We start from the raw sequence: 72,089 nt of genomic DNA on the forward strand, positions 1-72,089 counted from the left end.
CTACAACAGCAGTAAAGATGAACCACGGCAGCTGTGGTTTTCAGTTGAGACTATGGATATAATACTGTGCCTTTAAGATGAACCACTGCAGCTGTGCCTTTACTTTGAGACTCGTGGAAATAGTGATCATCTGTGGCAACACAAAAGTAAACCAAACAGGGTAACAAGGAACAGAGTTTTCACAGGAACTAGAGTATAAAGGTTACCTTTAGGGAGCTCAGCTTGAAGACTCACACATAGCTGTGAGTGTGACACAAAGAACTGGCCCAGTTTCCAACTCAGTCTCCCAACTTATACTTCCTGGTCCTTGGTGATTGGTGAGCAGGATTAGGTGATGCAGAGAGTCTCAGGCTGGCAGAGGATTGGACAACTCTGGGTCAGGTGAACAGTCACTGTCATGTGACTACTCTAGCCAAGGCTGTGATGTAGAATGAGGCCTAGCAGGCCGAGAGAACACTGAAGCCTGAACTTCTGCAAAACATAGGATGCTGGCTTTTAGGCCCAAACTTCAGATTACTGAATTCAGCCTCACACAGGAGATCACCACAGGTGGAGCTAATTAACTATTACCTTTCAGGCAGAGAACACAGGAAAACTCATAGTGCTGACAAGCTGTTCAACTCAGTGAGAAAAAGACACAGGATCCGGGGCAGATGACAGGGGTAAGTCACCAAATAAGAAACCTACAGTCAGGATTGTGACAGTATCCCCCTCTTCAAGGGTGGACTCTGGACACCCATCTTGAATCTTAGAGGAACTTGAGAAATTCATATAGAAGAACTTAGGACCTTTGTTGATGCCTCTTCTTCTTACGGGAACATTTGGTTTTGACCAGGGAGAGCGGAATATCCTGTAAAGAAAAAACTTCCTTAGAAAACATGGGACCTCCCCTGAAAGAAGTAGCATCATGAACTGGATCAAATTCAGAGTCTGAGTCCAAGTCTATTGGAAGATACCAGTCTTCTTTGGGAGTAACTACATCCGTTTTGTAAGCTGCATTAACAAGTTCAGAACAACACAAGGAATTTGGAGTGGAATCAATGGAAACATAACCAACACTTAAATCAACAGGCTGTTGTCTTTGTACTGTTTTCCAATTCTTGGCATTCCTGAAATTCCTAATGTATTGGTTCATCAAGGCATTATCTTGCTCAGAAAGTGATGGGTCAGAAAACGGAGCATCAGCTGAATGTTCTGAAGACTGAGTGGAGGATGAAATTGGACTCAAGGAAACAGATGCCACTGAAACAACATTAGACTGAGGTACACATTCAGACATTAGGTCAATAGCCTTGGTATTTTTCTTGACTTTAGATGATAGAGCAGAATTATCCAGACATCGAGGAGAAGAGGTATTAGAATTCCCCACGGAAGCTGTGGACTCAGTGCTAGAAGACAAGGAAACAGAATCAGAGACAGACTGAAGTCTAATTTTAGAACTAGATGGTGGAAGTCCTTTACTGGGACCAACTGACAAAAGTTCTTTACTCAGACCAATGCTTGGAATCTGTTTGAGTCCAGATGAGCTTGAACAGACTGAAACTGGAGAAATCTTTGGCTGGACGAGTAGGACTGGATTGGATCCGAGGATACTTGAATTGGCTGGGGCCAAAGGAGACTGACCAGGCTGGGCCTGGAGTATTGCTGGACCGGCTGGAACCGGGACGGACTGACCAGGCTGGGCCTGGAGTATTGCTGGACCGGCTGGAACCGGGACGGACTGACCAGGCTGGGCCTGGAGTATTGCTGTACCGGCAGGAGCCCCCTCTTCACGGGGCTGGGCTGAGGCAGGAGCCCCCTCTTCACGGGGCTGGGCTGAGGCAAGAGCCCCCTCTTCACGGGGCTGGGCTGAGGCAAGAGCCCCCTCTTCACGGGGCTTGGCTGAGGCAAGAGCCCCCTCTTCACGGGGCTGGGCTGAGGCAAGAGCCCCCACTTCACGGGGCTGGGCTGAGGCACTCTGTAGTCTCTCTGACTGGACAGCACTCTGTAGACTCTCTGGAGCTGGACCCTCTGAACCCCTCTCTGGGGCTAAAGACACGGACGCCCCTCCATGGGCTGAAGAAACGGACGCCCCTCCTTGGGCTAAAGACACGGATGCCCCTCCTTGGGCTAAAGACATGGATGCCCCTCCTTGGGCTAAAGACACGGACTCCTCTGTGACTCTAAATGGCTTGAATATTCTTCTCTGGACACCCAACTTGGGATAAGGTCCTTTAATCACCGGACCCCAGTCATAAATTTGAGTCTCATTCAGAGTAGCCATCTTGATACCCCTGTCAGCAGTAGCAGGATCGGCTACTGTGGATGACTTGTAGACATGAGCACTGTGATACTGAGATTTGTCACCATTCCCTGGCTTACGAAGAATGCAGTCTCTAACAAAATGACTGGAATTTCCACAGTAAAGACAGAGGTGTAGCTCCCTACGCCGCTGACGTTCAGCTTCAGAGAGTTTGGGCCGTGGATAGCTCTGATGAACAACTTTTCCTTGCACAGAGGAAGAGACTCTATTAACTGGATGGGACAAAACAGGATCAACAACGTTGTTAGTATTCCTGAAGAGATCAGGCATCACAGAAAGAATACTAGACAAAAGTTCTTGTAACTGTAATAACATCTGGTAGAAAAACTGCAGTTGGTCAGTAGTCTTAGTGCAGAAGGTCAGAGAATCTCTGGAGAAAGAATTCCGCTGCAGACACTGTGCTAATTGATGCTGAGTCGACTCCAGACCTTCCAAGCGTCCTGCAATATTGCTTAGGAGGTCCTGCGTCAGACAAACACTTTCGGCCGGGTCCATGTGGCCAGTTCCTACTGTCATGACTGAGGTTTTGTGAACCCGGTGTTAGTGAAGTCTGTGCGGGCGACTGGAGGATTAGATGAATACTACCACTGACCTGGTTTGGGAGTGTTGTGGACTCGGGGTTTCTTCCGGCGACTGGGAAGAGGAACCGCAGCAGAGATGGCCGAATCTAGGTTCTCCTCATGCAGGATTAGGTCGGCAGACAGGAGACACGTGTGGACGCTGAAGGTCTCCTGAAAGACAGAACTGGAAAGGCGCTGATGAATCAGTGAAGAATACCAGGTACAACTGCGCTAAAGTGCACTGGGTGCTTGGAGACACTGAGATGCTTGGAGACACTGAGGCGCTTGGAGACACTGAGGCGCGTAGAGACACTGAGGCGCGTAGAGACACTGAGGCGCGTAGAGACACTGAGGTGCGTAGAGACACTGAGGTGCAAAGAGACACTAAGGTGCGTAGAGACACTGAGGTGCGTAGAGACACTGGGGTGCGTAGAGCACGGAGGTGCTGGAAGCACGGAGGCACGGAGGTACTGAGGCACGGAGGTGCTGGAACACGGAGGTGCTGAGGCACGTAGATGCTGGAAGCACAGAGGTGCTGGAAGCACGGAGGTACTGAGGCACGGAGGTACTGAGGCACGGAGGTACTGAGGCACAGAGATGCTGGAAGCACAGAGGTGCTGAGGCACGGAGGTGCTGAGGCACGGAGATACTGAGGCACGGAGGTGCTGAGGCACAGAGGTGCTGAGGCACTGAGGTACTGAGGCGCTGAGGCACAGAGATGCTGAGGCACGGAGATGCTGAGGCACGGAGATGCTGCAGGGATACAGGAGCTCTGGAGATCACAACTACAACAGCAGTAAAGATGAACCACGGCAGCTGTGGTTTTCAGTTGAGACTATGGATATAATACTGTGCCTTTAAGATGAACCACTGCAGCTGTGCCTTTACTTTGAGACTCGTGGAAATAGTGATCATCAGTGGCAACACAAAAGTAAACCAAACAGGGTAACAAGGAACAGAGTTTTCACAGGAACTAAAGTATAAAGGTTACCTTTAGGGAGCTCAGCTTGAAGACTCACACATAGCTGTGAGTGTGACACAAAGAACTGGCCCAGTTTCCAACTCAGTCTCCCAACTTATACTTCCTGGTCCTTGGTGATTGGTGAGCAGGATTAGGTGATGCAGAGAGTCTCAGGCTGGCAGAGGATTGGACAACTCTGGGTCAGGTGAACAGTCACTGTCATGTGACTACTCTAGCCAAGGCTGTGATGTAGAATGAGGCCTAGCAGGCCGAGAGAACACTGAAGCCTGAACTTCTGCAAAACATAGGATGCTGGCTTTTAGGCCCAAACTTCAGATTACTGAATTCAGCCTCACACAGGAGATCACCACAGGTGGAGCTAATTAACTATTACCTTTCAGGCAGAGAACACAGGAAAACTCATAGTGCTGACAAGCTGTTCAACTCAGTGAGAAAAAGACACAGGATCCGGGGCAGATGACAGGGGTAAGTCACCAAATAAGAAACCTACAGTCAGGATTGTGACAGTATCCCCCTCTTCAAGGGTGGACTCTGGACACCCATCTTGAATCTTAGAGGAACTTGAGAAATTCATATAGAAGAACTTAGGACCTTCGTTGATGCCTCTTCTTCTTACGGGAACATTTGGTTTTGACCAGGGAGAGCGGAATATCCTGTAAAGAAAAAACTTCCTTAGAAAACATGGGACCTCCCCTGAAAGAAGTAGCATCATGAACTGGATCAAATTCAGAGTCTGAGTCCAAGTCTATTGGAAGATACCAGTCTTCTTTGGGAGTAACTACATCCGTTTTGTAAGCTGCATTAACAAGTTCAGAACAACACAAGGAATTTGGAGTGGAATCAATGGAAACATAACCAACACTTAAATCAACAGGCTGTTGTCTTTGTACTGTTTTCCAATTCTTGGCATTCCTGAAATTCCTAATGTATTGGTTCATCAAGGCATTATCTTGCTCAGAAAGTGATGGGTCAGAAAACGGAGCATCAGCTGAATGTTCTGAAGACTGAGTGGAGGATGAAATTGGACTCAAGGAAACAGATGCCACTGAAACAACATTAGACTGAGGTACACATTCAGACATTAGGTCAATAGCCTTGGTATTTTTCTTGACTTTAGATGATAGAGCAGAATTATCCAGACATCGAGGAGAAGAGGTATTAGAATTCCCCACGGAAGCTGTGGACTCAGTGCTAGAAGACAAGGAAACAGAATCAGAGACAGACTGAAGTCTAATTTTAGAACTAGATGGTGGAAGTCCTTTACTGGGACCAACTGACAAAAGTTCTTTACTCAGACCAATGCTTGGAATCTGTTTGAGTCCAGATGAGCTTGAACAGACTGAAACTGGAGAAATCTTTGGCTGGACGAGTAGGACTGGATTGGATCCGAGGATACTTGAATTGGCTGGGGCCAAAGGAGACTGACCAGGCTGGGCCTGGAGTATTGCTGGACCGGCTGGAACCGGGACGGACTGACCAGGCTGGGCCTGGAGTATTGCTGGACCGGCTGGAACCGGGACGGACTGACCAGGCTGGGCCTGGAGTATTGCTGGACCGGCAGGAGCCCCCTCTTCACGGGGCTGGGCTGAGGCAGGAGCCCCCTCTTCACGGGGCTGGGCTGAGGCAAGAGCCCCCTCTTCACGGGGCTGGGCTGAGGCAAGAGCCCCCTCTTCACGGGGATGGGCTGAGACAAGAGCCCCCACTTCACGGGGCTGGGCTGAGGCACTCTGTAGTCTCTCTGACTGGGCAGCACTCTGTAGACTCTCTGGAGCTGGACCCTCTGAACCCCTCTCTGGGGCTAAAGACACGGACGCCCCTCCATGGGCTGAAGACACGGACGCCCCTCCTTGGGCTGAAGACACGGACGCCCCTCCTTGGGCTAAAGACACGGATGCCCCTCCTTGGGCTAAAGACATGGATGCCCCTCCTTGGGCTAAAGACACGGACTCCTCTGTGACTCTAAATGGCTTGAATATTCTTCTCTGGACACCCAACTTGGGATAAGGTCCTTTAATCACCGGACCCCAGTCATAAATTTGAGTCTCATTCAGAGTAGCCATCTTGATACCCCTGTCAGCAGTAGCAGGATCGGCTACTGTGGATGACTTGTAGACATGAGCACTGTGATACTGAGATTTGTCACCATTCCCTGGCTTACGAAGAATGCAGTCTCTAACAAAATGACTGGAATTTCCACAGTAAAGACAGAGGTGTAGCTCCCTACGCCGCTGACGTTCAGCTTCAGAGAGTTTGGGCCGTGGATAGCTCTGATGAACAACTTTTCCTTGCACAGAGGAAGAGACTCTATTAACTGGATGGGACAAAACAGGATCAACAACGTTGTTAGTATTCCTGAAGAGATCAGGCATCACAGAAAGAATACTAGACAAAAGTTCTTGTAACTGTAATAACATCTGGTAGAAAAACTACAGTTGGTCAGGAGTCTTAGTGCAGAAGGTCAGAGAATCTCTGGAGAAAGAATTCCGCTGCAGACACTGTGCTAATTGATGCAGAGTCAACTCCAGACCTTCCAAGCGTCCTGCAATATTGCTTAGGAGGTCCTGCGTCAGACAAACACTTTCGGCCGGGTCCATGTGGCCAGTTCCTACTGTCATGACTGAGGTTTTGTGAACCCGGTGTTAGTGAAGTCTGTGCGGGCGACTGGAGGATTAGATGAATACTACCACTGACCTGGTTTGGGAGTGTTGTGGACTCGGGGTTTCTTCCGGTGACTGGGAAGAGGAACCGCAGCAGAGATGGCCGAATCTAGGTTCTCCTCATGCAGGATTAGGTCGGCAGACAGGAGACACGTGTGGACGCTGAAGGTCTCCTGAAAGACAGAACTGGAAAGGCGCTGATGAATCAGTGAAGAATACCAGGTACAACTGCGCTAAAGTGCACTGGGTGCTTGGAGACACTGAGATGCTTGGAGACACTGAGGCGCTTGGAGACACTGAGGTGCGTAGAGACACTGAGGCGCGTAGAGACACTGAGGTGCGTAGAGACACTGAGGTGCGTAGAGACACTGGGGTGCGTAGAGACACTGGGGTGCGTAGAGCACGGAGGTGCTGGAAGCACGGAGGCATGGAGGTACTGAGGCATGGAGGTGCTGAGGCACGGAGATGCTGGAACACGGAGATGCTGGAACACGGAGGTGCTGAGGCACGGAGATGCTGGAAGCACAGAGGTGCTGGAAGCGTGGAGGTACTGAGGCACGGAGGTACTGAGGCATGGAGGTACTGAGGCACCGAGATGCTGGAAGCACAGAGGTGCTGAGGCACGGAGATACTGAGGCACGGAGGTGCTGAGGCACGGAGGTGCTGAGGCACGGAGGTACTGAGGCGCTGAGGCACGGAGATGCTGAGGCACGGAGATGCTGAGGCACGGAGATGCTGAGGCACGGAGATGCTGCAGGGATACGGGAGCTCTGGAGATCACAACTACAACAGCAGTAAAGATGAACCACGGCAGCTGTGGTTTTCAGTTGAGACTATGGATATAATACTGTGCCTTTAAGATGAACCACTGCAGCTGTGCCTTTACTTTGAGACTCGTGGAAATAGTGATCATCAGTGGCAACACAAAAGTAAACCAAACAGGGTAACAAGGAACAGAGTTTTCACAGGAACTAGAGTATAAAGGTTACCTTTAGGGAGCTCAGCTTGAAGACTCACACATAGCTGTGAGTGTGACACAAAGAACTGGCCCAGTTTCCAACTCAGTCTCCCAACTTATACTTCCTGGTCCTTGGTGATTGGTGAGCAGGATTAGGTGATGCAGAGAGTCTCAGGCTGGCAGAGGATTGGACAACTCTGGGTCAGGTGAACAGTCACTGTCATGTGACTACTCTAGCCAAGGCTGTGATGTAGAATGAGGCCTAGCAGGCCGAGAGAACACTGAAGCCTGAACTTCTGCAAAACATAGGATGCTGGCTTTTAGGCCCAAACTTCAGATTACTGAATTCAGCCTCACACAGGAGATCACCACAGGTGGAGCTAATTAACTATTACCTTTCAGGCAGAGAACACAGGAAAACTCATAGTGCTGACAAGCTGTTTAACTCAGTGAGAAAAAGACACAGGATCCGGGGACGATGACAGGGGTAAGTCACCAAATAAGAAACCTACAGTCAGGATTGTGACACGCACCGCAGCCCTTCGCCCCCAAGCCACCGCGAGGGCTGCGGGGGCCACTGCCCTTATCAGCGCCGACTTGTGCTCCTTAATAGGACACACAGTCTAATTACAGCCTCCCCTCCCTTCTACAACCCCCTGGTACCCTGGTAAACTTTTTCTAAGAAAGCTCAGGAGAGCTCCCCTAGCTGTGACCGGCTCCTCCGGGCACATTTTATAAACTGAGTCTAGTAGGAGGGGCATAGAGGGAGGAGCCAGCCCACACTCTTAAACTCTTAAAGTGCCAATGGCTCCTGGTGGACCTGTCTATACCCCATGGTACTAATGTGGACCCCAGCATCCACAAGGACGTAAGAGAAATTTAAATTCCTTGTGACTTTCATTAAACTAGACATTAAACTAGATCCGCAGCGCAGGAAAAGATGGGACTTGTGTATAGTTTACTTTTATGGCACTGTGCAGCAGACAGCCCCCTCCTCTCAGCCAGCAGATGCCTGATCACCAGCAGCAGGCACATGGCACAGAAAGTACAGAGCAGGCACTCACCTGGGAGCAGAAGCACAGCCGCTATTTAATGCGGGGTGTGCAGCAGCTTGTTTGCTCTCGCCTAAAACAATAGGTGACAGCAAACAGTCGAGAATGGCAGGCAAAATGACTGCGAGTCCCCAGCGAGGTGACTCACAGTATCTCACTGAACCATGCCGTTTTTGCATGTAGGTAGGGGGCAAGCAACGCGGGACCCCGTTGAATACGAGAAAGCAACTTCTCCTATAGTATAAAACGTGTGAAAAGTCCCATTTTCAGAACCTTCTGGCCCCCTTGTCCGGCATTGAATACCCCCTTAGTGTATTAAGGTGGAAACTAACACAAATTATAATAACACAACATAACTGTAAATTATACAGAGTTGGTCTGTGAAAATAAAAAAACAATGTACAGTATTAGAACAGTAAGACAGGTTGAGTACTGTACATTATACTGTACAGCACTTTATCAAAGTTTATAAACAGTTTGCGTGTAAAATAACATTATTATGACTGTACCCCTAGTCAGGTTGTCCGGGCCATAGCGCCCTGGTCCTGGAACTTGGAGGTACCTGTTTTATGGGAAAAAAGATAACTTACTGTAAATACTGTAACATACCAGGCCCCCAAGGAACCCTACAAAGCACAGTTTACATGACATCATGATGTTGCACAGCAGAGACATGGGGAGGCTCAGCCACAGGAGCAGGGAAAGGCTGAAAGACAAGGGGAAGCTGAGGCACAGCGGGAGGTGTACGATAAGAGGCACAGAGTGGGGAATAAGGTTTAGAAACATCGGTGAAATGAGCCTTAACTTAAAAATGTCTTACTGGGACTAGGCGGGTGCGCAAATGCCGGCGGCGGAGGAATTGGTCCAGGGGTGCCTGTATTATACACATTGGCCACAGCATTACCAATGTCCCCAGCAGTAATCATACAAAATCATTCACCCCCTCATGGTTTACTGTACATTTTACAAGGTGCAAATCGCACCTGGGGCCTAATTCAGATCAGATCGTAGATGTGCTAAATTTAGCACATCTATGATCAGTTTCACAGACACTGGTAAATCTCAAAAATAAAAATAGACGCTTGCAGGGGTGATCAAGAACCAAATCAAATATTTATGGTCACTGTAATCGGCAAAATCAGTGCTGGGGTCTTCCAATCATAAATGACAGTACAGTATTTGGACAATCAGAAGTGAATCCTGTCCCTCACCACATACAGTAATTGAACCTAAGGATGACATACAGTACTGTATAAGCACATTTTACTTTTGTTTATTTATTTTTTTCTAAATTTCTCAATAAGAAACTTTTGGACTAGGGGTCCTGTGAAAAAGATTCTGATACTCTAGGGTGCCGTGACTCAAAAACGTTTGGGAACCACTGGTATAAAGAGTACACAATAAAGAGAGTACAGCACTTACTGCTTGTGGCGCTGGTCCCCGGTATGACGGTGAAAGAGTGGTGCCGGGCCCTTCGCCACCTTATCTGCTGCTGGGCCCTTCGCCGTCTTATCTGCTGACGCCCTGGGTACAAAAAGGAATGTACAGTGCCCTTAGATACAGTACATTACTGCACATACTGAATGTTGTAACAGTAAATAATGGCTGAGGAGGTGCTTAGGTACACGGGGTAGTGGTCATTGGGTGCACCACACTAAGGTTGACAGTCATTATGTCGACCACTATTGGTCAACAGTGTTGATAGGTGGACAGGGTCTATAAGTGGTCATGTGCTAGGTCATCATGAAAAAAGGTCGACATGGTACTATTGACATTTTTGGGTATAGTTTTTTTTTTCGCAGAGTGACCGGGAACCCCAATTAGTGGTCGACCTAATGAATGTTGACCTAATGATGGTTGACCATATGATCGGATACCGGTCACTATTCCCATTCGTAATCCATGTGGATTATAAAATATGAAAAAGTTCAAAAAATGAAAACATTTTAGAAAAATGCATGTCAACCTTTTGTCATGTCGATATAGTACATGTCTACCAAGAGGCCCTGATGACCTAGACACCCTGTTGACCTACTTTCTGTCGACCAATTGTGGTCAACCTAGACACTGTCGACCTAAGTATTGTCGACCCCAAGACCGGATCCCCTGTACAAGTAAACCCCTGGCAACGAGCAGGTACAGTAATTTAAAAGTAATTAGAAGCCTTACTGTAGGACTTAATGTTTAATGGGCATTGTGGTGTGTGGCATAATGTATCACGGACATTGCGGTGTGTCATAATGTGTCACAGACACTTGTGTTTCTATAATGGGTGCAATGTGTGTGATGCACACGGGCCCCTGAGTCCAGAGGGGGCCCCCACCACACACCGTGCACCCATTTGGGTAATACTCACCTTTCCGGAGTCCCACGCCGACATCACCGGTGCTTTTAAAACACAGTGAAAATGGCCCAGCGGCCATTTTCCCGGAGATAGGCGCATGCACTGTATAGTCTGAGCCCTCTACTGCGAGGGGACACGGTGCACTAATTGGGGTTCCCCGTCACTTTACAAACAAAACAAAAATAAAAACAAAAAACAAAACTCACGTCGACCTTCCAACCCTGTCGACCTAGGTACTGTCGACCAATAGTGGTTGACCTAAACATTGTTGACCTAGTTACTGTCGATTCTATGATCCACACCTATATCACGGGCATTGTGGTATGTGGTATAATGTTTCAGGGGATTGTAGTGTGTGGCATAATGTATAAGGGGCATTGCGGTGTGTGGCACAGGGTATAACGAGCATTGCGGTATGTGTCTCAGGCATTATGGTGTGTGGCGTCCGGGCATGGTTCCGGTATGAATGGACGACCATGTTAAGGTCGACAATTATTAGGTCGACCACTATTGGTCGACAGTGACATGGTCGACATGCACTCATGGTCGACACATGAAAATGGTCGACACATGAAAATGTCAACATGGATTTTTGGACTGTTTTTTGTGTCGTTTTCTTCGTAAAGTGACGGGGAACCCGAATTAATGTACCGCGTCTCCTTGCATGGCTCGCTTCGCTCGCCATGCTGCGGGCAAGGTGCCTCGCTCCGCTACCGCTGCACTCAGCACAGGTTACTATTCCCAGTCGTAGTCCACGTGGATGGTAAAGCATGAAAAATTAAAAAATCTATAAAAAAAAAAGCCATGTTGAACTTATCATATGTTGACCTGTCATGTCGACCATTTTCATGTGTCAACCAAGAGTACATGTCGACCATCTCACTGTCGACCAATAGTGGTCGACCTAATGACTTTTGACCTTAACATGGGTGCCCATCCAAACGGATTCCTCCGGGCACAATTTCTAAACTTAGGTCTGGAGGAGGGGCATAGACGGTGGGGCCAGCCCACACATTTAAAGTCATTTAGTGCCGATGGCTCCTACAGACCTGTCTATACCCCATGGTACTAAATGGACCCCAGCATCCTCTAGGACATTAGAGAAATGTACATTACTTAAATACAATAGTAATAATGTGCAGTACTGAACTGTACTTACTCCTCAGGGACAGACGCAGTAATTCCAGTTTCCTTGGCTCCCTGGTGACCAGAACACTCCACTTCCTCTGGAGTGACCTGAGGCTTCGGGACTGGCCATATTTTGCTCGGATCTCAAGGCGGGCTTTATTGTAAGCACGCAGATTCTCCGAGTTAATAGCAAATGGCCGGTCCCGCCACCTAAGCAGGATCAGAAGCTCTCCACTAATGTAACGTCTCCCTGCCATTTTTGTCTAATGTAAGATGCCGGATGCAGTCCACAAACCGTGGATTGAATCTGCTGGCTGTGTACAAAACCTATTGTAGCCCACAATGCGTGCAAACTGAATTTGCTTCCCCACCGCCTGCAATGTGTTGTACCCATAACGGATTTTATCCGGTGTCAGTGTACAAAACATAATGGAGCCCAGCGGGAAAGAATAAACAGACCAAACAAGTTTATTTCTTTTAAAAAAAATATATATATATATAAAAATAAATCCACAAAAATTTTTTTTTCTGGTCTCACCAGGATTCAAACACGGGATGCATGCATTGCAGGCAGACACTGTAACCATTATGCCACCACTAACCACACTATGATTAGGCACTCCAGGTAAATATATTATGTGTTTGGATGTGTTGTAATGTGTTGTATTAACGGATTTTGTCCGGTGTCTGTGTACAAACATAATGAGCCTTCCAAGATGTCACATTAATGACATAGAGATCCAGTGGCATTGTGCATTACATATTTAGGGCTATTTGAAGCAAATGAACCGGAAATGATGTCCGAAATGTACATGCTGTTTATGCTTCACCAATAAAAGATATTTTCCCCAATGTAACGACAATATTGATAGTGAACGGGTGCACCGTGGTTGGGGTTAGGGCTTTGTTACAACGAGCTCAGCAGGAAAGAACAAACAGACCAAATAAGTTTATTTCATTAAAAAAATATATATATAAATAAATCCACACAAAAAAAATTCTGGTCCCGCTAGGTTTCAAACCCATCAGCCAATCAGCAGGTGGCGCTACGAAGGGTCCGTTGGCTATTTGAGGCATTTGCTGTATAGTTTAGGAAAAGTGACATCTGGTTGACAGAAAGTAGAATGCATGTTACAATTATAATGTGATGTCACATTTACAACACAACTTATAACGGGAGTTATATCGCAAGGAGCTGGCGCGATTTGCATGGCGCTATGCGGTACACAGCAACGATATATGAGTACACATCTGTATGTCATCTAGGGGTCTATCTCTTTTAGTTTGCCTTCTGGTGAGTGATATAAAAATAGTTGTGCTTCATTAGCAGGTTAGTCAGTTTAGTTAACTTACTATTTACTTTGTGGGTGACAGATATAGGCTATAGGTAGCTTGGTAAATTACCCTTCTTTTTTCCCCTCACCTTCAAGTATACTCCTAGAAGGGTGCTGACTTCATGGCCGCCTCTCACCCCCTCCGTTCGGCCGGGGCCCTGGCTCGTTACCGCTCTGAAGGCGGGGGGGATGGAGCATCGGCTGTGCCTGCTTGACCCTTTTGTCTTTTCCCGTCCACTGGCGCCGGCGAGCGTGCATGCGCGGCGGTAGCTGTCGGACCCGGTCTCCCCTGCCCCAGGAGTTGGGACCGGAGTTAATCTCCAGTGGCGGGCGGCGGGTGAGGCGCGGGGCGCGGGGGATGGGAGGTTAGGTGGCCGGGCATTGGCCTTCACCTCCACCTCAGGAGATACAAGAAGCAATGACCCGCCGGCGCGCGCGTGCCAGAGCGGGCAACGTCCAGAGGCTCCCGTCCCATCCCCCCACCTGTCCCCCTTGTCAAGGCCGCGGATGGATGCCGGCCGAGTGAGTCGGGGTGGGCGGAGAGCGGCGGCGGGTCATGCAGGTCCTGTCACAAGGGCTTGGGCGGCGGTGCTCCCCACTGCTGGCTGGAGAGTGTCTGGAAGCGGCGGTACGCACGCACTGGGGTCGCGCGCAGCCGCTGGCACAGCTAGTGGCGCCGACCGCGCACATGTGCACGCAGCGGCGCCACAAGAATACTCTCCCCTGCTCCCTGCATCGCAGCCAGAGTCTGGCGGGGAGTGGGGCTCAGATAGCGGCGCCGATCGCACGCGTGTTCACGCAGAGGCGCCACAAAGGCAGGAGTCTCCCCTGCTGCTTCACTTACAGCCAGAGTCCAGCGGGGAGCGGCAGGGGGGGGGCATAGAAGGGCAGATATAAATGTCAGTGTAGAGCCCCGCAGATGTGCCTTCCCTGCAGCCTGAGGGAGCTCCGGGCTGCAGGAGGAGGGCATGCACGGCGGCAGGCGCAGTGTATTTAGTGCGGGCCTGCACAGACCAGACGGGGGAGATGATGGGAGGATGACCAGGCAGGTCAGGGCTAGGGGGGCCAATGGATCACCAGAAGAGCAGGCGGCTTATTTGCCGGTGTGTCCCTTCTCGGTGCCCGCCACCCGACGGGCCAGGATACGGATGTCGGCGTCCGCGGGGGCTGCCACCGGTAATGGCCACGATTTTTGGGACAGACAAGAGGCTTCCGAGGAGTTAGCCTCAGCACTGTCAACGGTGGTGGCAGCATTGGGCCCATTGGTTGCAGCCGCATCTCCTGGGACAGCGAGGCGCACCGGCGTGCGCACAGAAGCAGGGGCATCCGTCACGCAGTCGCGGTTGGCAGTTAAGCGGATAGGGCGCGCTAGCCATGACCTGGGGGCGGCCGCGGCGCAGTTAGGCAACTAACAAGTAGGGATGGAGTGCGGACGCGAGGCGGGGGTGGATGTACCCCGGAATACTAGGCATGCCCCATGAGTGGTTTCCGGTTCCCGTGCTTTGTCGTCTTTTTCAGGTGATCGTGGTAAGGTTGCGGTGGACGTGAGCGATGAAGAGGATTGCGAGGTTTCCACACCGGAGGAGTCCGAGTCCAAGCAGTCGGCAACGTCAGCTGAGGTCGAGAATTCGCCTTCGGGCTCCAGCACACGCACTAGTTTGGTTAGTTCCTCCTCTTCTTCATCCCTATCGTTGCAAGCGTCCAAGGTTAGTAACACGACTAGAGCAAAAAAGCTGGCGACAAAGCACGCTAAAAAAGCGGCAGGGCAGCGGGAGAGGTGGAAGAGGCGCAAGCGGCTTAGCAAGAACACTCGCAGAGCCAAGAGGCACCGTAATTTGCCCAGAGTAGTCCACTGTGACTATGCGGCAGTGTTGAGGGGGTTGCGGGATAGCTGCCGGAAGAAGATCTGTAGAGGCGATTATGTGGATATGTTCGTGCTGACTAAGGACGCGAAGAAGGAGTATAAGGCAGCGAAGGCTAAGAAGGGCATATGAGCTGAGGCTTTCCGTACCTTTGACAACTGGCTGGCTGGTTTCTGCGTCTTTGCAGCTTGTTATCTGCAGGATAGGCAAGATGAACACATGAACGTCATCCGGCACCTGCACTTGATACACAACATGCAACGAACATCACCGGGAATAGAATGGCGAATGTATGACGAGAAGTTTCGGGAAAAGCAGGACTGCTTGCAGATAATTAATTTTGGTTGCAAAGACGTGGAGGTCTGGCTCCAGGTCACCCGGGCTTCACAAGCTGCAAAGGAGCCCTGGAATCCGGGGGCGGATGGGCAGCGCGCTGAGTCATCCGCCCAGGGGGTAGCGCAGAGGGGGGACCGGGTAGAAAAGGAAGATCAGCTAATCGCGGGGGCGGACAGGCCACCACGAGGGGGAAGTGCTTCGCATTTAATAATGCAACCTGTTCCTTCGGCAGGCAGTGTAGATTTTGACATTCATGCTTGCAATGTGGCGGCTTCCACCCGGCCTCCAACGGTTTTAAGGGAAATCGGCAAGGTCAAAGGGCAAAGCAAGGCTATGCAAAACCCACGGGAGCGGGATCGCTCAACAGAGCCCCAACGCCAATTAATTTGGATGCCATGTCCAAGTGGCTGGGATGGTATCCAAATAGGCCGGACGCCAATTTTTTGTTTCAAGGTTTCAAGTTCGATTTCCGCCTGCCGGTTGCAAGAGAGGTATCTGTCAGGGTCCTCCAAAATCTTCAATCCGCTCGCACCTTACCATTAGTTTTGCGTGAGAAAGTTGATAAAGAGGTACGGCTGGGTAGGATAGAGGGCCCGTTTAGCTTGCCCCCCATTGGAAGACTTGGTCATTTCCCCAGTGGGGGTAGTCCCCAAGAAGACTCCGGGTGCTTTTAGGCTCATTCAGCATCTTTCTTACCTGTCAGGGTCGTCTGTCAACGACGCAATACTGCCAGAACAATGTTCGGTGGTGTACCAGTCGTTTGACGAGGCTCTGGAGATGGTTCGTAATTACGGCCCGGGAGCTCTGATGGCTAAGATCGATGTTGAATCCGCGTTTCGGTTGCTCCCGTTGCATCCGGACTCATTCCGTTTTATGGGTTTTCGGATCGGAGCGAAATATTCCATTGACAAATGTTTGCCGATGGGGTGTTCCGTTTCCTACTCATTGTTTGAAAGGTTTAGCACATTTTTACATTGGTGAGTGGAGTCTTCTACGGGAGGTCATGGGGTCGCGCATTACCTCGATGATTTCCTGTGTGTAGGACCGGCAAATTCGCCTCGCTGTAGCGACTTGTTGTTCAGCATCCGAACCTTGTTTTATCACTTTGGCGTTCCTGTGGCCGAGGATAAAACAGAGGGGCCTGTCTCCTGTTTGTCGTTCATGGGGATTGAAATCGACATGGTGGCAGGCTCATGTAGCCTTCCTCAGGCCAAGGTTGCGAAACTTCGCGAGGTTATTGGGCAGGCGCAGTCTTTGCTGGGCCTCTTAAACTTTGCTTGCTGGGTCATCCCGATGGGCAGGGTTTTCTGCCGATAGCTGGAGAGGTTGACGGCGGGGTGTGCCAGGCCGCATTATTTCATTCGCTTGTCCTCCGAGATTAAGAGGGATTTGGCCATCTGGGCCTCGTTCCTGGAGGATTTCAATGGGGTGCGTATCTGGTTGGCCCCGATGGTTGACAATGCTAGATTACAGCTGTTTACCGACGCGGTGGGTTCCTCTGGGTTCGGTTGCTACCTAGAGGGATCTTGGTGCGTGGCCCCTTGGCCGGAGGAATGGTGTCGCGAAGGTTTCACTAAGGACCTTTTGCTGCTGGAGTATTTTCCCGTTACGGTAGCCCTGGAGGTTTGGGGCGAACGGCTGGCTGATCACAGCATTTTGTTCAGATGCGACAATCTGGGCATGGTGCATGCGATCAATAACCAGAGGGTGAAGTCACTGGTGGTTTTGAGGGTGCTTGCGCAATTGTTGCTGACATGCTTGCGTAGGAATGTATGGTTCCACGCGCAGCATGTTCCAGGAATTTAGAACGGAATTGCCGACGCCTTGTCCTGCGGGCAGTGGGAAAGATTTCGGCTGTTGGCACCTAAGGCCGATGAGCGGGGTTTTCAGTGTCCCGGTTATGTCTGGCAGGTGATCGGACCGGACTGGAGGGCCTAGCGATGCGATCAGTGCCTCCGAACACGCTCAAGGCTTACGGTCAAGTTTGGAGCGAGTGGGAAGAGTTTGTCCGAGGACGGAGTCAAGAAGGTAAGAGCGGGCATTGGCTGATGCTTTCTTTTATTTGGCAGCTTTTTGTCATGGGTAGGTCCAGAGCGGTGGTGTCCCGGTACATAGCTGGGATTTCATTTTTTAATAAAATCAAGGGTGTTCCTGACGTGACAAAGAGCGGGCTTCTTGTGAAGGCGATGAAAGGGTGGGCGTGTGTGGTGCCAGCGCCGCCAGATAGGCGGCGCCCCATTGATGCGGCCTTGCTCCCAGCTGTCATCGGTGCTGTAGTCGGTGTCGCATCGTCACTTTTTGAGTTGCTGTTGTTCCAGTTGGCGTTCTCGATGGCTTATCACGGAGCCTTTTCGGGTTTCGGAGCTGGTAGCGCCATCTAAATGGGCAGATTTGCGCATGCTTCAAGATGACGTGGTGGTTGGTGAGAGGTCTTTGCTGTGCAGACTGCGTTGCTCTAAGACGGACCAAGTAGGTAGAGGACGATGGGTCACTTTGGTACCGTCTCTGGAGGGCAGCATTTGCCCGGTGAGATTGGCATTGAAATATGCAGCAGTTCGGCCCGATGTGAGGGGGTCATGGCTGCTGCACTATGACGGTTTACCATTGATGAAATATCAATTTTGTTGGATGCTAAGTCGGTCTGGCCGGCTTGGGCTTTTCACCTTCTGCTTTCGGTACGCATTCTTTCCGAATCGGGGCGGCAACGTCGGCTGCGTCGGCGGGTTTTTCCGTTGCAGAGATTCAGGCGGTGGGGCATTGGAAGTCTTCCAGTTACAAACGTTATATTCACCCGGTTTCATGAGTTTTTTCAGTTTTAATAAACATTAATTAAGTTAATGTTGGAAGGTTAAGTACGTCATTGTGCTGTTGGTGTCTGTTTGTCTCCCCTGTTTATCCTACTCAGGGATTAGCTACTCGCCGCTGCTGGCAGCGGGGATCTGGAGTTCTTTTGCGATTTTTTGCCTGACTTGACGGACTGAATTTCAATTTACACAATTCAGCTGATCAGTTACAATACAAAGTACCTCAGCAGGTTTTTTATGCTTTCACCTCCAGCTGAGTTATTACATGTTTTTTTCCCATTTAATCCCCCCTCGCCCCCCTTTTAAATTTGCCTTATTTTAATTTGATCTTTCCCGTTGTGTTCCTATGTTATGCTTCGATTGGCTTGAAGCTTGTTCAGAACGGCTAGGCCGTGACTCATCAAGAAACGAAAACCTTTTTTCTTTTGGCAGATCCTTCAGGTTAATGCATGCAATAAGCTCATATTAGGATATTTACTAACCAATTTTTATTCCTTTCCTTCACTTTAGGTTGGGTAGAAGACAAATTGTCAATCTGGGTAGTTGGCCACTCTTATGTTTACTGGGCAGCCAGGTTTTTGGCCTCGGATGGGGCACAGTTTTTTCCCCGGGCTCATGTGTTCGTTGGCTTGGTTGGCGTGGGATGATGTGGCAAGATCTGAAGAGTAGATTGGTCAGGCAGGTCAGGGAGCATGGAGTCCCTAGGGTGCTGGTTGTCCACTTGGGTGGCAACGATCTGGGGAAGAGGACATCTTTAGAGCTGAGATGGGCCATGATGGAAGATCTGGCCAGCGTGGCCGCAGCTTGGCCCAGCTGTGTTTTGGTGTTCTCCATGATGGTGCCAAGGTTGCGTTGGTGAGGAGTGGCGGATGGTCGCCCTATTGATGAGGCCAGGCAAAAGGTGAATGCTGCGGTGGCGAAGTGGGTATTGGCTCACAGAGGGGAAGTGGTTCGCCACCCGAGGATTCGGTTCCATGAAAGTCACCTTTTTTGGCCTGATGGTGTGCATCTGTCCAAGGAAGGGATGTTGTTTTTCCTGGAGGATCTGTTTCAGGTGTTGCAGGAGTTAGGTTGAGGGTATGGTGGCGGTGCAAAGTCTCTGTGGAAGAGTCTTTCGCTGTTGGCGGAAAAGAACGGCAGGTTCTAGTTTGACTTGTTAGTCACAGTTTTTTCAGTATTGGTGTGGTTTAGGTGCACTCACCTCCATTGACTTTTAAGGCCGCTAGATCACCCAACAGGGGGCAGCATGATCACCCATCAGGGTGGGTAGTCAGCATGGAGGTCTGAGTCGGGCACCTATTACCTATGTATGGTTTGTGGTAGATTAGGATTGTTTGGGTTTTTAATGTTTCTGAGGTTATCTTCAGTGGGTTATAGCCTTTCTTTTTTCTGACACCATATGTCCGTTGAATCGGCATGTTAACTTAATATTTATTTTACAGGTTTTTTCTAATGGTTAGGGTATAATAAATAGCTAACAATTTTCTGCCAAATTCAAGTCTCTGTGTCATTATTTCTTGGTATTAAAGGTCTAGAATGTTTTACTTTTAGAATGGAGGTCCACACATTATCATTAGGAGGTTTATACACCTTATACCAAGCACTTCCTTCTTTAACTATTATATATCTTTTATTTAAACAGAGCTGCTATAAACTAACCAGCACAGCGATTATCTTTATTTAATACACAAAATCAATGGCTTGGGCAGTGAGTTTTTGAGCACCAAGAACCTGCCATACCCGACGGCCATTTTTTTTTTTTTTTTGCACTGGCTGCTATGTTAAACCCCATCCCCTATCGACAAACTGCTTTAATTTAGAGGTCAATGGGAGGGGTCAATAAGACATAATTCTAACGGAATCATGTCTTTTTAGCTCTGCAAAGCATTTTGTTGTGAGGGGGCAGGGCTCAACAGCATAGCTGGGCCTAATCAATGGAAGCCACTAGTCAGTCATTCCTGCAGATGCTGCTTGGTGAGTGAGGTGGGGATGGAGAGAGATAGAGTGAGAATAAGTGTGTGTGTGTGTGTGTGTGTGTGTGTGTGTGTGTGTGTGTGTGTGTGTGTGTGTGATAAATATTTAACATGCATGTGTGCTATGTGAGTGTGTGTAAATATATATATACTGTATGCATATATTAATATATATATATACATATACACACACACAATCAATCAATCACACATACTTACTGTGTGTGTGTGTCTGTGTGTGTGTGTGTGTGTGTGTGTGTGTGTCTGTGTGTGTGTGTGTGTGTGTGTGTGTGCGTGTGTGTGCGTGTATGATTTAGGAAAACCACCAATAAAAATCCTGCATTTGCCTCTGATTAATATCAACCATTTTCCATGGATGGTGACATCCCTCTTTCAACACGTTGTGTGGGTATAAAATGAGCGATATACAGTAATTGTCAATGGACATGCAATATAAAAATAGATATCCAAATAGTGTAACAATGTTTTTAACATTATATTTCCAAGGTGAAAAAGAGTTTTGAGTATACAAAATATCAATGACAATGGTAAAGAGTGAAGGCGTTATCAGAAAACTGTAAATGAGGTGCATAAAGATGTCATGGAGATGAAGGTTCCAGAATTTTGGATTCAGCGTACTCTGTGAAACAGTTCAGCAATTCTGGGAACAATTCATCAATCTACTGTAAGTTAAATATTGGCCATTGGTGGATTTTACCTAGTGGATACAATACTCCAGTCTCTCCTTCCCCAGTATAAATCCAATTCCCCCAGTGAGCTTACAGTAAATGTAATGGATTACCATTAGAGGTGATTTCTACTAAACACACACTAGGCAGGCAGCCCCAAGGGAAGGTGTTTTCTCCCCATGGGACTGCCAGTCTGGACTGTTATAAGCTATCGGTGCCACACCAAACCTGTATTCCAGGCAGTGATCCTGAGACAACTACACCAACCACAGCAAAAGCAGGAATTAGTAACACTTTATTGAAAACATCAGGACTATGCTATTAGCATGACAGAAACTTATATAAAGAGAAATGGATGATCTGCGCACTGTGGTAGAAAAGTATAGGTATTAGGGGTGTGCTGCTAGTTCTGTAGGGATTTGTTTGCAAGGTCTCTGTGGTCGCAAACCTAAGCAGAGAACGGTGTCCCTAATCGCTGAAACCCCCACCCAAGACATGTTTCTGCAGAGGGCATTTTTACTCAATCCTAATGAGACTCTCAAGCTCCAGAAAAAATCTAGATAGAATGTGGATAGGTGGTTTTGAAGCAGGAACAAATATTTTGGGGGAGTATGCATTTTAATAATATTTCTCCTAATATAGACATTAAGGGCCTAAATCAGACCTGATTGCAAAAGCAAAATCTTTCTCTAATGGGCAAAACCATGTGCACTGCAGGTGGGGCAGATGTAACATGTGCAGAGAGAGTTAGATATGGGTGGGTTAATTTGTTTCTATGCAGGGTAAATACTGGCCGCTTTATTTTTACACTGCAATTTAGATTTCAGTTTGAACACACCCCACCTGAATCTAACTCTCTCTGCACATGTTACATCTGCCCCACCTGCACTGCACATGATTTGCCCATTGGAGAAAATTGTTGCTATTGCGATCAGGTTTGAATAAGGTCCTTTGTCTAAAGATCCCTCCTGCATCTTAGCACTGACCTGTTTTTCTGAAGGATGGGGCAGAACTTCATCATAAACATGTTAGAAACCTGTCAGGTGACAATAATCCCATAGTACAGTATATCAGGTCAGAGAGATGCCATGTTGAAGGTTGTCAGCCACTTTTGAATGGATATTCAGAATATATGCAACTAAAGGAGGCTGAATAATTGAAAATTATAGGAATACATTACACTGGTGATAATTGCAGAGAAGTCTTCTGCAAATAGTGCTAGCATATAGACACCGCCACAAGCAGAGACAGCTGTGATATTAGGGTTTGCCCTAATCACTCTATCCAGAACCCCCATACCAAAAATATAAATATTGGGAATTACAGTATGGGCCTTTTTTGCTATTCAAAATCCCATTCACCTTGAATCTGTTTGAGTAAATTCTATTTAGGGAAATAATCCAAGCCCACCATGTGTGCACTAGGACCCAAATGCTCTAGCACCCCATAAATTAAACACCATCCAAAATATTCAAAATCTTTTTCAACTTCTATAATAGGAGAATTATATGTGTCTTACACTTAGAGACCAAATGGATCAAATAAATAACTTTAGTTTTGTTATTTTTGGCTTGTAAGATAAGACATACGGCAGCTTGTAATGAATTATGTGAAAAAATGTTACATGGACATTAAGGAACAAAATATGCCAGTAGTTTAAACACTGTGATATGATATGAAACATAGTGATATGAGCTAACAACCCTGAGGTTGGACATGGTTGTATTGTAGTACAACAAGAGGAAAGAAAACTCTGTTTTTGGGGGGCACTCTTTGATTATGGTTTTAATTTAAATCATAACTTTTATTTTAGAAAAAAAGACTCACACAGACTAACAAACATATGACACATAATGATATCGCAGCATGATGAAGTTAATATTATATTAATGATAATAAGGCATATTAATCATTATCTTAGCAATTTGATTATGGCTGTATTTGGAAGACCTCTTCTTTAATATATACAGTAAATCCTTCAAAATACTTTGTGTGCTGTTCTTGAAGTAATCTTAATGATATTGTAACAAATGTCTCTAGGTATGAGAAATGGCTACAGTGTTTTCTATTGTCACATTCTGCATTCACAACAATTATTGTAGAGAGTCCCCACAGTTACACTTTGTTTCTTCAGCATTCTCAGCATACAGTAAGTCATTTGTAGAGATCCAGACTTCAATATCTACTGTAAGTACTGTAGACAACTACTGAATATCTTCACCATGTGTTGCTAATTGTGTAGATTCTGGTAAGGAGCCAAGGCAAAGTTGGAAGGAAGAGAGACATACAAATTGTACTAGGATTCAACTTGTGAGACTCTTCCATGTTTAGGCATCAAAATCTCAATGAGAGGGCCTTTGTTAGTACAATTATAATATGTCTCACATTATCTGCATCTGTACCCTTATTGTGCAGGAGTAACTGCAATGGTTAATGAGAGTGCAGGGGAGAGCTCTTTGTGCTGTGTTGTAATTTTAAATTAGTACAGAGTGTACATATAGACTGTATGTGTTTGCCCAAAGAAAAAATATTGGTAATAAATCAATGTTTTTTTTTTTCAGATAAGACCGTTGTATTCATGTGATGAGTTCTAGCTATGGTCTGAAAAGAGTCTGTTTAAGTGATATAGTTTACTGCTTTAACAGTAATGAATATTCTGCGGAGACAGGCAAGTAAAGCTTTCTAAGAAAGAAGCTTCCACACCGGATAACATGAGGGATTTCTGCTGTCACCAATAATATCTGAGACATCAAATTGTAGATGAGAGGATCCCAAATGTCTGTGTGTGAAAGAAGTGTGCTTCTGCTGTCAGCCTCTGTGGAACGTGTCTATTACACTTGGGCTGATGAGAGAGCACTGAAAATTAATGAAAAAAATTATAATAAAGAAAAGAATAATGAGGACACACTGTGTTCGCAATTATGATGTTATGACACTTTGTTATCTATGGTCAATATCTATGATCTTCAAATAAGTATGTCTCTTGGTGAGATTGATAGTATTCTCTCAAATGTTATGCTTAAATAAATACAGTTTCACATAAGCATACAGAATATATAAACAATAATCATCCAATTATGACAGATACCGCTCTGTTATGACAGGAGTATTGTCTGTCAGTTTCATTCATTACAATACAAGACATGGTTAAAAAAGCAGTGTTCTATTCATGTAAAATCCCAGCGCCTCTATGTGAAATCATTGAGTGTTAAGTTGTGATATACTGTAGAGTTGGATTTACTGGTCAGACTATATGAACTGATTATATATCAGTGCTTAAATCCTGGTTACTGTTATTCACAACTCAGTTGTACTTAGAAGAATTGTCCATGATCTACCCGACCCCTTAGCATGCTATATAATCACTAAATCAATTCCTTCATTAGGTGGGTTTATGGCAGTATATATACATGACCCTGTTAGTGTAGATAGAGCTGCGATGTGTTTCAGAGTGTGGGTTCCCAAGGCATTAATGTCAGTGATATAACGGGACTCCTTGGTATGTCTGTATTCAATGTGCCCACATAACTGGGCAGCTTTCTCAGGGACTGTGGGGCAGATGTATTAAGGAGGAGATTTTACTCTGGTTCCAAACCTGATATCATGTTTGGCCTTAAACAGTGTCATGTGCTTCCTTATGGGAACCACAGCTGCCAGGAGCAGAGCTACAGCAGCAGGAGAGGAAGCAGATGCCACAGCAGCCAGCAAAAGGAACCAGTGACAATCAAGAGGCAGTCCAACTTGAGGGGGCCAACCGGCACCCACCTGCCACCGGACTATCTCATCCTGGGGTTATCAGCACCAATAAACCCAAGAAGTATTAACCAGGCTCTGGCTTGCTGTGATTGTGGTATAGTAAAATCTGGTATACAGTATTTATGAGCAGAATCAGACCTTACATGGGTACTGAACAAAAACAACATCAGCCCAGCCTGGGGTGTCAAGCTCTTTTGCACTTATTTTAAGATGTTTGTATATATTTATGTAATGCCATCAGGAAGCTTTAAAGGTGTGCAAAGTATGAGCAACAGCAGACGGAGGAGGACTCCAGTTAACAAACCATATACATCAGAAACAGACACATAGGCATCGAAAATAGAAGGGAGGGAAAAGGGGAAAGAAAAGTTGACAAACTTAGTGATAAAACAAACATGATGTATAAATACATGGTAAATGTATATACAGAAAACAATGGAGGTCCAAACATGAGTGGCAAAGACACCCTGCCAGGGGGTCATCCCACACATCCCAATGCTCCTACCAAACCCACCATCAGGTTGCACTTAACAAAGGAACATTATTAACTAAGAGAAAATATACATGAACAGGGTGAACACAGTAAAACATAGTACAAACTGTAAATATCATAAATGTAACATAGTCATAACTCAAACAGGTATTATCCACTATAATTAACATTAAATGTAATGAATTGTCTTTGTATGTATGAAATACATTTTTATATGATATAAAGTTATAGTAAGCTATTGAAGCAGTGTGTGTTCAGTCATTTATACACCTGAATTTTTATAAGCGCAAAAAGTCACTGGTAAATTGAAAAGCCAAAACTGATCAACCTGTAGCCCGTCATTATTTTTGAGCAGGGTCATCCTCCCTTAGATATCGTATGATCGATTGTGTACCACAGCCACGACGAGGTGGTGATATAAATAAATTACTTTTACAGAGGGAAGCACAGTGGATTCACCATTAGGGGTTAGTTGCTCCAAAGGGTCTTAATGAGCAGTGTAGTCTATCATGTTTTTAATATATGTATTGTGCTTGCATTAAGCATGTACTTTATTTCTTACATAATTGAAGTGATCATTTCTACTTGTTATTAATATGCTCCAGGACTGGATTTTCAGGGACTTTGGTCAGAACAGGAGTCCTGTCTACACATCAATGTGTTTGAACAAGGGACTTTGATGTCCAGAAACGCGTTGGTGTCTGCCTACCAGTGCTCTGGACTTCCAAGGACGTTTTTGGACTCAGTTTATACCACAGGGAAAATCTCGCCTTCCGGAGCCTTATGCAGGGTATCTTTCCCGGGTATACCTTGCATATAACACCTGCGGCTCCGGCCACCATCTTGGTAGGATTCTCTGTGTTATCTACTTCCATTTTATATGTGTTTTGATTTTAAGTGTTTGTTTAAATTAAAACAGAGATTGTTTTTACATAACACTAGACACATGCTTTATTTCCTACCAATCATGGCTCAATCATAATGTTTTATGTGGGTGTTATCTGACAAGCGCCAATCAGGAGTAGTCCTCTTTCTGTATTGCATATATCCATTTCTATTTTTGGGCTCAACAGGGGAGCCCTGTGACCACCCCTAGGCCAGCTAAAGTCTATACAGCGCATTTTTTCTACCTCAACCCCATTTTGACAGAACAGGAGTCCTGTCTACAGATCAATGTGTTGGAACTCAGGGCCATTTACAACGGCCTTCGACAAGCGGAGAGTCTTCTTCGAAACCTACCGGATCTGATTCAGTCAGACAATGTCACAGCAGTGGCTCATGTGAACCGCCAAGGCGGGAAAAGAAGCAGAGTCGCAATGGCGGAAGCCACCAGGATTCTTCGCTGGGCGGAAAATCACGTAAGCTATGGGTATAGACAGGCTCCGCAGGAGATAGGGCACCTAAAAGAACTTTGTCTATGGGTGTGCACTGGCTCCTCCCTCCAGGACTGCTCTGTCCATCTAGGTGCACTCTGTCCATCCATGAAAGGGCTGCTGTGTCCATTCAGGGGTGCTCTGTCCATTTATCCAGGGGCTGCTATGTCCATCTAGGTGCACTCTGTCCATCCATCAAAGGGCTGCTGTGTCCATTAAAAAAATGTGCTCTATCCCAGTGTACTATAGTATTATTTTTCATAGACAAGTACTGTGACACTGCCAGTCAGACCGCAGTGTAATATTCATACAAGTATTGTGACACTTCAGGCCATACCCAAATTTCATACATGTAAGGCTTGGCAAAGAGACAGCCATCTTGAAACTTGTTGGCATAGAGCAGCACGTTCAGACACTCCACATACCTATTTGGGGCAAAGGGTGAGATTCACATGCTTCTTCTTGCAGGTTGTATCTGGATATTGGTTTTGTCAAATTGAAGTGTGTGGGGCAGACTGTGTCCTCACCTTAATATTGTGCATACATTTTCTTTGTGTGGTTTTATTTTGTTTTGTTTTTTATATATTTTATATGCAATAATAAATCCATTTTATCAACACTGGAACACCATCCTTTGGAGAGTAAAGGTACCTTTATAAGTACAAGACACAGCTTTTCACCCTGAGTATTGGTGTGCACCACCTTTTTTTTTTACCTGGAGGGAATGCAAAGATATCTTGAGACGTGTTGAACCTGAATTAAATTGTGAGTCAGGGCACCATCCAAGCCATGACATTACTGTGAAATATCAGTAAAAAATACCTTTATTGGTTTGCACCTTGCCCATGTGATGTGAGTCAGGGAATGCATTTCTGAGGCTTTGGGTTATCTGAAAATAGAGGTGTTGTGACAGATTGTTTGGCATCTTGTTTTAAGGATACTCTTATACACCTGCTGTTACCTCTCTACCAGTGAATTGTTGTATGTAATTCCCTCATCCACAGCTGTCATATTTACATAGGAGATCTATTTTTGTTTTGACATTTTATGATTCATTTTAAGAGTTGACAATACTACACATTGCTTTGTACTGTTTTTCCTTTTCCCCATATTGCACTATACCCGGACCCTTGTTGGGAGGAATTACCAATCAAAACCCCTACTCGCCATAGAGGACATAATGACACAGAGACATCCATCTATTATCAGTAACAAATTATTTATTATTATTATTATTATTATTATTATTATTATTTACTTCCAGTATTTACACCTTACATTATGTATTTTTCACATTTGAACTAATAAAGAAACATATACCATATTTACACCCTAAAATGTATACACATATTGTGGTGCTGTAGGTAAGATTGCAGTGTAATATTCTTACAAGTATTGTGATGCTGCAGACAGTACCCCAATTTCATAAAAGTATTGCGATGCCACAGGTCATACCACAGCTTAATATTCATGTGCATATTGTGATGCTGTAGGCCAGACTCCACTGTAATATTCATACAAGCATTGTGGCACTGTAGGCCAGAACCCAGTGTAATATTCATACAAGTAATGTGACAGTGTAGGTTCTACTGCAGAATAATATTCATACATGTATTGTGATGTTGTATGACATACCCTGCTGCATTCACATAAGCAGTGTAAGTACACAGTGTCATTTATAAATAGAGTGTAAAAACAACAACTTTTTTTGTACAAATTGCGGTGTGTGCTGTACCCCACTTCATTTGTGTTTGTTGATGTTGAGGATGATTTATTGACAGGAGAGCAGGAAACACATACTAGTGCTCCAGCTGCTGCCAAAAGTCATGATGATAGAAGTCCATCAACAGAATCTACTAAGGCCATTGCCCAAAGGCATAGAGTGCTTAAGTCAAGGTGTGTAATATCAAAGAAGCAATGTAATTTTACAGTCTTAAGGGAAAAAACATCAAAGGGAACATTTGCAGCAGAGAAATAGAAAATTGGCAATATGTCATTCATCACACGTAGTGGTTAGGAAAGACTCAGGCCTTTATTTATAAGTGATAGTCCTGCAAATGTCAGTGAGGCATCTCCTGCCTCTCATGACCATGCAAGAATGTTTCACTCAGACTAGAAGAGTTGCCAAAAAAATGAAAACTACTAAGGCAGTAGAACAAAATGTGTGTTCAGAGCCATCACACTTTCTTGAAGAATGTTTAGTTGTGTCCATATTAGTTCTGTTTGAGTCTGACATTTCTCACACTGTCCTCATAGAGTAGCTTCTTTCACCTCCTTCCACCATTTCTGTACCATCTGCACATGTGGGGAGCAGTAAAAGTAAAGATTGTGAAGAGGGCACTATAGAAATTGAGGATTCATGTGTGATAGTGGAACAGGATGAGGGGATATATGTGTACTACGACTATCTGACACTAAAGGGTACATTTACTAAGATAAGAGTACTATTTAAGATGGGATGTTGCCCATAGCAATCAATTAGATTCCAGGTATTATCTTCCAGAAGGTGCTAGATAAATGAGAATTAGAATCTGATTGGTTGCTATGAGCAACATCCCATCTTAAAAAGTACTCACATCTTAGTAAATTTACCCCTTAGGATATTGATGGTATTGTTTGTGTAAGTCAGCCACCAGTGGATGCAGTTTTTGCCGTGATAAAAAGAAAGCGATTGTGATGCCAGGGCATAAAACCAAAAAAGCCACCTCTTGGTTGTGGAATTATTTTTACCCAAATCCTGACCATGTTTGTGAAGGCATCTGCTCCATTTTTGAGGTAAACTTAGTAGAGGTAGGGTGTTAGCCATCTAGGCACCTACCCATGTTATGTCATTTTTGGGGATGAGTTCATGAAATGTATTTTACAAGATTATAATGTAACTAACACCCCATCATCAACCTCCTCAATAGTGATCATAGATAGTCCTTCCAAAAAATTGTTTTTTTTGGGAGCCTAAACAATCAACCACTTCAGATATAAAAGTGTCAGTTAATGTCACTAAAGTGCTTGGTTTGTTAAATTGTTCATTTCCTGTTTAATATATAAAACACAAGGGTGAGAGGACCCAAGGACAATTCCATCTGGCACCTCTTTTCACTGCATTATGTGCTGTTTGGAGCATTGCTGACTGTCTTCTTTTGTAGACGACAAACATTTTCATAGTTTATTAAATTGCCATCCTGTCTGCTACTGCAATGCCATTCTGTTTGCTAGATCTGCAATATTGGAAGATTAAGCACCACATGTTTGTTCCGCCAACTGCTGTCGCTCTGCTTCATCCTTCTTCTACCTCTGTGCAACCTTTTGGCCAAACTGGATGAAAACAAAATTGTGAGTTGTGAGGTGGTCAAAATTGACTGGAAATGAGTGGAAATTAATGCTACTAAGGGTAGTAATACTATAGAAACAAAAATAGGCACAAATATTGAGATTTTAGCTGTTTTGGTGATTTTTTTTACAAAAATACAGATCCAAACCCAAAATTAAAACACCCAAGGGTGGTTTTGGCAAAACTAAAAACAAATCCAAAACACGAAGGAGATACAGATCAAAACTAAAATTAAATCCCATGATGGAGGTTGGCGCACATTCCTAACAGTGATGTATGGGGAGGTGAGGCAGGAGAGGCAGGTGAGGCAGAGCCTTTCTTGTCATACTAATGTATACGCCAGAGTTTTGACTATATAACATACAGTATATGATAAATAAAAAGAATATGTTAGAAATATTTTCTTTGTATTATTATGAGATTATGAAACACTCCACTCAACTGAGACTGCCCTGGTGAAAATCACCAATGACCTGCTTTCGGCCAAATCCAGGGGCCACTACTCTCTGCTTATCCTTCTGGACCTCTCTGCTGCCTTTGATACTGTAGATCATCCTCTTCTCCTGCGCACACTCCAAAACGCTGGCCTCTCTAGCACTGTCCTTGACTGGTTATCTTCTTACCTCACTAACCGCTCCTTCTCTGTGTCTGCCTCCAGCACCACCTCACACCCTTCCATCCTTCCTGTTGGTGTCCCTCAGGGTTCTGTCCTTGGACCCCTTCTGTTCTCCCTGTACACCTCTTCCCTGGGTGCGCTCATTAACTACTTTGGCCTTCAATACCACCTCTATGCTGATGACACACTACTCTACCTCTCCTCTCCTGATCTGTCCCCCTCTGTCCTCTCCCAGGTTTCCAGCTGCCTCTCCGCTATCTCCTCCTGGATGTCTGAGCACTCTCTGAAGCTCAACATGGACAAAACTGAACTCATCATCTTCCCCCCAGCCAGAGCAACACCCCCAACCAATATCTCTATCATTGGTGTCACTCTTGACTCCTCCCTCTCCTTTGCACCCCACATCCAAGCTCTGGCATAATCCTGTTGTTTCCAGCTACGCAACATTGCTCGCATCAGGCCATATATCTCCCAGAGTGCAACTAAACTCATCAACCACTCACTAGTCATCTCACGACTTGACTACTGCAATGTTCTCCTCATTGGCCTCGCTTGCTCCCATCTTGCTCCCCTCCAATCTGTTCTAAACTCTTCAGCTAGGCTTATCTTCCTCTCCCGCCACACCACATCTGCCACTCCCCTTTGCCAAAATCTACACTGGCTCCCATTGCCCTTCAGATTCCTCTTCAAACTCCTCACCCTCACATACAAGGCCATCTCTAATTCTACTGCTCCCTACATCTCCAACTTCCTCTCCCTTTATACTACCTCCCGCTCCCTACGGTCGACCAATGACCGTCGCCTCTCCACCACCCTGGTCACTGCTTCCCATGCTCGTGTTCAAGACTATGCCCGTGCTGCAACCCTTCAGTGGAATGCACTCCCCCGCTCCATTAGACTCTCCTCGACCTTGCAAAGCTTCAAACGGGCACTAAAAACCCACCTATTCATCAGAGCATACCCTCCCGATGCATAACCCAGTCTTGAAGCCGCGCCTCCACCCCCCTGCCTCAGGCAGTGAACATCTCTGCTTTGCTTGCATACTGCCATCAGGCTAACTCCCGCTTGCCTGCTCCTCTTGTCATCTGTCTGTCGCCTCTCCCCACTAGATTGTCAGCTCTTCAGAGCAGGGCCCTCTTTCCTCTTGTTATCTAAGCCCTCGTCTCGACATATTTCACTCGCAGCTCTCCCCTACTCAAAGACCATCTTTACGCTGCTAGTAAAGGCTCATCTCCATCTATGGCCACCAGCCTCTAGTAGTACGATAATGACTCCTTCAATACTTACATCTTAGCTATATTATGTCTTGAGAATGTGTGGTGCTCTATGTTACCTGTACTCTATTTCTGTTATTTATTTACTGTAATGCTATGTTTTGTCTCCCTGTACTGTCCTTTGTACGGCGCTGCGAAACACATGTGGTGCCTTATAAATAAAATATGATAATAATAATAGTAATAATGCATTTATATTTGCCATTTTAACCAAGTGAAATAAAATATATTTTAAGTTATAAAATGGCCGCCTAAGAACTGATATAAGTAAATGGTCATGCTCAATAACTAGGTTATGGTCTGCAAGCTACTACACTCAGCAATTCTGAAATGAAAAACAAGTCTTACAGTAAACTGAGTAAAACACAACTGAATACAAAAAATACACCTATTATATTCTTAATTAGGGACATTTGCATACAGTATAACACTTTAAATGTGCTATATTTAAGCAAATTGTGTTTATTCCCTAATGAAAGCGACACTACATGAGAAACCTTCATTACATCGTCCCCACTGGAGAAGAGATGATCTTCAATGAGAGAGGAGATCTGCCATCTAAGTGGTATATAGCAAACTGGGTCATTTACAAGGGTGTAGTACGGGTGACCGGCGGTCTCCTGACCGGCGGTCACCTTACCGACGCCGGGATCCCGGCAGCATACCGACGCCGGGATCCCGGCGGGGAGGGGCGAGTGCAGCAAGCCCCTTGCGGGCTCGCTGCGCTCGCCACGCTGCGGGCTCGGTGGCGACCTGCGGTCGCCACGGGTTCTATTCCCACTCTATGGGTGTCGTGGACACCCACGAGTGGAAATAGTCCCTGTTGGTCGGCATGCCGACCATCGGGATAGTGAGCCGTCGGGCTCACGGAGGAGGTCATGTGACTGTCGGTCAGCCGACCGGCGGTCACATGACTACCACCCATTTACAAGACTGGCAGTACATCTATATTTATTGAGAAGTCTGTGAACAACTTTAAAGAATCACTAGAAGATGACCAATTTTATCATATTGATCCAGGAGAAATCACATGGAAAAGAGGCACAGTAAGCTAATGTATTATCAAATATACTGCATACTGTAGAATTATACAAATGTTTAATGTACCAAATAAGTAGGATTTATGAGTTCACAGTATTTCTCTTACCAATGATTTTGCTACATTTTGGCTCCAATATTTGTGAAATATATTATTTACATTTTTTTCCTTGCATATCCGTTTTGACTTTGATTAACAAGTTCCCAATTTTTGTGTAAATTTAGAAAAGTAAAATTTTAACTGATTTGAATCTATATTGATCTAAATTGATATTTCACAGTTATCATGTTGCCCATTTACTGACATTTATAAATCATTAGAAAAAACTGCTGGTAAATATGCGTTATAGTGCATGAAACACAACGTTGATTTTGTTCAATTTAGCTAAATTTAAAATCAAATATAATTAACATTTTGTAAATGTTCTGTACTTCTAGGTCATTTAACCATTTCCAATCAGCCATCTGCATTATATTAAATGTTACAATTTTATATTGCTGTTTCTTTTAGCAACAGTTCAGTTTTACTTTATAATAGAGAAGTGTGGGGACTTATTTTTTATATTTTAGCAATTGGTTTGTAAGTTTCCTTTTAAATGAAAACGTATATTTAACTCAAAAGGGTATTAGAATAAGTGCAAGAGGTAATAGAGATAGGGGCATATTTATTTATTATCCCTATTTCTAATTATCATAACAATAAGAAATTAAAGATCACCAGGATGTAACAGAAAACACCTGAAGGGACAAGACCTCTGACAGGTGCCCATCACATCTGTGATGTGTTATATTTAAAGTGAAAGCTAATGTTATAATTTTACTTTTGGCTTTGTGACCTTGCCATGCTACTACATATGTGAGGAGAGATTGACAAAAGCTTTTACAGTGTGTTCTTTACAGACAACAATGGCGTTAGCTACCACGTCTAAGCTTGGTATTATTATCATCATGCAATACCAGCTACTGTGAAGGCTGAAAATGGTTGTTCCATGTACAGTACATTCATCTTGGGGGATACAAAATATTTGCAGCTAAATGATGAAAAAGTGCATTTTTTGTGGCAATTCAGCCATCTACATGAGATAAGTGAAAATATGATTCATCATTCCACCTTCTTGCTCCATGGTCCAGTTCTAGCATTCATGTGCCCACAGAAGGTGCTTTTGCTTTGTACATGGGTTTGCATGGGCACACTGACTGGTCTGAGGCTACACAGCACCATACATAACAATCTGTGATGCACAGTGTGTTCAGGCACCTTTCTATAATAGACAACATGATGAGCAAGCCTTTGCTCCCCATAAATCACACTGATGCCAGTTCACCAGATGTCCTCTCTTGGACCACTTTTGGTAGGTACTAACAACTGCATATAGGATAACACAAAAAAACTGAAATTTTGGAGATGCTCTGACCCAGTCATCTAGCCATCACAATTTGTCCCTTGTCAAAATAATTCAGATCCTTACTCTGGACCATTTTTCCTACTTTCAACACAACAACTTTAAGAACTGAGGGATCAATTATATTTCCCACTCATTGACAAGTGTCATTGTAAGGAGATAATCAATGATATTGACTTCACTTGTCAGTGGTTTAAATCTTACGGCTGATCACAGTATACTTTATAACACCATCAATAACAAAAAATATTAATAATTTGTTCATTACTCCCTGTACAAGAAGCAAGGAAGAAGCAAGTAACTACAGACCAGTAAGCCTTACATCAGTAGTAGGGAAACTAATGGAAAAACTACTAAAAGAAAGAGTTGTGGAATATCTTACATCAAGCAACATACAGGATCCAAAACATCATGGATTTACTGGTGGGAGATGATGCCAAACAAATCTTATTGACTTTTTTGACTCTGTGATGAAAATAATAGATCAAGGGGGAGCTGTAGATGTAGCATATCTAGACTTTAGTAAGGCATTTGACACTGACCCACATCACAGACTGCTAAATAAACTTGAAAGTGTGGGGGTGGATTATAAAATAGTTAAATGGATAAGAACCTGGTTGCAGGATAGGAAACAGACAGTTGTAGTTAATGGAGTGCAATCTATGGAGGGAAATGTTACCAGTGGAGTACCCCAGGGATCTGTACTCGGACCAGTTCTCTTTAATATATTTGTTGGTGACATTGCAAATGGTATTGAAGGGAAGGTATGCCTTTTTGCAGATGATACAAAGATAAGCAACAGGGTAGACACCCCGGGAGGGGTAAAACAAATGATTGATGACCTAGCTAGGCTTGAAAAATGGTCAAGAACATGGCAACTACAGTTTAATGCTAAAAAAATGCAAAATCATGCACTTGGGTCTCAAAAACCCAAAGGCTAAATATAGTATCAAGGGTACTATAATGGAAACTACTGAGGAGGAAAGGGATTTAGGAGTAACTATTTCAAGTGACTTAAAGGCAGGAAAGCAATGTAACAAAGCAATGAGAAAGGCAAGTCAGATGCTTGGTTGCATGGGAGAGGAATCGGTAGCAGGAAAAGAGAAGTAATAATGCCATTGTATAGGTCATTGGTGCGCCTCATCTGGAATACTGTGTCCAGTTCTGGAGACCATATCTCCAGAAGGATATAAATACATTAGAGAGTGTACAAAGAAGGGCAACTAAATTGGTGCATGGCCTACATCACAAACAGAGGCGTAACTAGGGTTTTCGGAGCCCAGGGCAAGATGGAAAATGGCGCCCCCTAAAAAAAAAAAAAACATAGAAAAAGAAGCATGTGCGCGCGCCGAAGGCGCGTGCGGTGAAAAAATGGGCATGGCCACACACCAGAATGGGTGTGGCCATGCTCCAGAAGGGGTGTGGCCACTGAAAATGGCCCACAGTACCAGTTACATTGCCCCACAGTGCCGGATACATTGCCCCACAGTGCCACTTACATTGCCCCACAGTGCCAGTTACATTGCCCCACAGTGCCGGATACATGCCCCACAGTGCCAGATACATTGCCCCACAGTGCCAGATACATGCCCCACTCAGTGCCAGATACATGCCCCACAGTGCCAGTTACATTGCCCCACAGTGCCGGATACATGCCCCACAGTGCCAGATACATTGCCCAACAGTGCCAGATACATGCCCCATAGTGCCAGATACATGCCCCACAGTGCCAGTTACATTGCCCCACAGTGCCGGATACAGGCCCCACAGTGCCAGATACATGCCCCACAGTGCCAGATACATTGCCCCACAGTGCCAGATACATGCCCCACAGTGCCAGATACATGCCCCACAGTGCCAGTTACATTGCCCCACAGTGCCGGATACAATGCCCCACAGTGCCGGATACATGCCCCACAGTGCCAGTTACATGTCCCACAGTGCCAGATGCATTGCCCCACAGTGCCAGTTACATGCCCCACAGTGCCAGATACATGCCCCTCAGTGCCAGGCCCCACTCAGTGCCAGTTACATGCCCCATTTGGTGCCAGTTACATGCCCCACAGTGCCAGATACATTGCCCCACAGTGCCAGTTACATGCCCCAGAGTGCCTGATACATTGCCCCACAGTGCAAGTTACATGCCACACAGTGCCAGTTACATGCCCCACAGTGCCAGTTACATGCCCCACAGTGCAAGATACATGCCCCTCAGTGCCAGGCCCCACTCAGTGTCAGTTACATGCCCCATTTGGTGCCAGTTACATGCCCCACAGTGCCAGATACATTGCTTTACAGTGCCAGATACATTGCCCCACAGTGCCAGTTACATACCCCACAGTGCCAGTTACATGCCCCACAGTGCCAGATACATGCCCCTCAGTGCCAGGCCCCACTCAGTGCCAGTTACATGCCCCATTTGGTGCCAGTTACATGCCCCACAGTGCCAGATACATTGCCCCACAGTGCCAGATACATTGCCCCACAGTGCCAGATACATTGCCCCACAGTGCCAGTTACATGCCCCACAGTGCCATTTACATGCCCCACAGTGCCAGATACATGCCCCTCAGTGCCAGGCCCCACTCAGTGCCAGTTACATGCCCCATTTGGTGCCAGTTAAATGCCCCACAGTGCCAGATACATTGCCCCACAGTGCCAGATACATTGCCCCACAGTGCCAGGTACATTGCCCCCCAGTGCCAGTTACATGCCCCATAGTGCCAGTTACATGACCCACAGTGCCAGTTATATGCCCCACAGTGCCTGATACATTGCCCCACAGTGCCAGATACATGCCCCACAGTGCCAGGCCCCACTCAGTGCCAGTTACATGCCCCACTTGGTGCCAGATACATGCCCCCGTTGCCGCTGGACCCCCCCCCCCCCCCCCGTGCCGCAGGACCCCCCCCCCCCCGTCACTTACCGGCCGGTGGCTTCTTGTTGCTATGTTAGGGGAGGAGAGCGCAGCGCCTCTCCTTCCCCTCGCCGCTCCAGGTCTCCAGCGGCTGTCTGGCGCCGGTTCACTAGCCAATCAGAGCTCGCGGACCGGCAGCCAATCAGGAGCCGGTCCGCAAGCTCTGATTGGCTAACGCCGGAGACCGGACACAGCAGCGCTGCTGGCAGCGCTGCTAGTGCTGGCAGCGGCGGTGAGGGGAGGGAGAGACGCTGCGCTCTCCTCCCCTCACATTTAAGGTTGACGGGGGCGAGTGGGGCATGATGCCCTGGACGCCGGCGGCGCCCCCTCTCCTGGGCCTGCCAAGGTGCCCAGGGCACGTGCCCCACTCGCCCTACCCTAGATACGCCTCTGATCACAAAACTTACCTGGAAAGGCTAAAAGATCTTAACATGTATAGTATGGAGGAGAGAAGGGAAAGGGGAGACATGATAGAAACTTTCAAATATACCAAAGGTTTTAACAAAGTTCAGGAGGGAAACATTCTTCAAAGGAAGAGAAGTATTAGAACTCGAGGACATACACTGAAACTGGAGGGAGGCAGGTTCAGGGGAAATGTAAGGAAAAATTATTTCACAGAAAGGTTAGTGGATAAGTGGAGTAGCCTACCATCAGAGGTGGTAGAGGCTAAGACTGTAGAGCAATTTAAACATGCTTGGGATAGGCATATGAATATCCTTACAAAGAATTAAGGTTCAAAAAGGGTTGCGAATACTTAAAGGATAAAAAAATGGGCAGACTAGATGGGCCAAGTGGTTCTTATCTGCCGTCAAATTCTATGTTTCTATGTTTCTAAGTCTTATTATTCCTCCATTTGTTTTTCTCCTTTCATTTATATACTTAAAAAAAGTTTTGCCCCCTTTATCTACTGACTGGGCCATTTTCTCCTCAGCTTCTGCCTTTGCACGTCTGATCACTTTCTTAGCATCCTGCCGTCTGTCAAGATAAACCTCTTTGTCGTTATTATTTTGAGTCTGTTTGTATTTCCTAAAAGCCATCTTTTTTGCTTTCACACTAGTTGTGAACCACACTGACTTCCTTTTCCTGGTGCTTTTCCTAACCGTTTTGATACAAAGGTCTGTTGCACTTAGTATTGCACTTTTTAGTTTTTCCCACCTCTCCTGCACTCCTTCCAAGTTCCTCCACTCCGCCAATGAATCACTTAAACATCTCCCCATTTTTGCAAAGTCAGCATTCCTAAAATCCAACACCTTTCTTTTTGTGTGACAGGAGTTGGATTCTGTCTTTATACTAAACCATACTGCTTGATGATCACTGGATCCCAGGTGCTCACCCACATATATGTCTGATATCCTGTCACCATTTGTGAGAATTAAATCTAATATTGAGTCTTTGCAAGTGGGCTCCCTCACCAATTGCTTGAGAGATGCTCCCTGTAAGGAATATAGATATTTGCCACTTGTAGCTGAACTTGCAAAATACCCCTCCCAATTTACATAAGGTAAATTAAAGTCGCCCATGGTTATGACTTCTCCCTTTAAAGCCATTTTAGTGATGTCCAACAATAGGTTCCTGTCCAAATCCTGCCCCTGGCCTGGTGGTCTATAGATCACCCCAATGCGAATAACATCCTTCTCCCCGGTTTCTATGGTGATCCAAAGGGCCTCAGTTTTGTATTCAATATTTTGTATTAAAGTAGCATTTATGCTTTTTTCACATACATTGCTACACCTCCTCCGAGACTTCCCATTCTATCCTTCCTAAATAAATTGTATCCTGGTATAGCAATGTCCCAGTCATGATTCTCATTGCACCATGACTCTGTAATTGCCACAATATCCAGGTTATCCCTTGTCATTATTGCAATTAGCTTTGGAATTTTGTCTCCTAAGCTCCTAGCAATTGCACACATAGCTTTAAGAATTTGGCCTGTGCATCTGTTACTAGTAGCCATGTCCAGAAAGTAACAAAATAATTGACAAGTTTAAAGTTGAAATTACTTGTTTGGTGATGTTGCTCAGTGTCTGTTATTTGTTTTCTTTTACTAATCAGTAATCAAACTCTGACCTTTACACCACGACTACACCTCACTTAATATAAAGATATAGTACACCTAACCACAATGGCCAAATGTACAAAGGAGGTAAACACCAGTCAGCATACAATAATAAACTGTTTCACTGAGCAACTTCCCCACACATGCAATGACAATTACAAGAAAATCATCACATCAAAAAACATACATGAGTTTGTATAAGAGAGAACTGTAGTGAGCAGTTTGGTGATGCCTTTTCATAGGTAAAAAAGACAGATAATATGCATAAGATGAATGACATACTTTTGAGGCATTAAGGCAGTTCATTTGTGGTAGTGTTGTTGTGTTGATGTTTCCCTTCTGTTTTCCTTCGGTTTAACGCAGATATAATGCTAATTTTATAATAACACTTTTATGTCAGCACTTCTATGGAAGCACTACCAGCCGATGGTTTCCAGCCGTATACTAGACTTTAAATAGGAAAAATTGCCATGTGAATGCAATGATTGCAAACTCCACCCAATACAATCCCCCTTTAAATCTAAGGCAATAAATTAGCTTAGACAAACAGGCATTACATACCAATAAGGCAGCCAACTATATCTTTACAAAGAAAAAAAAAACAACACAAACAAAATCTCTATTTTTCAATACACCTAAACTATGCAATCATGGTATTCATTTGAGATAATCAGCAGATGCAGTACAACTTGCTGGTATGTGTAGTTCCACGAATCATACCTAAACTATGCAATCATGGTATTCATTTGAGATAATCAGGAGATGCAGTACAACTTGCTGGTATGTGTAGTTCCACAAATCATACCTGTTGAGGACAAGGAGTGATCAGGAGTCAGTTCACAATCGATAACAGCTGATGATATAACTTAACACAGGTATAACGCTAATTTTATAATAACACTTTTATGTCAGCACTTCTATGGAAGCACTACCAGCCGATGGCTTCCAGCCGTATACTAGACTTTAAATAGAAACAATTGCCATGTGATTGCAATGATTGCAAACTCCATCCAATACAATCCCCCTTTAAAGCTAATGCCATAAATTAGCTTATACAAATAGGCATTACATACCATTAAGGCAGCCAACTATATCTTTACAAAGGGGAAAAAAACACAACACAAACAAAACCTCTCTTTTTCAATATACCTAAACTATGCAATCATGGTATTCATTTGAGATAATCAGCAGATGCAGTACAACTTGCTGGTATGTGTAGTTCCACGAATCATACCTAAACTATGCAATCATGGTATTCATTTGAGATAATCAGCAGATACAGTACAACTTGCTGGTATGTCTAGTTCCACGAATCATACCTAAACTATGCAATCATGGTATTCATTTGAAATAATCAGCAGATGCAGTACAACTTGCTGGTATGTGTAGTTCCATGAATCATAACTAAACTATGCAATCATGGTATTCATTTGAAATAATCAGCAGATGCAGTACAACTTGCTGGTATGTGTAGTTCCACGAATCATACCTTAACTATGCAATCATGGTATTCATTTGAGATAATCAGCAGATACAGTACAACTTGCTGGTATGTGTAGTTCCACGAATCATACCTAAACTATGCAATCATGGTATTCATTTGAAATAATCAGCAGATGCAGTACAACTTGCTGGTATGTGTAGTTCCATGAATCATACCTGTTGAGGACAAGGAGTGATCAGGAGTCAGTTCACAATCGATAACAGCTGATGATATATCTTAGCGCAGGTATAACGCTAATTTTATAATAACACTTTTATGTCAGCACTTCTATGGAAGCACAACCAGCCGATGGCTTCCAGCCATATACATTATAGGTATAGCAAGAAAAAAATACCTTAACATGCAGTAATTTTTAGACTTAATATTAAGATCATTAATATAGGGACATAAATATCAGGGATATACCTCTAATTGTGAACCATTATTTATATAAATACTGGTTGTATGGTAACCTTTATGGGGACATACTATTACCCAGTATGCAGAACAGCCACACATGTACAGGATACAACAGAAAATGACAAATAAATATTTAGTAGAGGGAACATAAGAGATTTTTAATAATATACTTTATTTTAATAATACCCAGAAAATACAAAGACATTGGAATATTATCAATAAAAATTACTATATCAATAAGGTGATTCTAGCTACATTCTGATAACATCTTATAAAAATGTGGATTTGAGAAATCCCTATGGAAAATATACTGTTATATAATAAATGAATTACAAAAATGGCTCTTTATATGAAAATAAAATGAAAATAAAAAAAAGAATAAAGAAGAACTATATATAAATATATATACATATATATATATATATATATATAAAACATGATCCAGTCAGAGGCACTCCGTTCTGAGAGCATAATACGTGGGTTAATGGCCGGTGCCCTCCATAGAAGACTAAGCAATCTCCATATATATGCACAGTAGGCGGCACTCACGGCTCTTCATAAAAAAACAACAGGAAACCGTCTGATATGTCGACGTTTCGGTTTCTAATAAAACTTTTTCATCAGGACAAACAGTGTGGTACAATCGTCAAAGGACAGTACAGGGAGACAAAACTTAGCATTACAGTAATTAAATAACAAAAATAGAGTACAGATAACAAAGAGCACCACAATTCTCAAAACATAATACAGCTTAGATGTAAGTAGCAAGGGAGTAATCATCGTACTACTTGGGGCTGGCGGCCATAGACAGAGATGAGCCTTTACCAGCAGGAGAAAAAGCGGGTAAAGATGGTCACTGAGTAGGAGAGAGCTGTGAGTGAAATGTGTCGAGAAGAGGAATTTAACAACAAGAGGAAAGATAGCCCTGCTCTGAAGAGCTAACATATCTAGTAGGAAGGGGCGACAGACAGATGACATGAGGTGCAAGCAAGCGGGAGGTAGCCTGATGGAAGTATGTAAGCAAAGCAGAGATGTTAAAGGCATGAGGTGGGGGGATGGAGGAGCAGCCTCAGGACAAGGTTATAGCAACACAGTAACATAGCAACATAGTAATTGAGGTCGAAAAGACTACACAGTAATTGTTCAGTTGTGGGGAGAAATAATTCCACACAGAAGAGGTGGATCTTTTTGTCTTTTGCCCAGACATGACAATGGGCTTTTTCATTCCATGGGCAATAACTGTCTCCACTGGAGCCTTTTTTAAACAAACCACATCCCTATCATCAAAATCCTCATCATCAACATTCTCATTAGTGCCAGCTACACTTACATCCTCCTCATCCTGGTGTACCTGTACTTCTACAGTGACATCCTCAATCTCAATGTCAGCACATTGCCTGGCACTGTTCCTCCCAACACTTGCAGAGGCCATGCAAATAGTGGAAGAAGCCTACTCTTCCCATACAGTATTGTAAAGGTCAGGCTTATACATCACAACCACGGACACACTTGGTCTCTCCTTGGGGATCGCTGATATTTCTGAATGCACAGTTGGTTTTTGTGCCTTAAGTTTTAACTTTTTTAACTCTTCTACAGGGAGGAGGGCTTACATCTTCATTATGAGATGCAGACCACCAGTCATAAACACAGGCCAGGGCCTAAGCCTTTCCTTTCCACTTTGTGTAGTGAATGGCATATTGACAATTTAATGTTTCTTGTTAGCTAACTTTACTTTTTTTAATATATCACTGTAAAATATATTTGTGATTTTACATGCCTTCTACACCATTGTTCATCGGCCTTAGCAGATAACGTTGACGCACTTGCATTGTCAATGTCATGACTAGTGGCAACAGCTTCAGCACTAGTATTAGCTTCCATTTCTATAAACACAAAGTGGGGGTGACCTTTACCGACAGCATCACACAAATGAGTCAGAAAATATATAATAATCACACACTGTGGTTAACTTCACCGACAGCATCGCACAAATGAGTCAGAAATGTATATAATAATTACACACTGCGGTTGACCTCACCTACAGCGTTGCACAAATGAGTCAAAAATATGTTTTATAATTACACACTGCTGTTGACTTCACAAACAGCATTCCACAAATGAGTCAGAAATGTATATAATAATAATTTCTCAATGCAGTTGACTGTACCAACAGTGTCACACAAATGAGTCAAAAATACGTAGAAGTTTTTGTTATTTCACACACCGGCGGTTACAATGTCACACAAATGAATCAGAAATATAAATAATAATTACATAATATCGTTGACTGCACTGACAGTGTTGCACAATGCATTTATGAGTAGAAAATAACATTCTGAGGTCTGACCGGCAGTGTCACAGTACTTATGAAAAACATAAAAATTGTATAGTACACTGGGGTATAGCACAAAAAAAAATATTTTTTAGAAATATAATTTTAGGCTTTTTCTGTTTAACTTTTATTATTTGAATTTTACACTGAGGCATAGCCCCTGGATGGATGGACAGATCACTCCTTTCAGATACAGCAGACAAAACACCCGCCCCACGCCACGCCAGACACATTACTGAGATGGACATGTCCGTCCAGTACACTTTCCAATGCCTTAATGAAGATGGCGCTGATCACTGGGGACTTATATAGAATCCAAAACCTGTGAGAATCTGACAGCGGGATGATGGCGTTTTGCCTTGTTTTGGGATCCGAGTAAGGTGGGATGTCCTGAGCTGGACTCAGATCCCAGCTCGGATTGTAAAGATCAGGAGCGGGGTTCGGTTCCTCGGGATGAACCTGCTCATCCCTTATACATATATATAATTCCACAAATGGTCCAACACTCCCTTTAACAATAGATACTTAGCCAGTTGCCCACATACACAATGTTCATATACTTCTCTATATCAGCAGCACTCCAAGCCCATATAAATCTCTCGATAAAGCCAGTGTAGAGTTAACATTTTAATGCCGTTTTTATTGAGACATTTTCATCACAACATAAAAACAGCGTAATTAAAACACATTTATATAGCATACACTCATCTAAACTTCCCCAAACGTGTTCCCAGTGTGAGGCCCGCCTTCAAGGTACTGGCGTCACTAAATGACATCACAGCGCCGGTCATGTAGCTAGCAAGTTACAACGCAGCACATAATGCGAACACTCACAGTTAGCAGGGCCCGCTACTGACGAAACTGCGCCCACACATGATCACAGCTCAGGGGATTTGTGTACACAGTAGCATAACATTGGTAACAAACTACACATAAGCAACATGGATCAATCAAAGCTGTGCATACCATATTGGATATGCAATGTAGACTATATCAGTGCATACAGAAAAATAAGTTCCCAGTCAGTAAGGCACCGATATCACAAATATGAAATGCAATATACGATAGCCAGAAGAAACATACATGATGAACATGTTACTTGAATATACAGGGTGATTCAAAAGTCGCAGTACACCCGTTTGTTTCAAAAACTGTGCAAGAAATGGTAAAACTGAATACTCCAGTAAGGTATGGGTGAGGTGGGCTATCTTTTAGGGTATGTACTGAACATGGGCGCCATCTTGAAATTGGCCATCGTGAATCTAAGGGGGTAATTCAGAGTTGATCTCAGCAGCAAATATGTTAGCAGTTGGGCAAAGCCATGGGGGTCATTCCGAGTTCATCACACGTAGCAACTTTTTGCTGCCCGTGAGATCAACTAGACGCTGCCTATGGGGGAGTGTAGTTCTGCATAGCAGGGCGGCGATCGCTTGTGCAGCGCTGCTATGCTAAAAAAGTTTCCTGTAAAAGAAGACCAGGGAAAGAGTTACTTACCCTGTGCGATGGATCCAGCGATGCAGGTCCCGGAATTATCGTCAGACATCCGCCCTCCAAACGCCTGGACACACCTGCGTTTGACTCACCACTACCAGAAAACGGTGAGTTGCCGCCCCGGAACACCTTCCTGCTGTCAATCTTCTTGTGATCGCTTCAACAATTGCTTTCTTCGTTCTTCTGGTCGTTGCCCGGCAACGACAGTCACTGAGCAACAACACGTGTGCGCATTGCGGCCGCCACACAGGCGCAGACCTGACCCATTCACACCACTGCGACAAACAATAGCGTGCAAACAGGTCAGAATGACCCCCCATGTCCACTGCAGTTGTGGCAGATATAACATGTGCAGAGAGAGTTAGATTTGGGTGGGATGTGTTCAGACTGAAATCTAAATTGCAGTGTAAAAATAAAGCAGCCAGTATTTACCCTGCACAGAAACAATATACCCACCCAAATCTAACTCTCTCCATGCACATGTTATATCTGCCACACCTGCAGTGCACATGGGGGGTAATTCAGACCTGATCGCTCGCTAGGTTTTTTTTACACTGCTGTGAACAGATAGTCCCCGCCCATAGAGGAGTGTATTTTCGTTTTGCAAGTGTGCGATCGCATGTGCAGCTGAGCGGTACAAACAGATCTTGTGCAGTTTCTGAGTAGGCCAGGACTTACTCAGCCGCTGCGATCACTTCAGCCTCTCTGGGGCCGGAATTGATGTCAGGAACCCTCCCTGTAAACGCATGGACACGCCTGCGTTTTTCCAACCACTCCCTGAAAATGGTCAGTTGCAACCCACAAATGCCTTCTTCCTGTCAATCACTTTGCGATCGGCTGTGCAAATGGATTCTTTGTAAAACCCATCGCACAGCAACGATCCGCTTTGACCTGTGCGATGCGCCTGCACATTGCGGTGCATATGCATGTGAAGTCCTGACCTGATCGCAGCGCTGCAAAAAACGCTAGCGAGCGCTCGGGTCTGAATAATCCCCATGGTTTTGCCCAACTGCTCGCAAACAAATTTGCTGCTGCGATCAACTGTGAATTACCCCCTAAGTCAGTTTTTTCAAATGGAAAGGGGGTCGTGTTACATGTCAAACAAGATCAGAATTTGCTGAAAAGTTTATTGCTGCAAACAGGTTTGAAATAGCAGTTATGGTTCATTAGCAACCCTCCTGTTCTTCACTTTGGAGGGTGATTCAGAACTGATTGCTGTGCTGCTAATTTTGCTGTCATATGATCAGATAGTCGCTGCCCAGGAAAAGTGTAAATTCACCCCGTGCAAGTGTGTAATCGCATGTGTACGCCGTGAGAAAATGTCCTTTGGTCAGTGGACACCTGCAAATCCGTTCGCAACTCACTCACCATCGAATGGTTTTTCCAGTGTGTGCAGTCAGTGCGCAGCCCAGGACTTTCTCCTACCGTGCGATAGAATCAGGCTGTTTGGGACCAGAGCTGACGTCACACAACTGCCCTGAAAACACTTGGGAATGCCTGAATTTTCCCTGACGCTCACAGAAAGATGGCAGTTACCACCCTGAAACATCTTCCTGTCAATCACCTTGCAAATGGCTGTGCGGTCGAAATTTTCACACCAACTTGTCACTGGCAATGCTTGTTATTGTTTGGCGACATGCGTGCGCATTGCGGTGTGTATGCATGCGCAGTCAACCGATCATGATTTTCAAGTACCAAGTGTATCTTCTATTATACCTGCATCTCTCTAGGACTTTCCTGTTTCATCATTCCTGATCCAGCCCGGTCAGCATTTCAGTCCGTTCCAGTTCCATTCCTGCCAGCGTTCCAGGTGCATTCTGGTCACTATTCCAGATCCATTCCTGCCAACATTTCAGTTGCCTTTAATTCTTCTTTCAGAATCAGCAGTGACCCACAGTTCAAGTTTACTAAACTATTTGCTCATGTCACATTTACCCTTGGGCTTATCACTGCTACAACACCAAGGATTCTTCTAAGTGTATCTTCAGTACCTACCTTATTCTAAGTACCATGTGCAAAACCTAGTTAAAGCCTCCTCGCTTCACTCACACTCCTTCCAAGTGAGCTCTGCCCACAAACGCCAAACCCAAACTTCAGGTGTGACAACAGGGCGGCAGTATAACAAGATAGCAGGCTTGGCTCACAGGACAGTATAACAAGATAGCAGGCTTGGCTCACAGGGCAGTATAACGAGATAGCAGGCTTGGTTCACAGGGCAGTATAATGGGTTAGCATATTTTGCTCACATTACAGTATCACAATATAGCAACCATTGCTCACAGGGCAGTATAACAAGATAGCAGGCTTGGCTCACAGGGCAGTATAACAAGATAGCAGGCTTGGCTCACAGGGCAGTATAACAAGATAGCAGGCTTGGCTCACAGGGCAGTATAACAAGAGAGCAGGCTTGGCTCACAGGGCAGTATAACGAGATAGCAGGCTTGGTTCACAGGGCAGTATAACAAGATAGCAGGCTTGGCTCACAGGGCAGTATAATGGGTTATCATATTTTGCTCACATTACAGTATCACAATATAGCAACCATTGCTCACAGTGCAGTATAACAAGATAGCAGGCTTGGCTTGCAGGGCAGTATAACAAGATAGAATGCTTGGCTCACAGTGCAGTATAACAAGATAGCAGGCTTGGATTGCAGGGCAATATATGGTAACAGACCTTGCCTCACTGTGCAATACAGACCATAAGGCAAATTCTTGTCTCAAGAGGCACTTGAGGCGTTAGTGAAAATAACCTCATATTCTCCCTGCAGGAACATGAATAAGGAGGTGGAGACTAGACTGTGAGACAATGTGAAGTTGGAATAGACTGCACACTAGAAGCAGACAGAAAGCTAAGTAGTAGTGGAGATTCCGAGCAGCCTGGAAGCTGTACTAGAACCAGGAGCATGATAATGTCTGGTAACTTGACGAACTACTTTCACTTACAGCAAGAACTAGTTTACTTGCAGGTAACATGACATGATGATCTGGCACTGAGAAAGTTGTAATAAACAGGAGTCACAGGTGCAGCTCATTAGCCAATTGCCTCCAGTTTCACAGAGACAAACCATGTAGTCATAGTAGGAGAACCAATAGTGATACTGCAGGAATCAAGACTGGCATAGCACCAACACTGGAGAAAGACTGGTACCATCACTGATCATAGCAAGGTGGAAATGTAATCCAAAACCTAGGCCAGTAGTCAGAGCACTGCGGTATAACAAGTGGTCAGAGAGACAGGCAAATCCTTATATTGCTAGCTTACAAAATTGCAAGGACCATATGTGACCTTTACTAATAAAATAACTTTATTTACATCATAAAGCTTTAAAGTAAGTCACAGGTCCATTTGTCAGGGCATGCTTTTCTATAGTGTTCAGTAGTGCCATATCCATCCACTGGTATAGTTTTAAGCACTGCATGTTTCATTAGTGAAGCTATCGCCACCCCATGGTCAAGCTGTGTATCACATGCTGTGGCCCCTCTTGCAACTTACCATGCCAACCTGCTCTATATTTATGCTGTAACTAAAATGCATGTACAGTATGGCAAGACTACAGCAAGGATGAGCATGGCTACATCTGTATCTCTCAGTATAGATCCCCTGGACACCTCTATTCAAGATACAGACACCAGACCATAAAGGGTCCTTGCAGTACACATTGACCTGCAGCAACTCCTGTCATTTGATCACCCAACAGACACAATTAGTGTATTTTATCCCCTGGAATCATTATTCTCATAACAAGCTCAAACCTGTTCTCACTCCATGGTGGTTGCAATAATCTAGCTTACTGCATAAAAATGTATATGCACTGGGCATCACAAACCTAGTGGCCACCATTATCACTTACATGCCTCTAATTAGCCAGAGACTGTCTTACACCGCCCATCAGGATCACTGCAGCATGAGTTTGCAGGCACCCTTGACCCTCATCATTGCTTTCTACCCCATTGATGCCAGGAGCATGAGCTCCATCAGTTCTGTCCATACTAGGACCTTGGATGGAGGATAGTTTGCAGATGATATGTAGGATGTCAGAGAGAGGAACATTATTGATAAAAATCAGAGATTGGGCAAAGTCTGAGAAAGAAAGATCAAGGTAATGGACATCCCAATATAAATAATTTCGAGTTAGGACTGACCCACAGCGGCACAAGGAAAATCCCCAGATGGCCCTACTGCCTATGGGCCAACCCACTCTTCTAGGGACTAGGTTCCAAACTGTGCACTCAAATGATAATTTATTACTTTATTAGAAGACCAGTTACTTGATGAAGCAGGAGCACTTGTGGGAATTTTTACTCACCTCTATAGAAACTATTTCAAGATTTGCCTAAGAGCTATCCAAGCTTCTGTGGTGGCTGTCCACACTCCCACACTGGTGGACAACCACACCAATAAGTCATGGGCCTCTACTACTGAATTTCTCAGTGGGCTTTTCATACTCCAGTCTAACACTGGGAAAGTCTGAGAGGCTAGCATAACTTTTCTGAAGGTGGTTATTTTCTATATCCTACTGAAATAACACATAAATACACTTGCCCTCCGCATAGAGTGGTCAGGCTGTTCGCTCCCAACTCCCATTATCTTACTAAGTTCTTGTAATATTTTAGCTTTCAGCTAAATTTCTTTATTGTAGTCCCTAAAACATTTTTTTTTACTTAAAATATACGGTATGTTCTATATTGCAATAGTTAATAGATTTCTGTTTGAGCACCTTATTATTTGATTGCCCTATTGCACCGTCCATGCATAGAATTACTGTATTAAGCCAAAGGGTTTGAGCACATTATTCACATTTTGCTTGTAGCATACTTGCCTACTCTCGTGGATAGGCCGGGAGACTCCCAAAAATTAGTTGGCACTCTCGGCCCCCCAGAAGGACAGCTAAGCCTCCCAGAGCCTCCTCATCCCACCCACAGCTACCCACCCCCCCGTCAGCTGACCTGTGGGCTGTTCAGCAGGCAGATGACATGATTTACATCATCATAGTCCCACACCTCACTATTTAGTTCTGGTAATTGGTATTCCTACTTCCCCTGTAATGCCCACCCATGATGTGGCCACACCCCCTGTTTGAAAGACCTGACTGCCCCCTCCCCCATGGGGCAGCCAGAATGTCAGTACTGTATGTATGGTCTTAAAAAACAGTTTGTGTTACATATCTATTACCCATCCTGGACATAAAACAGATTTTAAAACTGAGTAAAGTTAGTTTGTAATATAATTATCACAATCAGATATAGATTTTATTTTGAGGTTGATGCTGCAATTATTACAGGTGTTTGTTCCTCTGCAGCTATAGCTCGGAGTCTATATCAGTCCCAGATAGTGTATATAAGCTGCTGGTGGCTGTATACCTCCCCTGTACTGAGGATCTGCAGAGCTGCCAGTGACACTACACAATGAGAAGCTCCTGTGTGTACCATGGACTGGTCTCCTCTACACTCTGCCTGTTCTTATCTGTGGTTACTCATCCTGCTGGTAACATGTTACGGGAGTATACTGCAGGACGCAGCCAGTCAGTGTCACCTTGCTGCACATAAATCCATTTTTGAGTATAAATATTACCAAGAAGGCGACATCATTATCGGAGGACTGATATCTGCTCATTCCAGAACTGTACAGTACAACAAAATCAAGGGGAAACCTTCATTATTCTCTTCATGTGTGGAGTAAGTCTTTTTTTTTTTTACAGTAAACCTATATGCTGTTGGTTTCTATATATTTTGTATTGTTTGTTTGGTATGGAGAAGTGGTTAGAAAAGGAAATGGGGAACACAGATGATTTATTATTATTATTATTATTATTATTATTATTATTATTATTATTTATTATTATTATTATTATTGTTATTATTATTATTATCCATTATTTATATGGGGCCACAGGGGTTCCGCAGCGCCTAACATACTATATTCACAAATGAGCCAAACAAGAAAACAGTGACTTAGAACACAAGACAAAGCAGGACAAGTACATGGTATAGAAACATTGCTGCTTCAGCCAACATGACACTGAAATAAGCAGGTTCTGCAACGATGTTCCCTGCTAGAGTCTCATCATATATACCTGTCACTGATCATTATAGTGTAATACTCACTCCAGATCTATCAGGCTGCAGCGATGTTCCCTGCTAGAGTCTCATCATAAATACCTGTCACTGATCACTATAGTGTAATACTCACTCCAGATCTATCAGGCTGCAGCGATGTTCCCTGCTAGAGTCTCATCATATATACCTGTCACTGATCACTATAGTGTAATACTCACTCCAGATCTATCAGGCTGCAGCGATGTTCCCTGCTAGAGTCTCATCATACTGAATAATCCTGTCACTGATCAGTATACAGTGTGTGACTGCTACACAGCGTGTGTGACATATACAGCAATGAGACACTGTGACACTGTCACCTCTGCAGAACTGTCTCACCATCAGTCACACTCTCACCTGGAGAGACACCTGGTGGTAGCTGCACACATGTTGTGGTGTCTCTCGGTACATGTATGTAATAGGGGGCATGTAACTGATCAGTATACAGTGTGTGACTATTACACAGCGTGTGTGACATATACAGCAATGAGACACTGTGACACTGTCACCTCTGCAGAGCTGTCACATCATCAGTCACACTCACACCAGGAGAGACACCTTTGTGATTGCTGCACACATGCTGTGGGGTCTCTCAGTACATGTATGTAATAGGGGCCATGTCAAGGGTACATATGTGTTCCCTAATTTACTATTGTAATATTGGTTACTGGTGGTAGCTGCACAGGTATTTGGATGTTTAGGCATGTCAGTAAAATCTGGAATTCTCTACCTCTCCCTATCAGACTCCACAAAAACAAGCTTTGAATGCTAAGAGCTGGCACAGGGTTGTCATTGGTGGTAGCGGGAACTTTTGTTTCCATTACCCAAGAATATGCAGCTGAGAAGCAGGAGCTGGAGCATGAATAAACACACTCTCACTAAGAATAGCAAACAAAGAAAAAGTATGGCTGTGGGAGACTAAACTATGTTGCGATGTGTATGCATTGAGTCAAAGCTACATTAAGCAACCTCCTGCAACAAAGATGTGAGAGGATACTAATTATTAATTGTTATTAAGCAAGAAAAAGTCCAATGCAAGTAAATTGAAGTAGAAAATGTATGTTATAGAAACCAGTATTCCTAACAGTATCAAATTAAGCACTTCAGTGACAAGGACTGTCACTGTTGCTGGCTTAAATGCTTGGTTTGTTTGGGTACCCACAAAAAAAATATTTTTTTTGCTTAAACCAACCTACTTACATATTGGCTTAAGGTGCGCTATCAGTGTTGGTAATCCTGATCAAATTTGGAAAATGTCATCATCACTCTCAGCACTGTTCATATTATCACAGTATAATATTATCTCATCCCAACCGGAATCCACCATTATATTATAACAATAGAAGAAAGTAAGTAGTATACCATGGTGCACTGGGACTCAAACAATTTTTATTAAAAGTTTATCACTTCATTGGTATGTATTAAAATATCTCATTATTTAATTGTTAAAATGTTGAAATAAATATTTATATTATAGAGAGAGAGTGAGAGAGAGAGAGAGAGAGAGAGAGAGAGAGAGAGAGAGAGAGCAGAATAATGGGGCACTCACCAATACAACAACAGTGCTGTCTTTTTTATTAATCACATAATAAAAGGAGTACGTCACCGTTTCTGCCCTGTACGGACCTTTGTCAAGATAGAGTCCTTGAGCATCAGCAGCATATCTCCCATTACCCGTGGCATCTCTAAATAGCCAGGTCACAGACCGCACTGTGTGCAGTCTTCAAGATGCCACCGGAAATTCTTGTGTTCCATGTACCAGAAGTTTGTGCTCCAATGACCAGAAGTGCGCAGCAATTGCATCAAATCTGTCCCCGGAGCGCAGTATCACAACAATAAATGTTAAGAGTACTCAAAATCCACAAAAAAAGCATATACACATAAATTTCACTATTTCTGTTCCACAATTTGTGTTTGCTATTATCCAGCGGCCATTAATATACATATTTTCAATTATACATTATATAGCGCAGGTCTGTCCCCAAGCTAACCAGCATGCCACAGACAATGTGCAGAGCATCTCCATAGTACAATACCAAAGAATCATTAAAAACAATAACATTTACCATAATTGTACAAAAATACAAACACTACACAGAAAATGAAAAAATACACACAATTCACAAACAAAAAAAAAAATATAGTTTTGTTTGTGAAGAATGGGGATATCAGGCTGTAATCTAAATGAATTTAGGGGGTCATTCCGAGTTGTTCGCTCGCTAGCAGATTTTAGCAGCATTGCACACGCTAGGCCGCCGCCCTCTGGGAGTGTATCTTAGCTTAGCAGAATTGCGAATAGAAAATTCTTAGCAGTTTCTGAGTAGCTCCAAGACCTATTCACAGATTGCGATCAGCTCAGCCCGTTTCGTTCCTGGTTTGACGTCACAAACACGCCCTGCGTTCGGACAGCCACTCCCCCGTTTCTCGAGACACTCCAGCATTTTTTCCTGGTACGCCTGCGTTTTTCCGCATACTCCCAGAAAATGGTCAGTTTCTGCCCAGAAACACCCACTTCCTGTCAATCACACTCCGATCACTTCAAAGCTAAAAAATATTCGTTCGGACGTGAGTAAATCTACTAAGTTTTGTGCTAAAATACTTACCGCATGCTCACTGCGAACCACGCGCATGCACATTTTTGCCTTAATCGCACCGTTGCGATAATCGGCAACAAGCGAACAAATCAGAATGACCCCCTTAGTCTCTTAGGAACATGTTCAATGAATTATGCTCATGAAGGCCTTTTGGGGACACTGTTTCTAGTACATAGATCCAGCAAGCTTCAAGATTTTTTAGGGTCGATCCACGATTGCCCCCTCTTGGTGGGGGAGGCACCCATTCAATAATACAACATTTAAGTGTTGAAATTTGATGTCCAAGGTGTGCAAAATGCACAGCAATTGGCTTGTCCAAACTTTTGACACATATTGCCTTCCTAATTGAGGTTTAATGATTTGCCATCCTCTCTCGCAATGTGCAGGTTCTCATGCTGGCATATGCAAGCCCACAGGGGCACATTAATAAGTATATAATATGGTCCATCTGGCAGTGCAATCTAAATCTTATTTTGATCGCCACTCCTTTATGGGTGTGTGGAAAATTAGGCCCAGGGATCATTGATTCACATGTAACACAGCCCACACATTTATAGCAACTGGATCTCGCCCTATGTAGCCAAGTATTTCCAGTGGCTATAGGTCACTGGGTGCATCAACAATTGTCTTAAATTATGACCTCCCCAGTCTGCCATCATGGGTGGTCCTGAGAAACCGTCCTTGAACACAGGATTAGTCTCCACAATCTTACAGTTTTTCCATATAGTATTACGTGCATTAATAGCTGTAAGGTCAAAAGTGCTCACAAATGTCATGCTTTAATCCTTTACTTTCTTTGAGTTATTGCGGGATCTTGACCTTGCCTTAGTTAGGCAGCCCTGTATGATCCTACATGAGTAACCCATCTGCTCAATAGTACTAACAGTAACAAATCAAGCACTTTAGTGACAGGGACTTTCACTGTTGTTTGCTTAAATGCTTGGTTTGTTTAGGCACCCAAAAAATATATTTTTTTTTTGTTCAAACCAAGCTACTTACATATCGGCTTAAGGTGCACTAACATTGTTGTTAATCCTGATCAAATATGGAAGATATCATCATCACTCTCAGCACTGTTCATATCATCACCACATAATATTAGCTCATCCCAACTGGAATCAACCAATATATTATAACAAAAGAAGAAAGTAAGTAGTATACCATGGTGCACTGGGACTCAAACAATTTTTATTAAAAGTTTATCACTTCATTGGTATGCATTAAAATATCTAATTATTGAATAATTAAAATGTTGAAATATATATATATATATATAAAAACAAAAAAGGAAGGCAAAGGTGCCTAATAGTGCACCAACCCAAACCACTTTAGTTTCAGTGACAGTAGATATTACCAAACGTACCAAATTGGAAGCCGTAGGATAAACCTACAGTATATGGGCTAACAGCGCATTATGATAGTAGATCCTGGAACCGTCAACTACTCATATGATCCTCAGGACTCCAATCGTACATCAGTGATCCAATAACAAAAAATAAATATATATAGTGTAATAGGGTTTTTTTTGTTTTAAAAAGGGAAATTAATTAACACACAAAAATAGTTAAGCTTACATAAAAATTGTGCACAGAATTTTAGTCAGTGCATAACAGGCTTATCTGATCAAACATTAATCAGCTCACAAATCCCCAAGCAGGAGTAACAGTGCCTCTGAGCAGGAGTAACAGTGCTTAAACACGTTTCGTCCTTCAACAGTTCAGTAGCACTTCATCAGGAGGAATGAGGATGACCTGCTTCTGAGGTTCTATATATACCACTAACAATTAACCTAAGCCTATCAGAGCTCTGGGGACCTCCCATTTTCCATATTCCTATGTTTTGCCCACAACAAAGATGGCCCCAAAATAGGAGATAGTTTAAATATATATTTATATAAACTGATACCCAATATCTAATTAATTTAAATTCGGACCTTATAAAAAAAAACGGTAATTAAATTCATATAACTATCAGAACTTTAAGATGTGTTTATCATCTCCAATACTAAAAATTCCTTTTATATAGCCACTTCAAAGATGGCCACTGAAAATGGAAATAGGAGAATGGAAAATACCCAAAGCTTTACAATATTATGTTCAAAACACACCAATTTATACACAAATGTTTGCACAGCCATGGAGCGATATAGATTCATCCATATAATAATTAATATATCCCATAAGCAAGTTAACTAATACTGATATTTATTACAAACAGCCACACTTAAAATGGCCGCTGCTGTTGAATATAGACACTGACGCCACACTAAATATTGCACCCATTCACATGAACAATACCTGGTGCCACACTCAAAATGGCCACAGCTAAATAATAAAAAACATAAACAACCTCCCCAACCAACATGGCTCCAAAATATTATATTTAAAACACACAACTTTATACTCCGATATTTGCACAGTCATGGTACTAATCAAATTTATCCATCTAGTGCGGCTCCATTGCAGGTGTGCACTCCCGGTGTGACTAGGCAATCTGTCCACCTAGACCCCCCGGAAGTGCACACAGACGCTCTCCCATTCTCCCTCAGCGTCTCCATCACGGACGTGCATGCGCTCCGGATGGAGACACTCTCCCATTCTAGTGAATGGGTGGTGTCTCCTTCCTGGGCAGGCGAGCTCAGGCAGATGGAGCTATGATTAGCATAGCTCCTTCTGTGTAATAAATACATTTTCATACAAAAAAATATATAATAATACAAATCTGACATACACATGGATGCAAAGTCATAGCGAGAGAGACAATCATGTGGGAGGTAAACCCCATTAAAGGAAAGCTACCATACAGTATCAATGCTTCATGCAGACCTGTTGGAACTAAGGTGCATATCCAGAAGGATTCTCTCCTTGCCAAACTTATATCTCTGCGCCCCCCCTAATGTGCTCTATCACAGTAAAGGTTAGATCTTTAACATCTGAATTATGGTACATATGGAAATGTCTACATAAAGTATGATTTTGTATTCTATTTTTAATGTTCCTAAGATGTTCTTATATTCTTAATTTCAAAGTTCTTTTTGTTTGCCAATATAGGCAAGATTGCAGCCGCATTTGATAATATAGACTACATAGTTGGAGTTGCAGGTGACGCTACTATTGAGACAGAAGTTCTTATGGTTTTCAACTTTCCAATCAAAGTTTTTCTTATCAATGTGTATGCAACAGATGCATGCCTCCCAACATGCTCTGTTTCTGGACTTTTCTCTTAACTTATGATTACTGGAACCTTTTTTGAACAGGTTAATGGATAAGAAAGGTGTTTCAGCACATGTGAAGGCAATCAACAATTGAGAGAGAAGTCCAGGAGCAGAGCATTCTGTCCCTCCTGGAGAGGGTCATATTGGGAGGTATGCAGATGCATTTGTTGCATGGAAAGAGGCCCACTGCCAGTTGTATCTGTCATGCTAAGCTTAGTAACAGTGTAGAGCACTTACAGTGAAACATCTGAATATATCTACAGAGAGCTTCCTCCTTACGTTCTGTTGCAGCTACTGTAGATACGATTCTTGGATCTGTACTTGTGTTATCTTTAGAGATGAGCGCCGGAAATTTTTCGGGTTTTGTGTTTTGGTTTTGGGTTCGGTTCCGCGGCCGTGTTTTGGGTTCGACCGCGTTTTGGCAAAACCTCATGAATTTTTTTTGTCGGATTCGGGTGTGTTTTGGATTTGGGTGTTTTTTTCAAAAAACCCTAAAAAACAGCTTAAATCATAGAATTTGGGGGTCATTTTGATCCCAAAGTATTATTAACCTCAAAAACCATAATTTACACTCATTTTCAGTCTATTCTGAATACCTCACACCTCACAATATTATTTTTAGTCCTAAAATTTGCACCAAGGTCGCTGTGTGAGTAAGATAAGCGACCCTAGTGGCCGACACAAACACCGGGCCCATCTAGGAGTGGCACTGCAGTGTCACGCAGGATGTCCCTTCCAAAAAACCCTCCCCAAACAGCACATGACGCAAAGAAAAAAAGAGGCGCAATGAGGTAGCTGACTGTGTGAGTAAGATAAGCTACCCTAGTGGCCGACACAAACACCGGGCCCATCTAGGAGTGGCACTGCAGTGTCACGCAGGATGTCCCTTCCAAAAAACCCTCCCCAAACAGCACATGACGCAAAGAAAAAAAGAGGCGCAATGAGGTAGCTGACTGTGTGAGTAAGATAAGCGACCCTAGTGGCCGACACAAACACCGGGCCCATCTAGGAGTGGCACTGCAGTGTCACGCAGGATGGCCCTTCCAAAAAAACCTCCCCAAACAGCACATGACGCAAAGAAAAAAAGAGGCGCAATGAGGTAGCTGACTGTGTGAGTAAGATAAGCGACCCTAGTGGCCGACACAAACACCGGGCCCATCTAGGAGTGGCACTGCAGTGTCACGCAGGATGGCCCTTCCAAAAAACCCTCCCCAAACAGCACATGACGCAAAGAAAAAAAGAGGCGCAATGAGGTAGCTGACTGTGTGAGTAAGATAAGCGACCCTAGTGGCCGACACAAACACCGGGCCCATCTAGGAGTGGCACTGCAGTGTCACGCAGGATGGCCCTTCCAAAAAACCTTCCCCAAACAGCACATGACGCAAAGAAAAATAAAAGAAAAAAGAGGTGCAAGATGGAATTGTCCTTGGGCCCTCCCACCCACCCTTATGTTGTATAAACAGGACATGCACACTTTAACCAACCCATCATTTCAGTGACAGGGTCTGCCACACGACTGTGACTGATATGACGGGTTGGTTTGGACCCCCCCCAAAAAAGAAGCAATTAATCTCTCCTTGCACAAACTGGCTCTACAGAGGCAAGATGTCCACCTCATCATCATCCTCCGATATATCACCGTGTACATCCCCCTCCTCACAGATTATCAATTCGTCCCCACTGGAATCCACCATCTCAGCTCCCTGTGTACTTTGTGGAGGCAATTGCTGCTGGTCAATGTCTCCGCGGAGGAATTGATTATAATTCATTTTAATGAACATCATCTTCTCCACATTTTCTGGATGTAACCTCGTACGCCGATTGCTGACAAGGTGAGCGGCGGCACTAAACACTCTTTCGGAGTACACACTTGTGGGAGGGCAACTTAGGTAGAATAAAGCCAGTTTGTGCAAGGGCCTCCAAATTGCCTCTTTTTCCTGCCAGTATAAGTACGGACTGTGTGACGTGCCTACTTGGATGCGGTCACTCATATAATCCTCCACCATTCTTTCAATGTTGAGAGAATCATATGCAGTGACAGTAGACGACATGTCCGTAATCGTTGTCAGGTCCTTCAGTCCGGACCAGATGTCAGCATCAGCAGTCGCTCCAGACTGCCCTGCATCACCGCCAGCGGGTGGGCTCGGAATTCTGAGCCTTTTCCTCGCACCCCCAGTTGCGGGAGAATGTGAAGGAGGAGATGTTGACAGGTCGCGTTCCGCTTGACTTGACAATTTTCTCACCAGCAGGTCTTTCAACCCCAGCAGACTTGTGTCTGCCGGAAAGAGAGATCCAAGGTAGGTTTTAAATCTAGGATCGAGCACGGTGGCCAAAATGTAGTGCTCTGATTTCAACAGATTGACCACCCGTGAATCCTTGTTAAGCGAATTAAGGGCTCCATCCACAAGTCCCACATGCCTAGCGGAATCGCTCCGTGTTAGCTCCTCCTTCAATGTCTCCAGCTTCTTCTGCAAAAGCCTGATGAGGGGAATGACCTGACTCAGGCTGGCAGTGTCTGAACTGACTTCACGTGTGGCAAGTTCAAAGGGCATCAGAACCTTGCACAACGTTGAAATCATTCTCCACTGCACTTGAGACAGGTGCATTCCACCTCCTATATCGTGCTCAATTGTATAGGCTTGAATGGCCTTTTGCTGCTCCTCCAACCTCTGAAGCATATAGAGGGTTGAATTCCACCTCGTTACCACTTCTTGCTTCAGATGATGGCAGGGCAGGTTCAGTAGTTTTTGGTGGTGCTCCAGTCTTCTGTACGTGGTGCCTGTACGCCGAAAGTGTCCCGCAATTCTTCTAGCCACCGACAGCATCTCTTGCACGCCCCTGTCGTTTTTTTAAAAATTCTGCACCACCAAATTCAAGGTATGTGCAAAACATGGGACGTGCTGGAATTTGCCCATATTTAATGCACACACAATATTGCTGGCGTTGTCCGATGCCACAAATCCACAGGAGAGTCCAATTGGGGTAAGCCATTCTGCGATGATCTTCCTCAGTTGCCGTAAGAGGTTTTTAGCTGTGTGCGTATTCTGGAAAGCGGTGATACAAAGCGTAGCCTGCCTAGGAAAGAGTTGGCGTTTGCGAGATGCTGCTACTGGTGCCGCCGCTGCTGTTCTTGCGGCGGGAGTCCATACATCTACCCAGTGGGCTGTCACAGTCATATAGTCCTGACCCTGCCCTGCTCCACTTGTCCACATGTCCGTGGTTAAGTGGACATTGGGTACAACTGCATTTTTTAGGACACTGGTGAGTCTTTTTCTGACGTCCGTGTACATTCTCGGTATCGCCTGCCTACAGAAGTGGAACCTAGATGGTATTTGGTAACGGGGGCACACTGCCTCAATAAATTGTCTAGTTCCCTGTGAACTAACGGCGGATACCGGACGCACGTCTAACACCAACATAGTTGTCAAGGCCTCAGTTATCCGCTTTGCAGCAGGATGACTGCTGTGATATTTCATCTTCCTCGCAAAGGACTGTTGGACAGTCAATTGCTTACTGGAAGTAGTACAAGTGGGCTTACGACTTCCCCTCTGGGATGACCATCGACTCCCAGCAGCAACAACAGCAGCGCCAGCAGCAGTAGGCGTTACACGCAAGGATGCATCGGAGGAATCCCAGGCAGGAGAGGACTCGTCAGAATTGCCAGTGACATGGCCTGCAGGACTATTGGCATTCCTGGGGAAGGAGGAAATTGACACTGAGGGAGTTGGTGGGGTGGTTTGCGTGAGCTTGGTTACAAGAGGAAGGGATTTACTGGTCAGTGGACTGCTTCCGCTGTCGCCCAAAGTTTTTGAACTTGTCACTGACTTATGATGAATGCGCTGCAGGTGACGTATAAGGGAGGATGTTCCGAGGTGGTTAACGTCCTTACCCCTACTTATTACAGCATGACAAAGGGAACACATGGCTTGACAAATGTTGTCCGCATTTCTGGTGAAATACTTCCACACCGAAGAGCTGATTTTTTTGGTATTTTCACCAGGCATGTCAACGGCCATATTCCTCCCACGGACAACAGGTGTCTCCCCGGGTGCCTGACTTAAACAAACCACCTCACCATCAGAATCCTCCTGGTCAATTTCCTCCCCAGCGCCAGCAACACCCATATCCTCCTCATCCTGGTGTACTTCAACACTGACATCTTCAATCTGACTATCAGGAACTGGACTGCGGGTGCTCCTTCCAGCACTTGCAGGGGGCGTGCAAATGGTGGAAGGCGCATGCTCTTCACGTCCAGTGTTGGGAAGGTCAGGCATCGCAACCGACACAATTGGACTCTCCTTGTGGATTTGGGATTTCGAAGAACGCACAGTTCTTTGCGGTGCTTTTGCCAGCTTGAGTCTTTTCAGTTTTCTAGCGAGAGGCTGAGTGCTTCCATCCTCATGTGAAGCTGAACCACTAGCCATGAACATAGGCCATGGCCTCAGCCGTTCCTTGCCACTCCGTGTGGTAAATGGCATATTGGCAAGTTTACGCTTCTCCTCCGACAATTTTATTTTAGGTTTTGGAGTCCATTTTTTACTGATATTTGGTGTTTTGGATTTGACATGCTCTGTACTATGACATTGGGCATCGGCCTTGGCAGACGACGTTGCTGGCATTTCATCGTCTCGGCCATGACTAGTGGCAGCAGCTTCAGCACGAGGTGGAAGTGGATCTTGATCTTTCCCTAATTTCCCTAATTTTGGAACCTCAACATTTTTGTTCTCCATATTTTAATAGGCACAACTAAAAGGCACCTCAGGTAAACAATGGAGATGGATGGATACTAGTATACAATTATGGATGGACTGCCGAGTGCCGACACAGAGGTAGCTACAGCCGTGGACTATTGTACTGTACTGTGTCTGCTGCTAATATAGACTGGATGATAATGAGATGTAGTATGTATGTCTAAAGAAGAAAGAAAAAAAAAACCACGGGTAGGTGGTATACAATTATGGATGGACTGCCGAGTGCCGACACAGAGGTAGCTACAGCCGTGGACTACCATACTGTGTCTGCTGCTAATATAGACTGGTTGATAATGAGATGTAGTATGTATAAAGAAGAAAGAAAAAAAAAAACACGGGTAGGTGGTATACAATTATGGACGGACTGCCGAGTGCCGACACAGAGGTAGCTACAGCCGTGGACTACCGTACTGTGTCTGCTGCTAATATAGACTGGTTGATAATGAGATGTAGTATGTATAAAGAAGAAAGAAAAAAAAAAACCACGGGTAGGTGGTATACAATTATGGACGGACTGCCGAGTGCCGACACAGAGGTAGCTACAGCCGTGGACTACCGTACTGTACTGTGTCTGCTCCTAATATAGACTGGTTGATAAAGAGATGTAGTATGTATGTATAAAGAAGAAAGAAAAAAAAAACCACGGGTAGGTGGTATACAATTATGGATGGACTGCCGAGTGCCGACACAGAGGTAGCTACAGCCGTGGACTACTGTACTGTGTCTGCTGCTAATATAGACTGGTTGATAAAGAGATGTAGTATGTATGTATAAAGAAGAAAGAAAAAAAAACCACGGGTAGGTGGTATACAATTATGGATGGACTGCCGAGTGCCGACACAGAGGTAGCTACAGCCGTGAACTACCGTACTGTGTCTGCTGCGACTGGATGATAAATAATGATATAAAAAATATATATATATCACTACTGCAGCCGGACAGGTATATATTATATAATGACGGACCTGCTGGACACTGTCTGTCAGCAGAATGAGTTTTTTATAGAATAAAAAAAAAACACCACACAAGTCACACGACGAGTGTTTAACTTTTTCAGGCAATCACAATATAGTATACTACTAACTATACTGGTGGTCAGTGTGGTCAGGTCACTGGTCAGTCACACTGGCAGTGGCACTCCTGCAGCAAAAGTGTGCACTGTTTAATTTTAATAATATGTACTCCTGGCTCCTGCTATAACCTATAACTGGCACTGCTCCCCAGTCTCCCCCACAATTATAAGCTGTGTGAGCACAGTCAGATATATACATAGATGATGCAGCACACTGGGCTGAGCAGTGCACACAGATATGGTATGTGACTGAGTCACTGTGTATCGTTTTTTTCAGGCAGAGAACGGATTATATTAAATAAAACTGCACTGTCTAGTGGTCACTGTGGTCAGTCACTACTAAACTCTGCACTCTCTACAGTACTCCTAAGCTCCAGTAAATCAAGTGTCTCTGTCTCAAATCAATCTCACTTTCTCTCTTCTAATCTAAATGGAGAGGACGCCAGCCACGTCCTCTCCCTATCAATCTCAATGCACGTGTGAAAATGGCGGCGACGCGCGGCTCCTTATATAGAATCCGAGTCTCGCGAGAATCCGACAGCGTCATGATGACGTTCGGGCGCGCTCGGGTTAACCGAGCAAGGCGGGAAGATCCGAGTCGCTCGGACCCGTGAAAAAAAAGGTGAAGTTCGGGCGGGTTCGGATTCCGAGGAACCGAACCCGCTCATCTCTAGTTATCTTCCTTTGTAGTGCTGACCATTGTATGGGTTTTCTGTTGTATAGTCTTAAAACTGTTCATAAGAGATAATAGAATAAAATTATATGGGTTTTTTTATTGAAGACACAAAATCTGAATCTCTTCTAGCATTAACATTGAGGAATACAGAAGCATCCTGGCATTAAACTTAGCAATTGATGAGATAAACAAGGACCCTGATCTTCTGCCCAATGTTACCCTGGGATATCATGTATATGATACTTGTGGAGATACAAAGAAAACCTTACACTATGTCCTACATATATTATCTGGAGAAACGACGGAGGCTCCTAATTACTCATGTATGGAATATGGGGAAGTAGCTGGATTTATTGGTGATTCTGGTTTCCATACAAGTCATGCGATGGCGCAGTTACTGAGCCTGTACCACTACCCACAGGTAAGTGGCCTCCCAGTATTCTCATTATGCACAGAGAAACACATTGAATGCATGGGCCAGTGTGAGTTAGGGGATTTTGCACTTATCTTTGGCACGTTGAGATACATACAGAGATGATCACAGAAATAGGAAAAGTTAGTGGTTATTATTGTGTAGCAAATGAAAATGTATCCTGCAGACAACAACCATAAAAGTCAGCAGCAGAGTGTCCTCTGACGAAGTCCTTTGTGACGAAACCGGCAAGGGCTGAGCTCAGCGACATGCCTCTGTCTCTGCCTCCTGCTTTCTCTGACCGCCCCAACGTGATCCAGGTATAGCCGCTTCCACATACGGCTGGTCCGAGTGGAGCTGAAAACTATTCAGCAGCTTGTGAGTGATACAGTCTGCTCCCAGAGAGATGCTGGATCATGGGACGAGTTTTGCCTGGATGGTAACATATTATGTCATGTGGTAACCAGCCCAGAGTGTGTGTTTTTCTGGTATGAGTTCTTTCGGATTGGAATTGCATTTTTATATATTGCTTTGTAATAAAACTTTCATGCACTATGGAGCGCCCCCTCTCTCTTTGTGTTTACTAGGATATATATATATATATATATATATATATATATTGTATACACACTAATGATGAAGCTCCATGACACACTTTCCCAGAGCATGGTGTTGGATCTCATGGGGTGATGCTGGACAGATTAATATGATTTTTTTAAATTGTTTGTATTGGGTTGGGTATAAATGTCTGTTGTATGTTATGTATATTTGAACGCTTGTCCCTGATGGTGGGGCTTGTCCCCGAAATGACATATGAATAAAGGACTTATTTTAAACTTACTCTCAAGTGTATGGAGTGACGCCTTACTTCACCTACTACATGGGATTAAACAAAGTTCATGGAGGGCTTTTGTGGAGGTTTATGGAGACACGGGATGAGGATGTGGGATGCCTGGCTGCTCCTCAGTTGACAGGGAGTGAGGAGGAAGCGGTAATGGAGCTGGGAGAGGTTGACTTGATGTCAAGTGATCATCCACCTCCAAAATAAGAATCCTCTAATCTGCTGGATCTGTGGCAAAATTATGAACCCCAGGAAACTACCTGGACAGATGGCAATTTGATGACTACTCAAGAGCCCATCCTAGAGCAGGAAGTCTTGTCTGAGCTGGAGATTGCTTTTGTTGAGGTCTCGGAAACCCAGGATCCTCCTCCTGTTGATGCGATGTACATTCAGAAGTCAATCCCTGATGGGGCATCACAGGTTTGGAAGACCCTGGTTCTGGACATCCAGTAGACATGTGAGACTTTCTCTGATGAATCACAGACAAAGACTGTACCTTTGGTGGTGTCTCGCCCATGTGAGCTAGTCATGGATAAGCTAGTGGCAATAGAGGAGTCTACTTGCAAAGTCATCCAGGAACCTGCTTCTGAAGGAGTTCCACTCATGTATGTGGACGATAAGGTGCAAGATTTCGATCTTGGGGTTGTTGCACCCCGGCATGATCCACCACGAGAGGCTCAAGATCCAATTGCTGAATTGGGACAGTTCATAAAGGACAAACTTAGTAAGGAGCAAGAGCCTGTCTCAGAGGAATTGGTGCAGAGTCCCATTTCTGAGATTGCTCTACCCAGGGAGTGTTCTCTATTTGAGATACGAGAGCTGGAAAACTTGAGGGGAGAGTTCCAAATGCTGGCCCTAAGTAATAGCCAGCTAAAAGAAAGTGAAGGAGATTCCTAAACTACGGAGTCGAATAAGAGACCTGGACAAGAGACTCAAAATGGGTTTTGTGACGGTCATAGAACAGCAGGAGACAGTGACTAGGGTCAAAGATGAGAGATCGGAGGATGAAGCAGTCACGTTAATGAAGGAAAAGTTACCAAAGCTGGAAAGACTGAAGGAAGCACTAAAAGTTCAACAAATGAAAGGACTTTCTGAGACTCTGGACCAGTGCCTCACTCTGAGGGAAAGGGTGGGGACAAAGTTGGACCATGACCTCAGAACAATTAAAGTCAGGGCAGAGACTAGGTGTTACCGGTGCCAAGAGCTGGGCCATAAAAGGTGGAATTGTCCATATAGGCCAAGACCAATGAGTGCCGGGGTGACTACTAGGCCCAGAGTGAACTTAAAAACCTTCCCCAGTCCAGAGTTGGTTAATGTCAGGTGTCACAAACACCAAGAAAAGAATTAAGTGACTTCCTCAGTAGCCAGTAAATCCGAGCTCGATAAGGGAAACATCCCTAAAGGTGGAAAGGTGAAGAGAAGGGGAAGTTTAGTGGGCAACAGGAAGCTGTCCATTAAAATGACCACTTTGGCCACTATGCCAAAGTGGAGGGAAAGGGAAGGTGGCATAGTGGAGTTGTTGCCACCAACCTTTAATGGAAATAGATTCCAAGGCCAGTTAAAAGGGCCTCGGACATGTACTTGGGAGAGGAACTTGGAACCCAGGTGTATGGGCCCAAGTTATGTCCCAAAGTTTTGTCAGCCCAAAATAATTGGCAAAGGTGAAACCTTGCCAATGTCACATGCTGCTTTTCTGAGCTACGAAAAGCTGAGGGAAAGGGTATGTGGCAGGAGAGGTACTTTGCCACCTGTAAGCTACACACAGGGTGGATGGGAAGTGTGGATGGACCGGGTTTCCATCCATTTGGTCCAGACCAGGTCTTCTAGGCTTCTTAGCCCAAGAAGCTGCTTCATCAGCCAGCACCTGGTTGCTGGGTTTAAAGCAGAGTCTCTCCCATGAGTCAGGGCTCCTGAAGGCAATTAGTGTCCAGGTGATAGGTCTGCTAGGGACAGTGGGATCCGGAGGGCTGGGCCACTAGTGTCAGGATGCTGGGACCTGAAAGGGTTCCTTATTTAGGAAGAGGGAGTGAGTCAGGGCCTAACCTCCCTGGTTGTTTATACTAAAGACAGTAATCTTTGTTTTATGTGTCTCTCTGTATTTGAGCTACCTGAATAAAAGGTGTTTGTTCTTTTTGCACAAGCCTGGAGTCTGTTGCTGGTGGAATTTTTGTAGCAGGGCACATTCTAGCAAGACTCCTGTTACAATAGATAGAGAGATAGATATTACTATACATGGTTACACTAATAGGGTATCACACATGCACTTGCATTATTTACTATATTTATTTATAAATGGGCCCAAATTATACAATCACTAATAGCTAGCCAAGCCTCTGTGGTGGATGCAACACTGCTAAGCATAGGCCCCTATCACTACATTCCCCAAGTGGGCCATTCACGCCCCAGTCTGACACTGAAAGAAATTCACTACACGCCTGCTTTCTAACTATCTGACACACATACATTATGCTGTCTTGAGAAATTCCTGTATATCTATGCTGTGATAAAATGGGGAACCAGCAAAGGAATATTTGCCTGTAATGTGCCTGGCTACCCCTGTAATGTGCCCAACTACCCCTGTAATGTGCCTGACTACCCCTGTAATGTGCCTGGCTACCCCTGTAATGAGCCCGACTACCCCAGTAATGTGCCCGACTACCCCTGTAATGTGCCTGGCTACCCCTGTAATGAGCCCGACTACCCCAGTAATGTGCCCGACTACCCCTGTAATGTGCCTGGCTACTTCTGTTTTCCCAGATCAATTATGGAAGCACGGACCCTGTCCTAAGTGATAGACAGTTATATCCAACTTTTTACCGGATTGTCCCAGATGACCGGGACCGTTATGCAGCTATTGTTAAGTGTCTGCTACATTTTGGATGGAACTGGGTTGGAATCATTACACCAGGAGATGGCAGTGGGGACATGGAATTGCAGGAACTGAGTAAAATGATGACTCAATATGGGATCTGCATTGAGCTTATCATTAAAATAACTAATGATGAGAACATGAGTAGAAGGACAATATCTGAGATTGAGAAGCTTACAGCTAGAGTTATAGTGATATGTGGCCTATTCTCTATACATTATATTGAGTTTTTTGATAAATCAGAAAATATTAAAGAAAACATGATACTAATCCTACATGACTCATGGATTAATATTAAATACATGGAAGAAATCATCTTTACATCAGTTAATTGCAGTTTGATGTTTATATTTCCCCCTAAAACTATCCCCAGAATTAGTCATTATATTAACGATGTAAATCCGTCCAGCCGCCCAAACGATCCACTATTGGAAGACATCTGGCTCTTTCACTGTCTTTCACCAAACAAATTAAAAAATGCCTTTTACCAATATGTACATAACTTTTCTGCAGTGAACTGTACTGGCACAAGTCATATTCCTCCAGCATACTATGGAATGATGGACTCAAAGCCTTACTATACATTCACAGCAGTATACGCTCTGGCTCACGCTTTGCACAAAGGGACACGATTTAATAGAACTCAGACATATAGATTCAGACAAATAGTAAGTTATGTGTAATTGCAGTAAAAGCATGAAGACATTTTTGGTGGTGACAGTTAAGATTCTGGAACCATCGCCTGCTCCCAAATCTGCTCGGCTATATTATTTAGTTTGTGACAAGAAAGATAATTTCCTTTAAGCTTAATAGACAGCAGCAAAGAGAGACAACAATAAATTAAACTGTGTAGTAGAGCTAGGAACCATGTATACTGTAGCAACACATCTCCCTGTATCTGCATCTCCTAGCAATATGCACAGGGAAAGTGATTTAGTGTAACCTCTAACATGTTTACATCTCCAGATACAAAGAATTAATTATAAGAACTTGTTTTTCTTTTAATGTTGTGTCTCTTTTTGTTTCATCTGAGGTGCTAGTTATGTAATATTTATTATTTATTAACAGTTTCTTATATAGAGCAGCAAATTCCGTTGCGCTTTACAATTGGAAAAAACAATGATATAACAAAACTGGGTAATAAAAAACAGTCATAGAGGTAGGAAGGCCCTGCTCGCAAGCTTACAATCTATAGGGAAATAGGCATGTATATACAAGGAAAGGTGCTATGTATTTCATAGCTGTCTGCCAGATTGCAAAGGTTCTTGGTGGGCTGTATGATAAGGTCATACAGCAATGATGAACCTGTTCAAGAGGAAGGGAAAGTGAAGAATGAGAAGACATGTGAGGATATGTGTGGATTGTGCAGAGTGGATGCAATTTGATAGGAAGGTTTATGAAAGTTATGTGGGCGGTTCTGGAATTTGATATGCTTGCCTAAATAGGTGAGTTTTCAGGGAACGCTTGAAGGTTTGGAGACTAGAGGAGAGTCTTATTGTGCATGGTAGGGCATTCCACAGAGTGGGTGCAGCCCAATGAAAGTCCTGCAATCGTGAGTGGGAATGAGTAATGAGTGTGGATCAGAGACGCAGGTCTTGTGAAGAGCAACGAGGTTGGGTTGGGAGATATTTTGAGAGAAGCGAAGTGATGTACGTTGGTGTAGTTTGGTTAATGGCCTTGTGTGTGAGTAAAAGTATTTTATATTGAATACGGTAGAATACAGTTAACCAATGGATGGACTGACAAAGTGGATCTGCAGACGATGAACATCTAGCAAGGAAGATTAGCCTCGCCACTGCATTCAGAATAGATTGTAGTGGTGAGATTCTCGTTTTGGGAAGACCAGTTAGGAGACTATTGCAATAATCAATGTGGGAGATAATGAGAGTATGGAGTAGAGTTTTAGCAGTGTCTTGTGTAAGGTATGGTCGTATTTTGGATATGTTTTTAAGATGCATGTAACATGATCTTGAGACAGATTGAATGTGGGGAACAAAGGACAGATCAGAGTCAAGGATGACACCTAGGCAGCGAGCTTGTGGGGTAGGGTAGATAGTTAAGTTTTCAACAGTGATAGAGATATCAGGTTGGTACCTAATATTGGCCGGTGGAAATATAATTATATCTGTCTTCGAAATATTAAGTTTGAGGTGGCGAGATGTCATCCAGGATGAAATGGCAGAAATGCATTCAGTGACACGGCCCAGTATAGATAGGGACAAGTCAGGGGAGGATAGGTAGATTTGATTATCATCTGTGTACAGATGATACTGAAATCAAAAAGAGCTGATTAGTTTACCAAGAGATGAGGTATAGATAAAGAAAAGCAGAGGACCCAAGACTGAGCCATGCGGTACTCCAGAGACAGAGCTTTACTTATTTGTGAGGGTAAAGGATCAAGAGGAGAGGTAGTAGAGAAGCAGGATGAGAAGAGTGATGATACTTCATGTTCATTACTTGGCTTTTATGAAACAGTAAGCGCAAACCTAGATCAGGGTAAAGACATGGATGTAATCTTTTTAGACTTTGCCAAAGCGTTCGATACTGTACCACACATGAGACTTATATACAAGCTACAAGAATCAGGGCTAGGAAGCACAATATGCACTTGGGTCAAAAACTGGTTAGATAATGGGAAGCAGCGCGTTGTGGTTAATGGATCTTTTTAAACTTGGACTGAAGTGCTAAGTGGTGTGCCGCAAGGCTCAGTATTAGGACCGCTATTGTTCAATATTTTCATTAACGACCTAACAGAAGGTCTAGAGAGCATGGTGTCAATTTTTGCAGATGATGATACCAAATTGTGTAAGGCTATAAATACAGAGGAGGATGCCGAGTCTCTTCAGAACGACTTAGTTAAATTAGAAGCATGGGCAGCCAAATGGAGAATGCGCTTCAACACAGACAAGTGTAAGGTAATGCACTGTGGTAACAAGAACAAAAATTACACCTACCTACTAAATGGGGTAAAATTAGGGGATTCTGTACTGGAAAAGGACTTAGGTGTCCTCATAGATAGCAAGCTAAGCAGTAGTACCCAAAGTAGGACTGCAGCAAAGAAGGCTAATAAGATATTAGCATGCATAAAACGGGGTATTGATGCTAGGGACGAGAGTATTATACTCCCTTTATATAAATCACTAGTGAGGCCACACCTTGAATACTGTGTACAGTTCTGGGCACCATACTACAAAAAGGATATCCTGGAGCTTGAAAAGGTACAGAGGAGGGCGACCAAACTAATTAAGGGCATGGAGACGATGGAATACAAGGAAAGGCTTGAAAGACTAGGCATGTTTACATTGGAAAAGCGGAGACTAAGAGGGGATATGATCAACATCTACAAATATATAAGGGGACAATACACAGAGCTTGCGCGGGACCTGTTTTTGGTTAGATCAACACAGAGGACTCGTGGACACTCGCTCAGGTTAGAGGAAAGGAGATTCCGCACAATACGGTGTAAAGGCTTTTTCACGGTAAGGACAATACGTGTTTGGAATTCCCTGCCCGAGGGAGTTGTAATGGCGGAATCTGTCAACACCTTTAAGAATGGGTTAGATAAATTCCTATTGGATAAGGATATCCAGGGGTATGGTGCATAGTCATGCATTATAGTTACTATAAATAGGGATAAAATGCAATGGCTGACAGCAGCATCAGTCAGAAATTTTAGTCAAATCATCATGCATAGGACACCACAAATAGGTTGAACTCGATGGACAATTGTCTTTTTTCAACCTCAGATACTATGTATTTGTGGGATCAAATGAAGAGAGAATGCCAGAGGGTTCAGGTAAAGAACAGAGCAGGTCACTGGCTGCCGAAGAGCATACCATTTCATCTCGGATCTTATCAATCTTCTCCTTGAAGTAGGAAGCAAGATCCTGTGCCTTGATAGTGGCTGGTGGGGTAGGTGAGGGAGGATTCAGAAGTGACTTAAATGTATTAAAGAGTCGTTTTGGGTAAGAGGCTTGAGCAGAGATAAGAGTTTGGAAATATGTTTGTTTGGTAGTGTCCAGGGCATTTTTATAAGAGTGGTTGACAGTCTTATATGTGAGGAAGTCACTTGAAATACGAGATTTACACCACTGACGTTCAAGATTTTGCATGAGTTTTTGTAGTTTTCTTATTAATTTGGAGTGCCATGGTTGACATCTAGGCCTACGTAGAGTGTGATGGGTAGCTGGAGCCACTTCATAATGGGCTCGTTCTAGAGTCTCGTTCAGGTTTGATACAGCCATCTCAGGAGAGGTAAATGCAGAAATATGTAAAAGCAGTTGTTGGAGTGAAGTGGAAAGTTCTTGAATATTAATTCTGTTAATATTTCTGCGGGTTTGAGTAGGATTGGAGGACTTCAGCAACACAGAGTTTGAATTAATGAAGGAGAGCATGCAGGTGACAAGGTTGTGATCTGAGAGTGGGAAAGGAGTGTTAGTGAGTTCAGAGATGGAGCATAGTCTGGTGAATACTAGATCAAGGCAGTGGCCCTCCTGATGAGTAGAGGAGTCAGCCCATTGGGAGAGGTCAAGAGAGGAGGTTAGAGAGAGTAGTTTGGAGGCATGAGCAGCAGATTTTGGACAATCAGTAGCAATATTGAA

The sequence above is a fragment of the Pseudophryne corroboree genome, chromosome 1 (assembly GCF_028390025.1).
Source record: "Pseudophryne corroboree isolate aPseCor3 chromosome 1, aPseCor3.hap2, whole genome shotgun sequence".
NCBI lineage: Eukaryota > Metazoa > Chordata > Amphibia > Anura > Myobatrachidae > Pseudophryne > Pseudophryne corroboree.